Source organism: Bos indicus, chromosome 15, assembly GCF_029378745.1.
Source record: "Bos indicus isolate NIAB-ARS_2022 breed Sahiwal x Tharparkar chromosome 15, NIAB-ARS_B.indTharparkar_mat_pri_1.0, whole genome shotgun sequence".
Classification (NCBI taxonomy): domain Eukaryota; kingdom Metazoa; phylum Chordata; class Mammalia; order Artiodactyla; family Bovidae; genus Bos; species Bos indicus.
In genome coordinates this window covers 83,147,834-83,219,922 of record NC_091774.1, presented here as the reverse complement: position 1 = coordinate 83,219,922, position 72,089 = coordinate 83,147,834, and the positions used below count along the sequence as shown (strand labels likewise).

The 72,089-nt window shown below is 42.7% G+C and overlaps 4 protein-coding genes and 2 pseudogenes across 4 annotated transcripts; 1 reads left to right on the top strand and 5 right to left on the bottom strand.

The window, feature by feature from the left end:
* Window positions 1-5,042: 5,042 nt before the first annotated feature.
* On the bottom strand, window positions 5,043-5,978 carry LOC109569181 (olfactory receptor 4D10-like). Its single transcript, XM_019974481.2, has one exon. It carries the CDS (start codon window positions 5,976-5,978, stop codon window positions 5,043-5,045), a length of 936 nt encoding a protein of 311 aa, XP_019830040.2.
* Window positions 5,979-17,244: 11,266 nt separating this feature from the next.
* Window positions 17,245-18,183, bottom strand: LOC109569180 (zinc finger CCHC domain-containing protein 17 pseudogene; annotated as a pseudogene).
* Window positions 18,184-20,565: 2,382 nt separating this feature from the next.
* On the bottom strand, window positions 20,566-21,598 carry LOC109569179 (olfactory receptor 4D9-like). The gene has a single exon (XM_019974480.2). The coding sequence runs from the start codon at window positions 21,596-21,598 to the stop codon at window positions 20,663-20,665; it is 936 nt and encodes a 311-aa protein (XP_019830039.2). The 3' UTR covers window positions 20,566-20,662.
* An 8,991-nt stretch (window positions 21,599-30,589) lies between these two features.
* On the bottom strand, window positions 30,590-31,645 carry OR4D6 (olfactory receptor family 4 subfamily D member 6). The gene has a single exon (XM_019974478.2). The coding sequence runs from the start codon at window positions 31,643-31,645 to the stop codon at window positions 30,701-30,703; it is 945 nt and encodes a 314-aa protein (XP_019830037.2). The 3' UTR covers window positions 30,590-30,700.
* Window positions 31,646-42,403: 10,758 nt separating this feature from the next.
* LOC109569440 (olfactory receptor 5A1) lies at window positions 42,404-43,351 on the bottom strand. Its single transcript, XM_019974795.2, has one exon. It carries the CDS (start codon window positions 43,349-43,351, stop codon window positions 42,404-42,406), a length of 948 nt encoding a protein of 315 aa, XP_019830354.2.
* A 19,128-nt stretch (window positions 43,352-62,479) lies between these two features.
* Window positions 62,480-64,596, top strand: LOC109569177 (olfactory receptor 5A2-like; annotated as a pseudogene).
* Window positions 64,597-72,089: the final 7,493 nt, after the last annotated feature.

The following is a 72,089-nucleotide window of genomic DNA, read 5'->3' as shown; positions in this document are numbered from 1 at the left end:
TTTAGGTCATACCTGAATGGTCTAGTGGTTTTCCCTACTTTCTTCACTTTCAGTCTGAATTTGGCAATAAGGAGTTCATGGTCTGAGCCACAGTCAGCTCCTGGTCTTGTTTTGGTTGACTGTATAGAGCTTCTCCGTTTTTGGCTGCAAAGAATATAATCAATCTGATTTCAGGTGTTGACCATCTGGTGATGTCCATGTGTAGAGTCTTCTCTTGTGTTGTTGGAAGAGGGTGTTTGCTATGACCAGTGCATTTTCTTGGCAAAACTCTATTAGTCTTTGCCCTGCTTCATTCCATATTCCAAGGCCAAATTTGCCTGTTACTCCAGGTGTTTCTTGACTTCCTACTTTTGCATTCCAGTCTCCCATAATGAAAAGGACATCTTTTTTGGATGTTAGTTCTAAAAGGTCTTGTAGGTCTTCATAGAACCGTTCAACTTCAGCTTCTTCAGCATTACTGGTTGGGGCATAGACTTGGATTACTGTGATATTGAATGGTTTGCCTTGGAAATGAACAGAAATTATTCTGTCGTTTTTGAGATTGCATCCAAGTACTGCATTTCGGACTCTTTTGACCATGATGGTTACTCCATTTCTTCTGAGGGATTCCTGCCTGCAGTAGTAGATATAATGGTCATCTAAGTTAAATTCACCCATTCCAGTCCATTTTAGTTTGCTGATTCCTAGAATGTCTACATTCACTCTTGCCATCTCTTGTTTGACCACTTCCAATTTGCCTTGATTCATGGACCTGACATTCCAGGTTCCTATGGAATATTGCAAAATGGTTATCTTAGTAGTATTAACTAAAAACTCCATCATCTCACATATATACCAATTCTTTATTGAGGTGAGATCATTTAAGCTGTGGGCTTTCTTGGTGGCTGGGTGGTAAAGAATCTGTCTGCCAGTGCAAGAGTTGCAGGTTCAATATCTGGGTCTGGAAGATCCCCTGGAGAAGGAAATGGCAACCCACTCCAGTACTCCTGCCTAGAGAAACACATGGACGGAGGAGTCTGACAGGCTACAGTCCATGGGGTCACAAAAGAGTCAGACATGACTTAGTGACTCAACAACAACAACAACAGTTATGATGTACTCCTTTAGAAACTTTGAAGCAAATAATACAATATTGTGAATAGAATCACCTCACTGGGTATTAGATCTCTCAAACTTTATTATATTTTAATAGGAAGCTTATGCCCATTGGGGCTTGCCTGGTGGCTCAGATGGTAAAGAATCTGTCTGCAGTGCAGGAGACCTGGGTTCAATCCCCAATTTGGGAAGATCCCCTGGAGAAGGGAATGGTTATCCACTCCAGTATTCTTGTCTGGAGAATTCCATGGATGGTGGCGCCTGGCAGGCTACAGTCCATGGGTCCCAAAGAGTCAGACACGACTGAGGGACTAACACTATGCTTTATGCACATTGGCCAACATCTCCTCATTTCTTTCACCCTCCCCACACCTGGAAACCAGCTCTGTTTAAATTTAGGTTTTTAGATTCCACATATAAATGAGATCACACAGTCTTTGTCTTTCTCTGGCTGATGTATTTCATTAGGACTTATTTTACAAGGTCCATCCATATTATTGTAAATGGCAGGATTTCCTTTTTTTTTTTTTTAAATGGCTGATTATATATGTATTTACCCACACTTTTATCTGTTCATCTGTTGATGAACACTTAGATTATTTCCATATCGTGGATGTTATGAAGAATGCTACCATGACCATGGGATTTCTGATACCTCTTCTAGATCCTGATTTCTTTTCCTTTGGACATATAGCCAGAGGTAGAATTGCTAGGTTATTTGTAGTTCTACCTTTCAATTTCCTGAAGAATGTTTGTACCACTTTCCATAGTGGCTGAGTCAGTTTGTATTTCCACCAACAGGGCACAAAGATCTCTTCTTCAGCAGTTTCAGGTAGTTATTCAGTTTTACAGCCTTCATGTCTGAGAGTTCTGTTTCATTCTTTTTACAAATCTACTTTTTTCTTTTGTTATCTTTTTAGTGTCTTATTTACATTCAGTTCAGTTCAGTTCAGTTCAGTCCCTCAGTCGTGTCCGACTCTTTGCGACCCCATGAATCATAGCACGCCAGGCCTCCCTGTCCATCACCAACTCCCGGAGTTCACTCAAACTCATTGAGTGAGTGATGCCATCCAGCCATCTCATCCTCTGTCATCCCCTTCTCCTCCTGCCCACAATCCCTCCCAGCATCAGAGTCTTTTCCAATGAGTCAACTCTTCACATGAGGTGGCCAAAGCACTGGAGTTTCAGCTTTAGCATCATTCTTTCCAAAGAAATCCCAGGGCCACATTCTTTAAAAAATTATCGCTTATTTTTTGACTGTATTGGGTCTCCATTCTGGTGCACAGCTCCAGTGTGCAAGCTCTCTAGTTGTGCACCAGCCTAAATGCACGTGGTTAGGTCCCATTAGCTTATTTTTGTTTTTCTTTTCATTACTTTTAGAGGTAGGATCAAAAAGATCTTGCTATGATTTATGTCAGAGTGTTCTGCTTATGTTCCTATTGGAGTTTTATAGCAGCTAGTCTTGCATTTAGGTCTTTAACTCATTTTGAAATTATTTTTGTGTATAATGTGAGAGAATATTCTCATTTCAAGGTACATGAAAACATGCTTGACATCATTATTATTAGGGAAATGCAAATCAAAAGTACAATGTGGTACCACCTCACACTGGTTAGACTGGCCATCATCAAAAAGCCCTAGAAAGAGTAAATGCTGGAGAGGGTGTAGAGAAAAGGGATATGGAGAACAGTATGGAGATCCTTAAAAAACTAAAAATAGAGCTACCATATGGTTCAGTAATCCCACTCCTGGCATATATTCAGAGAAAATCATAGCTGGAAAGGATAGGTGCACCCCAGTGATCATTGCAGCACTCTTTACAATAGTGGGGTGTGGAAACAACCTGAGTGTTCATCGGCAGAAGAACGGATGAAGAAGACGTGCATGTATGCAGCAGGGTGTTCCTCGGCCATAGAACAGAATGAAATAACGCCATCTGCAGGGACACAAATGGACCTGGAGATTGTGACACTGAGAAAGTCAGAGAAAGACAAATATTGCTTATGAGTTCAGTTCACTTCACTTAGTCATGTCTGACTCTTTGTGACCCCATGGATTGCAACATGCCAGGCCTCCCTGTCCATCACCAACTCCCGGAGTTCACTCAGACTCACGTCCATTGAGTAGGTGATGCCATCCAACCATCTCATCCTGTGTTGTCCCTTTCTCCTCCCGCCTTCAATCTTTTCCACCATCAGGGTCTTTTCCAATGAGTCAGTTCTCATCAGGTGGCCAAAGTGTTGGAGTTTCAGCTTCAGCATCAGTCCTTCCAATGAATATTCAGGACTGATTTCCTTTAGGATGGACTGGTTGGATCTCCTTGCACTCCAAGGGACTCTCAAGTGTCTTCTCCAACACCACAGTTCAAAAGCATCAGTTCTTCTGCACTCAGCTTTCTTTATAGTCCAACTCTCACACCCATACATGACTACTGGAAAAACCATAGCCTTGACTAGATGGACCTTTGTTAGCAAACTAATGTCTCTGCTTTTTAATATGCTGTCTAGGTTGGTCATAGCTTTCCTTCCAAGGAGCAAGCAACTTTTAATTTCATTGCTGCAATCACCATCTGCAATGATTTTGGAGCCCAGAAAAATAAAGTCTGACACTGTTTCCACTGTTTCCCCATCTATTGCTTATATATGAAATCAAAAGAAATGGTACAAATCAATGTATTTACAAAATAGAAGTTAAGTCACAGATGTAGAAAGCAAATTTGTGGGGAGGGAAAAATTGGAAGACTGGACTTGACATATGCTATATATAGAATAGATATGTATATACAGAATAGATATATTCTATCTAGAGAATAGATAACTAATATGTATATAGAATAGATAATAAAAACCCCACTGAAAAGCACAGGAGACTATTCAATATGCTGTAAAGACCTGTATAGGAATAGAATCTACAAAAGAGTGTATACATGTATATGTGCAACTGGTCACTTTGCTGTACAGCAGATACTAACAGAGCATTGTGAATCAACTATATTTCAATAAAAATATTAGAAAGAAACAAAATGCACAGTGGTAAGGGGGATGAGAAGTACACACAGGGAAAAATAAAAGTATTTGTTGAGTTGGTATGGCTTTTTCTTTTTTCAACCAGTCGAACTAGTTTACTTCTGAGAAAGTGATGTAAACAGCAGGGCAGGTAGCTGCGGATGCTGCCATGGCTTATCATTACATATGGGGACTTTACAAAATCAAACAGTGTAAGACCCAGGTCACATGCAAGTCTGACAAAGTCATGAGAAGTGAAAAGCAATGGAAATCCTTAAAAACTGAGACGCTTTACATATACCGAATGATTGTGGTGGGCTCTGCTGGTGTATTTTACAGATGAACTGACTAAAAAGAAGGCCCAAAGTGGCTGACGAAAGAGAAACGACAGAGAAGATTTACAGTGTTTGGTGCTGTTGTTGCTTAGTCACTAAGTCATGTCCTACCCTTTAGGGACCCCAGGGACTGTGGCTCGCTAGGCTCCTCTGTCCATGAGATTTCCCAGGCAATAATAGTGGAGCGGGTGGCCACTGCCTTCTCCAGGGGATCTTCCCGGCCCAGGGATTAGGAAACAGTTATAGGGTAACTGTTGTTGAGCTGGGCCCAGCTGCTGGGTCCCTGCTCTGTTGAGACAGGGTCCCCGTGGCCTTCTCCCCGCCTGGACCTTGCAGTGCTATCCTTCACCCGGACCCCCCACTTCCATTACAGTTCACATTTGTGCCTGGCTTGCTGTCAGCTGCACTCCAGGGATATGTTCTTTCTTCTGTGTATCTGGATTCCTGCTGATGTTCCTGTTCGACACTGATGTGCTGGGTCCTTTGTATCTGTGCATCCTGGTATAGTGAATTGTCTATGTATGGTTGAGCCCCAGTGTATGACAGCTAATATTTAAAAAATACCTCAGTTGTATACTTGCATCTTGGCCCATTGCCTATAAGGAGATTATCCCTTTTCAAACAGCATGAATCTTCTCCTTAGTCTTTTCATGGCTGCCTTCATCTCCTGGTTCCTCAGGGTGTAGATCAGGGGGTTCAGGACAGGAATGATGACAGTGAGGTTGATGGAGACAGCTCTGTCCATGGGGAGGGTGGAGAAGGGCCGGGCGTAGACATAGATGCAGGGCACGAAGTGCAGGGTGACCACCGTGATGTGGGCGGTGCAGGTGGAGATGGCTTTCCCCCTGCCCTCCCCAGCCTGAGACCTTATTAATAATAATATGACCATATACGATACAAGGAGGAAGACGAACCACAGGGTGGTGAGCAGTCCGCTGTTGGAAATCATCAGGAGCTCAAGGACAGCAGTGTCTGTGCAGGCGAGTGTGAGCACCTGGGGGACGTCGCAGTAGAAAGTGTCCAGGACATTGGGTCCACAGAAGGGGAGAGGGAGTAACAGGGAGATCTGCACAATGGAGTGGACGAAGCCCCCTGCCCAGGAGGCCACTATCAACCCAATGCAACGCCCCCGACTCATGATGGTCACGTAGTGCAGGGGCTTAGTGATGGCCACGTACCGATCTAGTGCCATCAGCGACAAAGAAAATACATCCACACCTCCAATAAGATGGAAGAAAAACATCTGGGTGAAGCAGCCATTGAAGGAGATGGCCTTTCTCTGGACCAGAAGGTCTGCTAGGACCTTAGGGGTGGTGATGGAGGAAAAGCAGATGTCAGCAACAGATAAATTCCGGAGCAAAAAGTACATGGGGATGTGAAGGCAAGAGTCCCAGGTCACCGTGACCATGATGAGGAGGTTTCCCAGCAGAGTGGTGATGTACACCAAAAGGAGGAAGAGAAATAAGACCAAGCTCAGTTCTTGATTCTGGGTCAGGCCGAGGAAAATAAATTCTTTCACCCTGGTGCCGTTTCCCAGCTCCATGGACTCATCCTGTTTCTGTCTGTATTCTGAAGTCTACTTCATATGGCAGTGCTCAGCTATTCATTTTGTTTTCTTCTATGAATGCAATTCAGGTATTCCTCAGGTTGCTGCAGTGTTTGCAACGTGTTGAATTGTCCAAATTTTTAAGATTGCAATCTGTTTGGTGATTCAATCAAATTATCATATGAGAAATCATTCAGTCAATTGTTTTCCCATAAAACTATTTTTGAAAAGAAAAAGTATTTGTGTTAAGTAGAGACTTTTAATTTACATCTAATTTTATTTAATATGTTTTTGTTTTAAAATATTGTTATCATTTTTAATTTCACACCAATTAATTTTTCATTCTGCTAAGTCACTTCAGTCGTGTCCATCTCTGTGCAACCCCATAGACGGCAGCCCACCAGGCTCCCCTGTCCCTGGCATTCTCCAGGCAAGAACACTGGAGTGGGTTGCCATTTCCTTCTCCAGTGTATGAAAGTGAAAAGTGAAAGTGAAGTTGCTCAGTCCTGTCCAACTCCTAGCGACCCCATGGACTGCAGCCCACCAGGCTCCTCCATCCATGGGATTTTCCAGGCAAGAGCACTGGAGTGGGGTGCCATTGCCTTCTCTGAAGAAGACATCTGATGGCTAGTAAACACATGCAAAGATGCTCAAAATTGTCATTATTAGAGAAATGCAAATCAAAACTACAATGAGATATCACTTCACATTGGCCAGAATGGCCATCATCAAACAATCTGCAAACAATGAATGCTGGAGAGGGAGTGGAGAAAAAGGAACCCTCTTGCACTGCTGGTGGGAATGTAAAGTGATACAGCCACTATAGAAGACAGTGTGGAGATTTCTTTTAAAAACTAGGAATGAAACTACCACATGACCCAACAATCCCACTGCTGCACTGATTACCTGAGTAAAGCATGGCTGAAAAATGCACACGCACCCCAATGTCCATTGCAGCACTATTTACAGTAACTAGTACATAGAAGCAACCTAGATGTCTGTTAACAGATAAATGGATAAAGAAGCTATGTACAAATATACAATGGAATATTATTCAGCCATAAAATGAAATGCATTTGAGTCAGTACTAATGAGATGCATGAACCTAGAGCCTATTATACAGAGTGAAGTGAATCGCAGAAAAACAAATACCCTATATTAATGCATATATATATATATGTAATCTAGAAAGACGGTACTAATAAACCCATTTTTCAGGGCAGCAGTGGAGACACAGACATGGAGAACAGACTTATGGACCTTTGCTGTCACTGAGATGACCATCTTAGCTCTGAAGCATTTCATAGAACTGAGAAGTATTAACATCAAACTATTTTTACAAAGTCAGTCGTGACATCTCAATTTCTCTATGCATAATCTTTAACCTTAGCTAGAAGTTAAATGTCTTTACCTAATTCCTTTGATCCTGAAACTCCAAGTCTGAAGTGTATGCCATTGGGTCAAGTGCAGAACAAAATGCTGGTGACATTAATTCTTGAAAATTTTGTTTCTGAAGGTAAAGCCCTTTGGAGACTAAATATCTTAGTGTCTTTTCTCCCCTTTCAGGAGAGAAAGGGCAGATTCAAAGGCTCACATCTTCAGGTTCTTTCACTGTGTTTAATGCACAACTCCCTTGACGTCTGGCCTCATATAAGAACTGGGGAGGGAATATTACTGGATGAGGAAGGGGAGTCAAGTGCCTGAGCACGCCCCTGGTGATGAATTTTCAGTGGGAGCTATTAAAAAGTCACCAAGACACACACACACACACACACACATACGCATGGACACACTTTACTTGGTGTCCAGATTATTCAGCGGCAGCAGGTGAAGCCTATGCCTTTATCCACAACTCATCAGAGCTTTGTTAACACACGACACTGACTGTTCCTGAGAGACTTGAAGGTCCAGTTGCTGGGGTGTTAGGCTCAGAGGACACCACAGACAGTGAGTTTTCATTCCACCGCCAAAAGCTAGAAAAAGAAAGCTGGACCTCAAATCCTTTGCTGTTCATCTGGTCTCTGAGTCTACACAGGGTGCTCGCGGTCTCATGGGTCTCCTCACAGAGAGAAACGCGAGTGAGGTGATGTTTGGGGACCACATGGCGTTCTTGTTTTCCAACAGTGCACCCACGCGGACTCTCTTTCCACAGAGCAAGATCAGGATGTTAGTAATGTTGTCCACACAATTATAGTAATTTAATATCGATTCAATTCATCAAACGGTTTCATTTCATATAGAATGTGCTTTGTTTCTAGAATGCTGATGGCTTTGAATATACCTGCTTTTGATTTTGTTTTAGTATATTAAACTAGTCTACATGATAAAAACTATATGTATACTTGTTGTGTGTTTGAGATGAGTATTTTTCCCACCTTTGTAGAAATATAATTGACTTATGCCCTGGTGGCTCAGTCAGTAAATAATAATCATAATAATATATATGTATTATTTATACATATATAAAAAATATATGTATATATAATATATATACATATGGAAAAATTCATATATACACATTACATATATATTATATTATAATCATATAATTATATTATATATAATATATATAATACTATATTAATACATATATATAATATTATATATAATAAATAATAATATAATAGACATCCTGGAATGTGAAGTCAAGTGGGCCTTAGAAACCATCACTACGAACAAAGCCAGTGGAGGTGATACAATTCCAGTTGAGCTATTCCAAATCCTGAAAGATGATGCTATGAAAGTGCTGCACTCAATATGCCAACAAATTTGGAAAACTCAGCAGTGGCCACAGGACTGGAAAAGGTCAGTTTTCATTCCAATCCCAAAGAAAGGCAATGCCAAAGAATGCTCAAACTACCGCACAATTGCACTCATCTCACACGCTAGTAAAGTAATGCTTAAAATTCTCCAAGCCAGGCTTCAGCAATATGTGAACTGTGAACTTCCTGATGTTCAAGCTGGTTTTAGAAAAGGCAGAGGAACCAGGGATCAAATTGCCAACATGCACTGGATCATGGAAAAAGCAAGAGAGTTCCAGAAAAACATCTATTTCTTCTTCATTGACTATGCCAAAGCCTTTGACTATGTGGATCACAATAAACTGTGGAAAATTCTGAAAGAGATGGGAATATCAGACCACCTGATCTGCCTCTTGAGAAATTTGTATGCAGGTCAGGAAGCAACAGTTAGAACTGGACATGGAACAACAGACTGGTTCCAAATAGGAAAAGGAGTACGTCAAGGCTGTATATTGTCACCCTGTTTATTTAACTTATATGCAGAGTACATCATGAGAAACACTGGACTGGAAGAAGCACAAGCTGGAATCAAGATTGCCGGGAGAAATATCAATCACCTCAGATATGCAGATAACACCACCCTTATGGCAGAAAGTGAAGAGGAACTAAAAGCCTCTTGATGAAAGTGAAAGTGGAGAGTGAAAAAGTTGGCTTAAAGCTCAACATTCAGAAAACGAAGATCATGGCATCTGGTCCTATTACTTCATGGGAAATAGATGGGGAAACAGTGGAAATAGTGTCAGACTTTATTTTTGGGGGCTCCAAAATCACTGCAGATGGTGACTGCAGCCATGAAATTAAAAGACTCTTACTCCTTGGAAGGAAAGTTATGACCAACCTAGATAGCATATTCAAAAGCAGAGACATTACTTTGCCAACAAAGGTTCATCTAGTCAAGGCTATGGTTTTTCCTGTGGTCATGTATGGATGTGAGAGTTGGACTGTGAAGAAGGCTGAGCACCAAAGAATTGATGCTTTTGAACTGTGGTGTTGGAGAAGACTCTTGAGAGTCCCTTGGACTGCAAGGAGATCCAACCAGTCCATTCTGAAGGAGATCAGCCCTGGGATTTCTTTGGAAGGAATGATGCTAAAGCTGAAACTCCAGTACTTTGGCCACCTCATGCGAAGAGTTGACTCATTGGAAAAGACTCTGATGCTGGGAGGGATTGGGGGCAGGAGGAGAAGGGGACGACAGAGAATGAGATGGCTGGATGGCATCACTGACTCGATGGACATGAGTCTGAGTGAATTCCGGGAGTTGGTGATGGACAGGGAGGCCTGGTGTGCTGTGATTCATGGGGTCGCAAAGAGTCGGACATGACTGAGCGACTGATCTGATCTGATAATATATATTATAATTTATGATAATAATATAATATATAAGATATTGTCTATATTATAATATATAATAAGGTATTATACAATAAAATATATAATAGTATATACTATTATATAATTATACTATATTGTAAGAACATAATTATAATAATATAATATAATATATAAATATAAACAATATAATAATGTTATATAATATAATGTAATTATAATATAATATATTATATAATAATATAATTATATAATAAATTTAATTATAATATAATATATTATATGTATAATATATAATATTATGTAATATATATGTAACAATATATAATTATATAAATATGTTTAAATGCATATTTATTGTATATTTATATTATTTATATTATATATATTTACCCACATCTTTATCCATTCATTCACTGATGACACTTAGATTGTTTTTATATCTTGGGTATTATGAATAAGCTACAATGACCATGGGAGTTCTTATACTTCTTCTAGACCCTGATTTCATTTCCTTTGGATATATACCCAGAGGTGGAATTGCTAGATCATTTGTAGTTCTACTTTCAATTTCTTGAAAAACCTCTATATTGTTTTTCAAAGTGGCTGTACCGATTTATATTCCCACGAAGAGTGCACAAGGATTCCTCTTCTCCATGTCCTTGCTGACACTTACCTCGTGTCTTTTTGACTATAGCTACTCTAATAGAGGGCCTTGCTGGTGGCTCAGTGGTAAGGAATCTGCCTGTAACCCAGAGACCTGGGTTTGACCCCTCGGTTGGGAAGATCCCCTGGAGAAGGAAATGGCAACCTACTCCAGATGTTGAGTAATATCTCATTGTGAGTTTGACGTGCATTTCTCTGATGTTTTGTGATGTTGAGCACCTTGTCATATACCTGTTGACATTTGTATGTCTTATTTGGAAAAAGATCTATTCAGTTCCTTTGCCTGTTTTCAAATTGAAAATTTTTTTCCTGCCATTGAGTTGTATGAGTTCTTTATACATTTTGTGTATTAACCCCTTACTTGATATATGATTTATAAATATCTTCTCCCATTCTTTAGGTTGTTTTTTCATTTGTTGATTATGTATTTTGTTTTGCAGATACTTTTTAGTTTTTTCCCCATGGAAATGCATTTTATTGTAATTACAGCACTGTGTACATGTCAATCCCAAATTCCCAATCTGTCCCCTCTCTGGACTCTTCCCCCACTAGTAATCATGTTTGTTCTCTAAATCTGTGAATCTGATTTTGTTTTGTAAATAAGTTCATTTGTATAATTTTTTTTTAAAGATTCTATGTATCAGTGATATCATATGATATTTGTCTTTATCTGATTTACTTCACTTAGTTTGATAATATCCAGGGTTATCTATGTTGCTGCAAATGGCATTTCATTATTTTTAATGGCTAATTAATATTCCATTATGTATAGGCATGCCATCTTCTCTATTCATCCATCTGTTGGTGGACATTAGGTGAGAGGCTTTTCATTTGACGCAGCCCCGCTTGTTAATCTTTGCATCTTCTCTATTCATCCATGTGTTGGTGGACATTGGGTTGAGGGCTTTTAATTTGACGCAGCCCCGCTTGTTAAGCTTTGCATCTTCTCTATTCATCCATCTGTTGATGGACATTAGGTGAGAGGCTTTTAATTTGACGCAGCCCCGCTTGTTAATCTTTGCATCTTCTCTATTCATCCATCTGTTGGTGGACATTGGGTTGAGAGCTTTTCATTTGACGCAGCCCCGGACATTGGGTTGAGAGCTTTTCATTTGACGCAGCCCCGGACATTGGGTTGAGAGGCTTTTAATTTGACGCAGCCCCGCTTGTTAATCTTTGCATCTTCTCTATTCATCCATCTGTTGGTGGACATTGGGTTGAGGGCTTTTAATTTGACGCAGCCCCGCTTGTTAATCTTTGCATCTTCTCTATTCATGCATCTGTTGGTGGACATTGGGTTGAGAGGTTTTTAATTTGACGCAGCCCCGCTTGTTAAGCTTTGCATCTTCTCTATTCATCCATCTGTTGATGGACATTAGGTGAGAGGCTTTTAATTTGACGCAGCCCCGCTTGTTAATCTTTGCATCTTCTCTATTCATCCATCTGTTGGTGGACATTGGGTTGAGAGCTTTTCATTTGACGCAGCCCCGGACATTGGGTTGAGAGCTTTTCATTTGACGCAGCCCCGGACATTGGGTTGAGAGGCTTTTAATTTGACGCAGCCCCGCTTGTTAATCTTTGCATCTTCTCTATTCATGCATCTGTTGGTGGACATTGGGTTGAGAGGCTTTTAATTTGACGCAGCCCCGCTTGTTAATCTTTGCATCTTCTCTATTCATCCATCTGTCGATGGACATTGGGTTGAGAGCTTTCCATTTGACGCAGCCCCGCTTGTTAAGCTTTGCTTTCTTACTTGTGCTTTTGGTGTCAGATTTAAAAAAACCGTTGCCAAGACCAAGTCAAGGAGCTTTCCCTCCATTTTCCTCCTAGGAGTTTCGTGGTATCAGGTCTTATACTTAAATATTTAATCCATGCAAGTGAATTTTTGTGAGTGATGTAAGATATGGGTCCAATTTTGATATTATGCATGTGGTTATCCAGTTTTCCCAGCAACATTGGTTGAACCGAGTATCCTTTCCCCACTGTGTATTCTTGGCTTCCCCCCACCTCCGGCCCCATAAATTAAATGATTGCAATTGTACGGATTTATTTCTGGGTTCTTGATTCTGTTTCATTGGTCTCTATGTCTATTTTTATGCTAGTATTATGCTGTTTTGATTACTATAGCTTTATAGTAGAGTTTCAAATGATAAGTGTGATGCCTCTAGCTTTTTTCTTTCTCAGGATTGCTTTGACTATGGACTCTTTTGTGGTAGCACACAAATTTAAGGATTGCTTTTCTATTTTTGTGAAAATTGCTTTTGGAATTTTGATGGGGATTACATGGAATCTGTAGCTACCTTTGAGTAGACTGTAAGTTTTGTAATATTAATTCTCCCAGTCCATTAGCATGGATTATCTTTCCATTTATTGGTATTTTATTCAATTTCTTTAATCAGTATTTTATAGTTTTCAGTGAACAGATATTTCATCTCTTTGGTTAAATTTATTCCTAAGTATTTTACTCTTTTGATGCAGTTATAAATTCAGTAGTTTTCTTAATTTTTCTGATAGACTGTTGTTAGCGTATAAAAGTGATGCTCGTTTTGACTTTTGTGATTTACAGTTTTGTGACTATATATGACTCTATTCCTCAAGTATTCTAGGATGATGTGTTATGAATCTGAGAATTTGTATTTTTCATCAGTCATGGAAATTTCCCCATTATATCCCATAAAATAATGACCCTTCCTATTATTTTTTCATTCATATTATTTTTTCATTCTGGAACTCATGTCAGATATACTATTTATTAGATCTGTTCCTCTTTCCTACGTATCTTAACCACCCTTCTTGTGTACTCTACCTCATACGTGTCCCACTTCAGGGAGTTATTCAGTTCATATTCAGCTTTCATTTCTAGAAGCTTTGTTTTATTCTGTTTACAAAGTTCCTTTTTTCTTGCTCATTTAAAAACGTTAACTTTTGTTTTTAGCTTTGAGTTTACCTTGCGTTCTGTATCTGATTACTTCCGTCTTCAGAGACCTTGAGGGTCACACTGTGCTCTGGTTGTTCTGCTTGTTTGACTGTGTTGGTCTTTGTGGTGGCCTGCTGACTCTGCTGCTCACAGGCTCAACTGCCCTGCGGCACGTGGGATCTTGGTTCCCTGACCGGGGATTGAACCCTTCTCCCCTGCACCACTGGATCACCAGGGAAGTCCTTGGTTGTTTCTTGTGATTCTTGCTAATAATGACTTGTTTCTGCATGCATTTAAAATGTTGTTCTATGAATTTGTGCTCAAGCTATTTATGTGGAAATCTTCAAAGGCTTAGGTTTAGTGTGCATTCCTTCAGATAGGGAAATATTTGTTTCTTTCAGGCATCACAAGGCATTATTAACCCTGCATTGCTGTTAATTCCTCCTTTTGGTGTTTCCTATTTCATCGGCAGTCCAAACTTCAATCTGAGACTTGTGTCAGGGTTTTGAAGTCTCAGAAGAGATGATTCTTTTTCCACACGAAGTTCAGGTTGAGGCAAACAAGTTTCACTGTAATCTCTGCTGGTGGGATGATTTTTTAGCAGCTTACCCTTCCACTGGTGGAGGAGTATTCAATTCTCTGGTTTTCTGCTTTGTGTTTATTTTTTGTCCTGAGCCTTTCCCTTCTCTTCTTGTGAATTCTGATATGCACATAAGTGGATGTTTGCAAGAAGCAGTGAGTGTGCATGTTTAAATCAGGACTTTGTTTCATGATATGTGCTCTTTCATTTTGCCTAAAATAGCTCTAATTACTTTTTCTCTATGGATATTGATGGTGTATTGGAAAACAATGGTGCATGTAATTTGATTTTATGTGTTACCACTGAGTTGAATTCTTTTGTTATTTTCAATAATATTTCAGTGAATTCCTTACAGAACTTGTGGTGTAGCATCTTAATATCTGAGAATAATAACCCCCCCCAATTTTCCCACATTTTTATGCTTTGTCATTTTTCTTGTGTTTTTGAGTTGTATGAATTGAAGTGCAATAATTAATATTAGTGGTGATAGCAGGTATTATCCTCTATTAAGGACAGTAATAAAAACTGTTTTAATATTTAGTCATTAAGTATAATATTTGGACCTGCTTGGGTTGGAAAAACTGGACTGGTAGATTTCCTACTGATCACTGGGGTCTTCTGTGCAATTTAGATGGAATATTGTGAACTGCTTTTCAAATATGAGTTTTAAACTTTCTGAGCAATTTTGTTCTGTGTTCTTGCAAGCATAATTTCTGCATGTCTGGAAAGGTAGTTTAAGATGGAGGAGTTATCATACTGGATCTTTGTAATAGAAGAAAACACTATGATTTTATCTTGTGGATTGTATCCTCAGATTTCAGAACTAAATCTTAATGTCTACCTAAACTAAAGCGTACCTGTGTTCAGAACATGAGGCCTCTTAATGAAAGGCCATGACAGCTACCAGGGCTTGCAGTGGTGCCCCACAGCTGCTGGCTGGAGTACAAGAAGGCCCACTTTGCCTGTGGACTAGCCTTTATATTAGATTTATTTTTAAAATCAGGTACCCAAATAGTTGATATTTTCAATAAGCCTTCAAAAAAAAAAAAAAAAAGAGGTTACTGAATCCATGGGGTTGGATCTTTTAATAATATTTCACAAACCCAGACAGTCTTAATCTGGTAGTTATCTTCCTTCAGGCTTTTTGTCAGTTAACAATTTTGGTGGCTCAGATGGTAAAGAATCTAACTGCAATGCAGAAGACCTGGGTTTGATTCCCGGGTGGGGAAGATCCCCTGGTTAGAGAATTGCAAGGACAGAGAATTCCGAGGACAGTTCCAAGGAGCCTGGTGGCCTACAGTCTGTGGGACCCCAAGAGTGAGCACACACATAATACTTGCTACATAGTTCCTGTTAATATTCTTTATTGAGGTGGTCACTTTTTTTTTTTTCAATTCCTGGCTTCTTAAGTATGTTTTGCTTTCCAGGGATGTGGGCTGATTTATGATGAATATTTTCTGAGCCACTGAAATAATTGCACCTTTTCATATGCAGTGAATTATATTAATATTTCTTTTTGAAACTGGAATAAATTCCACTGGACCTTGCTGTTATTACATAACGCATTGCTGTGGAACTTGCTAATATTTTACAAGAATTTTACATCTGTCTCTAAAGATGTGATTGGTGTGTTTACCTACGTTAGATATAGGATATAATTAGATCAATTAGATGCCATTATATAGTTTGTCAGTAGGGTTGCTGCTAAGTCACTTCAGTCGTGTCCGACTCTGTGCGACCCCATAGACGGCAGCCCACCAGGCTCCCCTGTCCCTGGGATTCTCCAGGCAAGAACACTGGAGTGGGTTGCCATTTCCTTCTCCAATGCATGAGAGTGAAAAGTGAAAGTGAAGTAGCTCAGTCGTGTCTGACTCTTAGCGACCCCATGGACTGCAGCCTACCAGGCTCCTCTGTCCATGGGATTTTCCAGGCAAGAGTACTGGAGTGGGGTGCCATTGCCTTCTCCGGTCAATAGGGTTATGGTATCCTTATAGACTGTATTAAGAAGTGCTCTAAAATTTACAATAAAACTGGAATTGCTGGATTCTTGAATATTTATTGGAAATCATCCACAAAGTTATTTGGATCTAAAATTTTTTCAAAGGATCTGTCTTTGGCAATTTTTTCAGTTCATCTATAATTATTGATTTGCTAAGGTGTTTTCTCTTTTAGCCCATTTTTTATTAACTATATTTTCTATGGAAATTATATGGTCTTTTCCATCCTGTAAATTTTCAGTGCGTTGAGTCCTCTTTTCTTCAGTAGGCTACAAGTTCATAGCATGTATTTATTTGTTCCACCAAAGAAGTGTAACTCTTTTTTTTCTTTCTTCCATTTAGTACCAGGAATTTAAGCAGAAACCTGAAATGGAAGCAGTTCACTCACGCTGTAGTAAATACAAAGTAAAGCAATGATTTTGGCTTGAGCTGTCTGGTTCAGTGGTCTGTGGGAATGTCACAAACAAGCTGAGTCACTGCAAACAATGTTTTTCTGGCTGTGACCACTGGCTGTCGCTTCTAACACAGCAGAAGCATGCCGGGGGGATGGAGAAAGTGAGCACCACTTCTTACCATGTTCCCTCTCATACTGCCAGTCTCCCTCTGCCCGTGTGCTGGATGTCACAGAGACCATCCACCAGTCAGGCCAGGGGAGGTAGGCCAATAGGCAGGGGCCAATCACTCTGTTCAGCTACAGCCAGACTCACCCCCACAGCAGTTCCTGTGGCTCTCGCCTGGACTCCTGTACAGGGATCGGCTCTGGCAGTGGCAGCTGGAGAGGGTACTACGACCTCCCGCTGAATGAAGTTGGGTGAATGAATGGGAGAGCTGCAGGGGTCACTTGCAAAGGGCGCAAGAGTGATAAGGGAACAGCTCATTCAGGCAGAAGCTTTTGATACGTAACTCCCAGACTTGCTGTGGCGAAAGGGGACGCCATCTCCCATGGGAGAGAAGGGGGGGAGGCCATATTCTCACTACGGAGTCTTTCTAGGAGCCAGGGCTTCAAAGCACAGGCTCCGGATTCCTTCTCTCAACCACCCTCTCCACGCTCCGATCTCACTCCTTGTGCTTCTTCTTGTGCTTCTTCTTCTTTTTCTTCTTCGTTGCTGCCTTGCTGTCCTTTGACGTGTGCCTTGCCCTCTTGCCTGTATCACTCTCAGAGTCTGAGCTGTCAGAGTCAGATGACTTCCTGTCTCTATGTTTCTTTTTCTTCTTTTCTTTCTTTCTTTTTCTAGAAGAATTTCTTGTGGTGTCAGGCTTTTCAAACTCTGCTGACTTTGGCTCTTCTTTCTCCTCTTCCTCTTCAGGTATCAGAGAATACTTGGCCCCACCTGGTTGCATGAAACAATCCTTTGCAAAGTGGCCTTTACAGCCACACTTCTTGCAGGTGGCGTTCAGAACAGCCTCGAGGGTGATCCTCTGCCCTGTGTAATCCTGGAAGGACCACCTCCGCCTCTCTTCCTGCTCAATGATAACGTTGTTGGGATCAAGGTCCTTCACAGTCCCTTGGTCGACAACCTTCATGGAGAGGGATACTTTTATCCTATCATCTTTCATCTCTCGGCCAATAAGTTTCACGCACACTTTGTCGCCAACATCTACTATCTCAGAGGGCTTATCCACGCGACAGGATGGCATGTGAGTTCGATGGACCAGACCTTGCTTCCGACAGCCTGGGATTTTGATAAAGGCTCCATAGTCTGTGACCATAGCAACCTCTCCTTGGAAAATAGTGTAGAGAGCAGGCAAGTTCTCCATGGTCTCGGGTCTTCCTGAATTCATCCTTAATGCTCTATGGTCCCTCCATTTCTCTTCTGCTAAAGCTAATTGAAGTGTTTCGTTGTCAGCTTCTGGTCTTCCCCTCACAGCATTGCGCGAAACACCAAAACCCAGAAGTGTAACCCTTGAATGTGCCTGGGTCTTTGGGGAATAGTAGGATCTTTCCTAGAAGGGAATATCTTATCAGGCTTCCGTAAGATAAGAGAAGTATTTTCCTGACTTCCACAGTGAGGAGCTGAGGTAGCAGTGTCTTTGGGCCCTAAAGTGAGGAAACACTGGAGTTTCACAATTTATTTTAATACTAAGAAACAAATATAAATAATATGTAAACATAATGCCCATAATAATAAATGTGTTATGAAGCGAAGTGAAATGAAGTCGCTCAGGCTCCTCCGTCCATGGGATTTTCCAGGCAAGAATCCTGGAGTGGGGTGCTATTTCCTTCTCCAGGGGATCTTCCCTACCCAGGGTTCGAACCCAGGTCTCCCGCATTGTGGGCAGACGCTTTATCCTCTAAGCTCCCAGGGAAGCATAAATACCGGGGAAAGGTTTAATAAATGTGTTATAGGTGGTCAGAATTTGGTTAGAAACAGTCTGTTTTGTACTACTGAATTAATGGCAGTTTTTTGTGCTCCTAAAACAGGATTGGCAAAATAAAACTTGTTTGCTTTATATCTGTCTCTCTTTGGGAAAGTGTATGTGTGTATGTATGTGCGTGCATGAGACAGGGACTGATTATTTTGTATTTTTGAATACTGAGTTTGTTAAATTCTAAGATGAATCTTTTCTTTCCTTCACATTTAAATGTCTCTGAAATTAAGACGCATCTTAAAATCAATGAGTGTGTGTAATATGGTAGCTCTTCTTTTTTACTACCTAGCTGTTATTAGAGTGGCAAATGTATTTTACAGTGGATGACATTTTCAATTAAAATATGGTAAGTATAGTTGCTATAGAAAATACTTGAAGTTCCACCTGTGTCTCATTTCATGAAGTAGAAACAATTCACTTGGTACGACATAGGAGAAACAGTGTAATCTACAATACATGCACTGTGTGATCTTTCTAGACTTTAAGAAATTAGAAATTGGAAAATCTACCTGGCCCTAGTAAATTAAAATAAAGGGATGTGGTCCTGTATAAAGCTTAGAGTGCAAGATCATAGTACACTCTGATTCAATCATTTCCTTTTCCTTTGACTTCCATGAAGGAGCATCTGTTCAAGAAGTAAAGTCAATGTTACTTTATTTTTTATTTTTTTTTGGCTGCATCATATGACATGTGGGATCAGATTCCCAACCAGGGATCACACCTATGCCCCCTATCAAACCTATGCAGTGGAAGTGAGAATTCTTAACCACTGGACCACCAGGGAAGTCCCTGAAGAAGTAATGTCATCTTTAAATACTAAAAAAACCAAGATTAAGTAGAATTTGGTATCAAATTCTTACATACATTCATTTAATCCCTTTCCAAGTATTTGAAACACTTATTTAAAGCTTTTATGGGTCAGACACTATTTTAGACCCTGAGAATATAAAGGAGAATTAGATGTACTAATTTGAAGTTTTATGGAATTTTTAAAACACTGCAATAAGGGAAATGGTAAGCAGGTACACATAGGAAAAATAAAAGCATTTATTGGCTTGGATATGAATTTTTCTTTTTTCAACCAAACTGGCTTATGCCCGAGGCAGTGTTGTGGGCAGTAGGGCAGGCAGTCCCACTGGCTGCACTTACATGTGGCCACTTCACCAAATCAGACGGTGTGAGTCCCAGGTCACGTCTAAGTCTGACAAAGTCACAGAGAGTGGCAGGCAATGGAGATCCTTCAAAACTAAAACCCTTTACATGTAACAGATGGTTGTGGGGGGCTGTGCCAGTATATTTTATAGATGAGCTGATTGAAAGAGTAGGCCCAAAGTTGCTGATAGAACAGAAATGATAGAGAAGGATGTCCCCAGACAGAGTTTGGTGCCTAGCGTATGCTTGGGAGATAGTCATAGGGAACTGTCATTGCACTGGGACCCAGCAGCTGTACCCCTGCTTTGTTGGGACAGAGGCCCGGCGGCCTACTGCCTGGGCCCCAGCAGCTGTACCCCTGCTTTGTTGGGACAGAGGCCCCGGCGGCCTACTGCCTGGGACCCAGCAGCTGTGCCCCTGCTTTGTTGGGACAGAGGCCCCGGCGGCCTACTGCCTGGGACCCAGCAGCTGTACCCCTGCTTTGTTGGGACAGAGGCCCCGGCGGCCTACTGCCTGGGACCCAGCAGCTGTGCCCCTGCTTTGTTGGGACAGAGGCCCCGGCGGCCTACTGCCTGCCTGGGTGTCAGAGTGCTGTCTCTCACCCTTTGTCTGGACACCCATCTCTAGCACAGTCCGCATCTGTGCCTGGCTTGTTGTCAATTACTCTTCAAGAACTAGGTTCTTTGCCGTAACTTCCTGCTGGCGTTCCTTTCCGATACAGGTGTTCCAGGTCGCTGGTCCTTTGTACCTGTGCCATCCTGGTCTAGTTAATTGTCTATGTACAGTTGAGCCCCTGAATACTACAGCTAATATTTTAAGAAAATATTTCAACTATATACTTACATCTTGATCCACAATCTATAAGGAGACTATCCCCTTTCAGAAAGCATGAATCTCCTCTTCAGTCTCCTCATGGCTGCCTTCATCTCCTGGTTCCTCAGGGTGTAGATCAGGGGGTTCAGGACAGGAATGATGACAGTGAAGGTGATGGAGACAGCTCTGTCCATGGGGAGGGCAGAGAAGGGCCGGGCGTAGACGTAGATGCAGGGCACGAAGTGCAGGGTGACCACCGTGATGTGGGCGGTGCAGGTGGAGATGGCTTTCCTCCTGCCCTCCCCAGAGTGAGACCTCAGCATCATCAGGATGACTGTGTAGGACACAAGAAGCAGGACGAACCACAGGGTGGTGACCAGGCCATTGTTGGAAATCATCAGGAGCTCAAGGACAGCAGTGTCTGTGCAGGCGAGTGTGAGCACCTGGGGGACGTCGCAGTAGAAACCATCCACAATGTTGGGTCCGCAGAAGGGGAGGGGGAGCAACAGGGAGATCTGCACGATGGAGTGGACGAAGCCCCCCACCCAGGAGGCCACTATCAACCCAATGCACCGCCCCCGACTCATGATGGTCACGTAGTGCAGGGGCTTGGAGATGGCCACGTAGCGGTCAAAGGCCATCACTGAGAGAGAGAAGATGTCTGCGCCTCCGAGGAGGTGGAAGAAAAACATCTGCGTGAGGCAGCCATGGAAGGAGATAGTCTTTCTCTCCGAAAGAAGGTCCACCAGGACCTTGGGGGCGGTGATGGAGGAGAAGCAGATGTCCAAGACGGAGAGGTTTCGGAGCAGGAAGTACATGGGGGTCTGGAGGTGAGACTCGCAGCTCACAGTGACCATGATGGCAACATTTGCAAACACAGTTGTTACATAAACTATAGATAAAAGGAAAAATAGGAGTGCACTCAGCTCTTGAGATCGGGTAAGTCCACAGAAGATAAATTCCGACACCCTGGTGTGATTTTTCAAGGCCATTGGATGACATTTATTCCTCCAGGTACAGCTTTGATGGAGAGGAGAATGGCAACCCACTCCAGTATTCTTGCTGGAGAATCCCATGGACAGAGGAACCTGGCGGGCTACAGTCCTTGGGGTCACAATGAGTTGGATGCGACTGAGTGACTAACACACACGTACAGCTTTGAAGGAAACAATGACATTACTGAGAAAATTAAATCAAGCAAAGTTTTACCTGTTATGCAGAAATTGGACATACATAATGAAAAAAGACCATGTATCTTGGACTTTCCTGGTGGCAGAGAGGATGGGAATCCATCTGCCAATGCAGGGCACATGAGTTCGATCCCTGTTCCTGGAAGATTCCACATGCCACAAAGCAACTGAGCCGATGGGCCACAACTGCTGAACCCCACGCGCCTAGAGCCTGTGCTCTAGGAGGAGAGAAGCCACTGCAATGAGAAGCCTGAGAGAAACTCTCTGCAACTAGACAGCCCACAGGCAATAATGAAGACCCAGTGCAGCCAGAAATAAAGAAAGAAAGTAATCAGCAGTGTGCACACATCAAAAGAGTAAATTAAAAAATCACATATCTTATTCTACGTGAACTTGCTCTGTTACCTGGAAAAATCACTCGTTTCTACTTGCTTCAGCTCCCCGACTAGTACAGGTGGTAGGCTTGTTTCCCTCTTGTCTTCAGTGGGGAGTCTTTGGGTTCTGTTCAAGTTGATTCTAGAAGTTTCTGAGGAAAGGAACTTAAGGAAGGTTTCGTATAAGCAGTTGTGGATTCCCTGTATCTTCATGAGCCGGAGCCACAACTATCGAGCCTGTGCGCTAGAGCCTGGGAACTGCAACCAATGAGCCCACGTGCTCCTGAGGCTTGAGCACCCTGGAGCCCCTGCTCCACGCCAGGAGAAGCCACGCCCTGCAGCCAAGAGTAGTCCCCGCCCACCGCAACTACAGACATGCCCGCACAGCAACGAAGCCGGCACAGCCAAAAATAAAAATCAGTTAAAAAAATTGAGAATAGTTAACTCAGCCTTTGAGAAAAAAGCCATCCTCAGCCTTAGCTGAGTTATCTGAAACCACCATAGACATAGGTGGTCCCTATGCCCAGGGATGCCCAGCTGAGATGCCTCACGCTTGGTTTGTGTTGAAACCAGCTTTCAGAGCCTTGAGAAATTATGTGGATAAATAAAAAACATATGTTGCCTCTCATTTGCTCTGGAGGATATGGCTACTTGTTGGTCTTATCTGGTGACTCAGATGGTAAAGAATCCTCCTGGAGTATGGGAGACCTGGGTTCGATCCCTGGGTTGGGGAGATCCCCTGGCGAAGGGAATGGCAACCCACTCCAGTATTCTGGCCTGGAGAATCCCATGGACTGCACAGTGCACGAGGCAGCAAAGAGTCTGACGCGACTTCCCGGCTTTCACTTTGTTTTCCCAGTTGATTCAGTCTTTGTGGGGATGGTCACCTTTACAGCATGTACTGATTAAGTAGCACATTTTATCCAAGAGACTTACCTGAGTCACCCATCCTGCAAGGAATTTAGACACTTTGTCAAATCTCTTCTGAAAATGCTACTTCCTTCATGTCTCTCATGCATTCCCTTAACTTCATCCTCAGTTAAACCCTTATCATTTCTGCTTAGATTGTTGCAGGAATTCCCTAACTGGTCTTTTCTTTGGTGTAGCTGTCTTTAATTCATCCTCTTTATTGTTTCAAGAAATATTAATACATAAATATTTATAAGTCACAAATGGGCTCATTTATTCCTTTGCGGGAGATCTTGGTTTGATCCCTGGGTCGGGAAGATCCTCTGGAGAGGGAAATGGTACCCCACTCCAGTATTCTTGCCTGGAAAATCCCATGGACAGAGGAGCCTGGTAGGCTACAGTCCATGGGGTTGCAAAGAGTCGGACACCACTGAGTGACTTCTCTCTTTTTATTCTTTTGTTTGAAAATTTTCAATGGCTCTCTATTGTAAACAGAATAAAGATCAAACTCCTCTCTTTTTCTTTTTATTGAAGTATAGTTGATTTACAAAGGTTGTGTTAGTTTTAGCTGTACAGCAAAGTGACACAGTTATCCATCTATCTATCTGTTTATTCTTTTTCAGATTCTTTTCCCTTATAGATTATTACAGGATAAGGATTAAACTCCTCTTATTGCATCCAAGACTTTTTCCCACCTTAGTTATTATCTTGTGCTCTGTTTCCTTTGATCCTATTTCAGGTCTTTATTTATTTGCTTATTTTTTCAGAGCTTTAAACATTATGCAAACTCTTTCTGGCCCACAACTTTATAAAAAAATCAGTAAGATACTTTTAATTTACCCACTTTTATTTCCTATTATCAGAGAAGTGTATATCCTTTTCTGACCACCAAAAACTCTCAAATTATACAGACTTTCAAACTCCGAAAAACGAAATCAGCTCTGAATTATTCTACAACATTTAACAAGCGTCTAAAGCTGAAACCTAAATGTGATGACAGGATTTTATTAAATCTTGGCGAAGCCCTGTGAGTAAAACTTCAGATTAGCTTGCAAAAGCCAGCACACATACAAATCAGATTTCCTCTCCCTAAATCATTGCTGTTTTAAATCCCGTCTTGGCTGTTACAGTGTTGCCTTTAACCTGCAAATGTCAAGGTCAGTCGGAGGTGAGGGCCATGTGGTCTTAGGGAAGAGAATAAGAGAATGAGGAAAATATTTCCAAATCTCAGAGGACAAGTACTTGAGGAAAAAGTAAAAGAACTGCATGATGCATGCTTTTTGCCACATTTTGGAATATAAACTCAAAGCCAAAGTCTTCTAAGAAGGCTGAGCACGGAAAAAGATGAAGTGTTTAGAAATTAACAAATAGTTTATGTATTTCAAGGGAAATTCATGCCCTCGTAGGCAAAGGAAATCTATATCCTGCAGTCTACAACACAGAGCATCACTTTCAGTGTGTTAGGGGAGATTTCTTGGAGGAGGTGACGTCAGAGACGATTTCGAAGGACTGGTATTACTAGAAGGGAAGGCCCACAGTTTTGGATCTGTGTTCCTCTTGTTCTCCCCACCTACCATGCCCTCCCACTCTCATGATCTTCTCATTGATGAGCAGTGATCTTTCAGACTCCAGGAGCTGGTGATGGACAGGGAAGCCTGGCACGCTTCAGTCCATGGGGTCGCAAAGAGTGGGGCATGACTGAGCGACTGAACCAAACCAATCTTTCAACACTCAGGTCCAGAGTCTCCTCTTCTGTGAACATTTTCCTGATGTCCTTTTATGACGCATAATTCCCTGCACTGACTTCTCTTCTGGCACCTATAACAGGTATTCCATCTAATTTCTTCTGTCTCTCCTCACTTCAGTATATTTCCTTGTTATATCTCAAGTCCATCCTGTCTGCTCAGTATTTCATTTATCCTAATGTCATCAAAGCTTTCCTTAGTCTGGGTCACATGTTAGGTGCTCAGTAGTTTTTTTTTTTTTTAATTAATGAATAAACTTCACTGGTAAGTGCACATCCTGATTTACAAGCCTTGGCATCAGATTGTGTGTGAATGAGCAAAAAGGATCTAGACAAATATAAGAAACCCTTTGTTAATGTCTTTGACTTGGCCTTAGGGATAGAGAGATTTGTTTTCTGCTCCAGGCTATAATATAGCTCTGTGACCTTGAGAGAGTTCTGTGGCCTCTCTGTGCCTCTGCGCCGCAGTTTGAGAATGTAAGAGCAGTCTAGAATGATGCAGTGTTATGTACCATCCAGTGTGATGCAGTGTTGCTGCTGCTAAGTCGCTTCAGTCGTGTCCAACTCTGTGTGACCCCATAGACGGCAGCCCACCAGGCTCCCCAGTCCCTGGGATTCTCCAGGCAAGAACACTGGAGTGGGTTGCCATTTCCTTCTCCAAGTGATGCAGTGTAAGACAGTCTTAAGAGCTTTGGAGGAGCATCAGGACTGGAATTCTACCACTTCCTCCTTTGTCACTTGGAGCAAGTCCTTTACTTTCCTTTGATTTTCCCCTCTGTAAATGGGGAAGCAGAACACTTACTTCAATGGGTAGCACAAGGAATAAACTATGACTGTCTTTGTGTAAATTACCCAGGACGTTCCAGTAATAGGCATTCCAGCCACTTGTTTCTCCCACCCCACTGCCTCTGCCAATCCAAACAAACAGTACCTTCCCTGAAGGGTTACTTATGAGGGTGTGTGTGTGTGTGTGTGTGTGTTAGTCACTCAGCAAAATGCTATTCAATAGAACGGCTTCTCTTTGAACCAACTTGCTTATTACTGTTCCAATGAACTTGTGTGAATTAGACAGACAGAGGCTTTAGTGCTGAGTCATCAGGTTTGGAAATACAACTGCCTCTGGAGCAAAGAGAAAACAGGCCCATTGAGTCACAGGGAACGTACAGATACGAGGTTGCCTTTGAAACCTCCATGGAAGACAAAACAGACCCATTGAGTCACAGGGAACGCACAGATACGAGGTTGCCTTTGAAACCTCCATGGTTTTTTGAGAATTTGGGGTTACGATCACCTTTTTAAAGGAAGCACCCATGTTGTGGAATCTATGATCCACACGGATCCCTATGGACAGACCCTAAGCTGGAAAAAATTCTACTGCTTTTATGCAGCTCAGTCATTCCATCAAATACAAACTGCTTTCTCTCTTACCAAGCTGACTCCATCTCTGTAGCTTCTTAGGAAGAGACTCCCGCTTTCCCAATATTTAATATCACTTGCTTTTGGTCCCTAGAGTTTTCAGCTCTTTTCGCAGCATGTGATACACGAGGTATATTTGCATGCTCATCTGTAATCCACAGTGCGTCACACCCCGGCAGCTCGATGTCCTTACCTAAGTCCTTCAGCGTCCAGGCGGGAATCCGCACATTCTGAGACTTGGCGGCTGGGTCTCAGTGTCTATGCGGCTGGGGAAACAGCACGTTAGAAGGTTAGTTATTCTGGACGTCAACCTCTTCTCTTCAACCTTCATGCTGGGAAAGGCAGCCTCAAGGAGTCACGTCATCACAGCTCTTCTCCTTCTCCCAAAGTGCCCCTGCTGAGCTCACTAGTCCCTCAGGACCAAGCTTGATTTGAGAATTAGTAAAGGGAGTTTTATTGGATGTGAATGTGGAAACAGAATGGACATTCTTCTGCTACTGTTGGAGTTCCAGTGGGCCTTATTATACAGTTTCCAAGTCATTACTGCACATAAGTCCGCACATACACGAAAATGTCCAATTTCTATGCCTTCCAAAGTCTTGCAAGACCCCAGACAACATAACTCTACATACGTTAATATTGTGTGAGTCTCCAAGTTTTGGGGAAACATTTATATAAAGGTATAATGTCAATACTTTGGCCACCTGATGCGAAGAGCTGATTCATCAGAAAAGACCCTGATGTTGGGAAAGATTGAAAGTGGGAGGAGAAGGGGACGACAGAGGATGAGATGGTTGGATGGCATCACCGACTTCATGGACATGAGTTTGAGTAAACTCCAGGAGTTGGTGATGGACAGGGAGGCCTGGCGTGCTGTGGTTCATGGGGTCGCAAAGAGTCAGACACGACTGGGTGACTGAACAACAACTAATGTCATAGGATCATTCATTCTCAATGTGAGTATGATGCCCATGGGGGCAAAAATTGGTTCTTGAGAGCCAAAAAAATCTTGGATGTTTTAGTGAGGTGTGCTTCTTCAGACAACCTCAGAACACAAAAAGAGGTATGGTGTGTCTTTGATATTAAATTTTCTTGAGGGAGAGTAATTAGGAAAAATATCTAAAAAAGCTCTTTTAAGGGGCAATAATTTTAGAAAGCTTGAGAAGCACTGGCAGTATGATTAGGATTCCTGCGGGGAGCGAGCTCCGTCCCTGGCAAAGGTCATGAGGAAGGAGGCTTGGCATACGCAAAGGCAGGATCAAGCCTCAGGAGTCTCCCTGGAAATTCTCGAGCAATCTACCCCCAAAACCAGAGTCTGCCTACTTTCTGCTTTGTGCTCTCACCTACACCTCTGACTTTACGGGGGGCTGTCCCCCACTACCTCTCTCTGAAAAAAGAGTTAGCTTACAGCTCCAGTTAATAATTCCTGGGTGTGATAGTGTTTCAACCTACAAACTCCTTTGGAAGTCCTCTAGCCTGCCTGAATAGATTTTTTCTGGCCACATGTGATTGCTCAGAGCCTCCCAACTGTGAGAGGCATGAGATGTTCTAAACTGTCTAAATACAGATTCCTTTGAGCAGTTAAAAGATTGATTAGAAATTGTATTGGTGAAGGGTTTTTCATTTGTTGGGCCAATGTTTGCTGCTAAGTTTCCATATCCCTTACCTGCTGTGTCCCTGGCAGTGTATTGATTAATATAATTGGTGTAAGTAGTAGCTTTAATGTTTGTAACCTGGGACCCTTGAGTTAATTCTTTTTCTTGTTATAGCCCACCACACCTTTGCTCTGTAGGAATGCAACTTTATCTAATGCTTTTGAGGGTGGCGCCTGACTAATCACCTTTAGAGAAAAATAAGTTTTCTGAAGAAAGTGTCTTAAAATGTTAACAGGCCTCCGGGCCAGAAGATGATGCAAATCACCTAAACTTTTGCATATGATAAGTTTGCAGGAAGAAAGCCTGGCTTGCTGCCTGACTCTACCCCTTCCCCCATTATCCTCTATGCATAACTTAAGGTATAAAAACTACTTTGGAAAATAAAGTGCGGGCCTTGTTCACCAAAACTTGGTCTCACCATGTCGTTCTTTCTCTTACCTTCTGGCTGAATTATTCAGCCTCTTTTCTCCACTGAATTTCCTCCCTGAGCTATCCTTATTTCAGCCTCTTTTCTCCACTGAATTTCCTCACTGAGCTATCCTCATTCTATTACTCTTTATATCCTTAATTAACATTTAATCAAGCAGTTGTTTCCTGATCTTCGCCTACGCCGTCTCTCCTTCGAATACCCTGGATCAGCTGGGGCTGGTCCCTGGCAGATTCCTGGCCTAATGTGTCTGTCTTGTAAGACTCAGAGAAGATCACAGATGTGTGGTCATCTATGAGGACCTTTTTAGCTAAATATTAAGTGATCATAAACATTTGCAAAAAATTGCTGTGTGTTGCAATTTCCTCAGCTTCCTTATTTCCCTTGGCCTATTTTTTTTTTAATTGATGTTTAGTTGTTTTACAATGTTGTGTTAGTTCCTGCTGCACAGCAAAGGGAATCAGCCATGTGTGTGTGTGTGTGTATATATATATATATATATATATAAATATAAACTCTACTCAATGTGGTAACAAAAAGGATAACCCTAACCCTAACCACATCGACTAGAGTTCCTTGTGCTGTACAGTCGGTTCTTGTTAGTTAACTTCTCAGTAGTCATCCATTTTACACGTAGTAGGCATGGCGGTCCGGATCTCAGTTTACCCCGCCTCCCCGCCCCTTGGTGCCCATGGTTTGTGGGTACACATGAACTTACTGGTCTATTTCTGAATGACTGCTGGAGGCAGAAGGGTGGGATTTGATGTGAGTGTATAAACAGAAAGGAGATTTACTGTCTCCTTATATATCTACTTTCTTGGAATCCTATTCTTGGAAGAGAGGAGGTTTATAGCACAGACCCAGTGGCTATTCTTAAATGGCTCTGTATGCCATATGTTGTGTTTTTTTTCCTTTCCTGGTACACAAAATGGGCCTTGAGTGAGTCAAACGTTACTTCTTAGGTAATTTTTTTTTTTTTTTTATGCCACACGGATTTGTCCTAAATTGTCTGTGCATATGTAGATGAAAACTACAGGTTTGCTCCAGCTCTGAGAGCTCTGGGGGTGAAATGGAAAGTGGGGATGGAAGGAAGAAGGAAGCTCAGGACAACATAAAATAAAAGCGCATTTTGTGCAGGTACATCCCCAAACTATTCAAGTCCTTTTGAGACTAATTTCAATGTAAAGAAAGTAGAAAGACCCAGAGGACAGGGAATATTTGGTCTATTTCTCGATTAGTTCATGCATACATCTGACCCAAAATATATTTCTTCTCTTTTCTCTAATTGGTGAAATATATTGAAGATTCTGTACTCACAATATTAAATCAAAAAGTGATTACTTTAATAATCAACTGGAAATAGCAGTCATTAGAGAGAAAATATGAGAAATACATGCATCCACATTCTAAGTGTGTGCTAAGTCGCTTCAGTTGTGCCCAACTCTTTGTGACCCCATGGACTGTAGCCCCCCAGGCTCCTCTGTCCATGGGATTCTCCAGGCAAGAATCCTGGAGTGGGTTGCCGGCCCTCCTCCAGGGGATCTTCCGGACCCAGGAATCGAACCCTCCTCTCTTGTGTCCCCTGCATTGGCAGGTGGGTTCTTTACCACGAGTGCCACCTGGGAAGCTATATATATACACACACACATCTGGAGACATAAGAGACGTGGGTTCAATCCCTGGGTTGGGAATATTCCCCTAGCAACCCACTCCAGGATTCTTGCCTGGAGAATCCCATGGACAGAGGAGCCTGGCAGCCTACGGTCCATAGGGTCGCAAAAGTGGGACATGACTGAAGTGACTTAGTACGCATACATGCAGCACAGGCGTATTTGGCAACAGAGATGCAGATCATAGGGAACATAGACTGTATGCCTGATTAATGCCAGGAGTCGTGTGCGCCTTTACAACCATAATCCTCTCCACACTGATCACGTTTCATCCTCGCAACCACCTTGTAAGTAGACAGCGTTATTTCCAAACCACAAATGGTAAAAGTGAGGACAGATAGCACTTGGGTTATTGATTTCAGCTTTATACCACATACTTCTCCCCCGTCCCCAGCCTGAGAGCGGATGTTCAATCTCATCCCTCCCTTTTGTTCTTCGAGTCTGTCTAACAGAGCTTAGTGGCTGTGATGTTCAATCTCATCCCTCCCTTTTGTTCTTCGAGTCTGTCTAACAGAGCTTAGTGGCTGTGGTGTTCAATCTCATCCCTCCCTTTTGTTCTTCGAGTCAATCTGTCTAACAGAGCTTAGTGGCTGTGGGGATATGCAGAAATGGCGGTGGACAAAGACTAGCTGTCTCTGATTCCCAGGCTCGTAGTCTGAGAAAACCTCAAACTAGGCTCACATTAGATTTCGGGTCTCAATCTGACGGCTCATCTGAGTTTATTGCTCTCAAAAGGCCCAAGCCTCCTCTGCAGCCTCTTCATGGCTGCCTTCATCTCCTGGTTTCTCAGGGTGTAGATCACGGGGTTCAGCATGGGGGTGACGACCGTGTTATTGATGGACACAGCTGTGTCCACGGGCAGCGTGATAAAGGGCCGGCAGTAGATGTAAACACAGGGCACGAAGTGAAGAGTCACCACCAGGACGTGGGAGGTGCAGGTGGAGACAGCTCTGCTCCGGCCCTCCCCGACGTGGGATCGCAGCGTGACCAGGGTGACGGTGTAGGACCCCAGGAGCAGGAGGAACCACAGCAGGGTCACCAGCCCGTTGTTAGAGATCAGGAGGAGCTCCAGAGCAAAGGTGTCGGTGCAAGCCAGTCTAACCACCTGGGGCACGTCGCAGTAGAAGGCATCCAGGGTGCTGGGGCCACAGAAAGGGAGCGGAAGCATCAGGATAATCTGGACAGTGGAGTGCAAAGCGCCACCCACCCAGGAAGCCACCACCAAGCCCACCCACACCTCTCTCCTCATGATGGTCACGTAATGCAGGGGCTTGGAGATTGCGAGATATCTGTCCCAGGCCATCACAGACAGGAAAAAAATATCTGCCCCTCCAGCAAAGTGGAAGAAAAAGATCTGTGCCATGCAGCCATTGTAGGAGATGGCTTTCCTCTCTGATAAGAGATCCACCAGGAACTTGGGAACGGTGACGGATGAAAAGACGATGTCCAGGATTGATTTGTTCCGCAGGAGAAAGTACATGGGGGTGTGGAGGTGGGACTCCCAGGTGATGGTCACCACGACGAGGGCATTGCCCAGCACGGTTGTGACGTATACAGCTAGGAAGATGACAAACAGGAACAGCTCCAGTTCCCGGAAGTGAGTGAGTTCCAGGAAGACAAACTCCCTCACGTTGGTGTGGTTGCTCTGGCCCATGATGGAGAGCACGCTCTCCCAGGTCTCCCTTTGGAAAAGATACGTCAGGGTGAGCAGCATGGTGCCCTGAGGCAGCAACATCATTGATCACATAGTGCGTTTTTTTTTTTTTTGCTTTGTCTTGTTTTTAACTTTTTATTTTGTAATGGAGAGTAGCCGATTAATGATGTGATAGTTTCAGGTGAACAGCAAAGGAACTCAGCCCTGCATATACAACAATTCATTCAACCCTCAAGGCCCCTCCCATCCAGGCTGCTGCCTAACACTGAGCAGAGTTGCACGTGCTCTACAGTTGTGGCTTAGTCACTAAGTCATGTCCGATTCTTTTGGACCCATGGACTGTAGCCAGACTCCTCCGTCATGGAATTTTGCAGGCAAGAGTCCTGGAGAAGGTTGCCGTTCCTTCTCCAGGAGATCTCCTCAGCCCAGGGATCAAACCCATGTCTCCTGTGTCTCTTGCTTTGCAGGCAGATTCTTTACAACGCACCCCCCGGGAAGCCCTTAGTTGGCTTGGTTGGGCCCCAATTACTATTTTCAAATAATGCTGCTCTCAACGTTTTGTAAATCCATTTTTGTGTGCCTATGAAAAGCCAGACATAGACATACTGGGTCAAAGGATATGCTAATTTTCTAATTTTAAATGATGATGAAGATATTGTAAAGAAACAGCGTAGGGGCCCGAGGGGCAGCTGCCTACGCTGAAGGACACAAGCTCCTGAGTCTGTGCCTTCTGGAAGCTTGAAACTGTGGCAGTCCAGAAGCAGATACCCAGTCCATTTCACTGGTATCAAAAACTTTTGCATCTCTTACACTCTCACAGGGAGAATGAATTGTGTACTGGTCAAGTGCAGAAAGAGGCTTCCCTGATGACTCAAGTGATGGAGAATCTGCCTACAATGCAGGAGACATGGGTTCAATCTCCTGGAGGAGGAAATAGCAACTGACTCCAGCATCCGTCCCTGGGAAACCCATGGACAGAGGAACCTGGCTGAGCACGCACGCGCATGCACGCACGTGCATGCATGCACATATATGCACACACACATATGGAGGTACTGTTTTGATAGTCTTATACTTAAGCTTTGATAGTCTTATTCTTCAAGTTAAGATCTAAAACAAAAACTCCAGCTGTGAAAGCAAGATAAACAGATTCTAAACTGTACCTCATCTGTTAAGTTCCAATGTCAACTCATTATGTGATACTCAATCTGTACAATAAATTATGAACCTGGGAAAGAAGCAAACAGCCTAACTCTATTGTATTTGTGTTTGAATACTTGATTTCTTTTTATAAGTAGATACTATGAGCTGAAATAAATGATAATACTTTTTAACTTCTTAGGGAGATGGAATACTGATTTTGTCATTTTAAGAACATAAACATCAAAAAATAAGCTGAAATATTAGAATAAAGTCTAAGTAATTTTTGTTTTATTTTTGGGGAAGAGAAGAACTTTGTAAGCATTACAAAGAAGATGATTAGATTTGGCTAATTAAAATATGAAGATGAATTGAGAGAGTGGTATTGACATATATATCCTACCATGTGTAAAATAGATAGCTAGTGGAAAGATGCTGTATAACACAGGGGGCTCAGCTCAGTGTCTGTGATGACCTACAGGGGTGGGATGGGGGCTGGGAGGGAGGCTCAAGCGGGAGGGGATATACGTATACAGATAACTGATTCACATCGCTGTACAGCAGAAGCTAACACAACATCGTAAAGCAATTAGACTCCAGTAAAAAATAAGGAATTTCCATGTTTTGGAAAATAAAAAACTTGAGAAAACAAGTTTTGTATACGTGAAAAATAAATAAAATAGGCTTAATGTTTTAGATATATAGAGTTCTAATCATTTAGTAAGAAATAGATACTTTAAAACAAAAATGGGTCATGATTCAGAGAGAAATAGAGTTGGTCATACCATTCATCAAATAAGCACAAATTAAAAGTGTGATGAGATACCACTTCTCATCTAGAAGATCGGCCTATGAAGAAGTGATCCATCGTTGGCAAGGATATGGAGAAAGAGACACCTCCATCTATGGTTAATAGGAGTGTATACAGGGACACACTTTCTTAGGTCATTCTGGAAGCATGTGTCAAGACAAAATCTGCAAATCTTTTGAGTCAAAAATTCTACTCCAGGAATTAATGCTAAATGTGAATAAACAAAATGCTTAATGTCATGAGTACAAAGAAAGGTCATCACAGTGAAGTTTAGAAGAGATTAGTTTAAATTACTATCTGATTTATGAAATTGGTTCAATAGTTATGGCACTATAGAGTAATTCAATATTTGCAGCCATTCAAATTTATAATGTAGAACTTTATTCTTAGATGTGGTAAGATTCTTTTTTTAATAAAAGATTGAAGCACTGAATATATCACATAATCTTATTTTTTGGAGAAAAACTACATGCCTAGAAGAAATCTGGAAAGATGTATACCATTATCTGTGGGTAATCGGATTTTGGTAGTTTTACTTTAAAAAGATATTCTATTGTTTCCTATTTAAAGAAATGACTGTAGGCACTCTCTCACCTTCAAGATGCCCCATACTCTGCCTGTGGAGGGTTTTTCTCTAAATACATCCACTCCTTACCAGTCAAAAAATAAAAAGACTGTAAATGGCTTCTAATCTTAAAAATCAGGAGAAGAATCCCTCATACACATAATTACAACTTGAAGTAAAAGATTTTTTCCATTAATTTGAACTCTGATGTTATGCTCCTCGTATTTTTCTTTTCCTTCTCTGTAAAATTGTCCTAAGAAAGATAACTTGTTAAGGAAAGAAGGATGGGGGGGTGACAGTTCTAATTATTCTTTTGGGGTGTTCTGGCTCCATGAGGCATTGGCTGGAGCCATCTAGGAATCTAGGACCCGCCAAATCAGATCTCTGGAAAATGAGATCAAAGATACTTACTGCTGGCTTCTCTTTTGAATTAAAATGATTCCCCTTGCTCCTCTGACTTCCCTGGTGGCCCAGACAGTATTAGCATCTGTCTACAATGTGGGAGACCCAGGTTTGATCCCTGGGTCCGGAAGATCCCCTGGAGAAGGAAATGGCAACCCACTCCAGTACTCTTGCCTAGAAAATCCCATGGATGGAGGAGCCTGGTAGGCTGCAGTTCATGGGGTTGCAAACAGTCAGACATGACTGAGCAACTTCACTTTGCTCCTCTTAAAAGGTTTTGGACAGACGATCAGGCCCAAGATCGAGCTAACATTGAATGGTGGCCTTTCTGTCTCGTAACCTCACAGTTGCCTTGTAGAACTCAGTTATCCAACAATTCTTTTTGAATGGATGAATGAATGAATGGGTGGCGAGTGCCTGATACGAAGTAGTCACCCAACAAGAAATCATTCTTCTTTACTCATCTCCAGTCTCATCTAAACTTCCCTCTCTCACCCCTTATTCACTTTTGCTTCTGCGCAAATCAACTAAATGCCAATTCACAGGAGAGTACCTTGTAAATTTCAAAATGTTATATAATATTATCATAATGCTAACGTCCTTACATCATCCTGTTTCTTTTCCTGCTCCCAGCTAGCTTTTAATCACTATTTCTTTTTTAAAGAAAGGGACTGTGCTGGTTACTTTCCTAAACTTTGTAGATGCTCAGTAAATGTTTTTAGAAGTTTTTAAAAAAGAATTTTACAGTAGTCCTTCTTTTTAAAAAAATTTTTTTGAAGAATAATTGCTTTACACTGTTGTGTTGGTTTCTGCCATACAACAGTGTGAATCAGCCCTGAGTATACACATGTCTCTTCCCTCTTGAGCCTCCCTCGACCCCCTACCCCATCCCACCCCTCTAGGTCATCACAGAGCACCAGGCCGAGCTCCCTGTGCTATAGAGCAAATTCGCACCAGCTCTGTTTTATACGTGGTTGTGTATATATTTCAACGCTACTTTCTCATTGGCCCCATCGTCTCCTTCCCCTGCCGTGTCCACAAGTCCTTCCTCTACGTTCATCTCTCTATTCCTGCCCCGCAAACAGGCTGTACAGAATGTTTTAATACAAAAAATATTCCAATTTGGATGTGTCTTGAGAAGCCTAGTATTTCACCTGAGAAGCAACAGACTTTAATCAGCCGGAGGCGTTTGGTTGTACACGACACACCTGCTTCAGGGTTTCCCGTGGAATGCGCGTGGCCGAGTCCCCGCACTGCTCACCCGAAACCGTCACAGCACACCCGTGGTAACTGCTTCTATTTTATCACACAAAAGAAAAAGGTAAAAAAAGAATTGCGCATGGATATTCTATTTTTCAGGGACTGGACATGGAACACTATCCAAATCATAAAATTACACACGTGCCACGCTGAAGTTGCCTGCTGTTGTGCCTTCAGGATGCCCTCACCTACCTTTCTTTAGAAAGGGGAGCCGGCCAGGTTCCCCATCTTCACCCAGACAGACGCATCATCTACATTGCTCCCTGAGACAGGGGATCGGGAGTCTAACGATGTAGCAGTCAGCATGGGGAATAGTGTCAGGTATTTGTAGGAAAAGTACTTTTCACTGGAGAAGCTGGCAGCTGCAGATGCAGTGGGAGTTATTAAAGTGTTACTAAGCAACACGTATCGCTATTGGAGTTTTCCGATCTAGCTTCCTGTTATTGCTTTCTTTGTAGTTAAACTCCACTGGGGTCTTAGAGCATACTCTGCATGATTTATGAAAAGAATAAAACATTTTATGGTCCAGAATGTGATCTGTCCTGGTAGATGTTCCATGTGAGCTTAAGAAGAATGTGTGTTATGCTATTGTCAGATGAAATATTTTATATTAATTAGCTCCCATTGATTAATGGTGCCGTTCAGTTCAACTGTATCCTTACTGATTTTCTGCCTATTGGATCCATCAATTGCTGATAGAAGGATATTGATATTTCCAGCTATAGAGTGGATTTGTCTATTTTCCCCTGTATTTCTATCAGTTTTGCCTCTTATATTTTGACATTCTGTTGCTAAGTGTATACACATTAAGTATTGTTGTGAATTCTTTGACAGTTGACCCCTTTATCATTATCATTATGAAGACTCTTAATCTCTGATAATTTTCCTTGTTGTAAAGTCTGCTTTATCTCAAATTATTATACCTATTCCAGCCTTCTTTCTGTGTTATCTTTCTCCTTTGCATTACTTTTAATCTATCTCTGTCTTTGAATTTAAAGCTGATTTCTTACAGAAAATATATAGTTGGTTCCTTTAAAAAAATCCCCTCTATACTGTTTTATGTTTATGTATTTGTTTTTATTTTGGATATTACATTATTTTATGGATATATAATTGACATCAGTTCAGTTCAGTCGCTCAGTTGTGTCCGACTCTTTGTGACCCCATGGACTGCAGCATGACAGGCCTTCCTGTCCATCACCAACTCCCAGAGTTATGCAAACTCATGTCCATTGAGTCAACATTCTATGAATTTCAGGTATACAAAATAATGATCTGATATTCATAAATACTGTGAAGTGATGATCACAAAGAGATGGAAATTTAACACAAATTGCATATATGTATAGAATTTAATTACCACATCTTTTTTTTTTTTGCAAAGTAGATGTGATAATTAAATAGTAATCAACTTCAAATGAGTGGTGGTGTCAACTTGGCAGATTTAAGAATGAAGATGTGAGAGCATAAGTGACGTCCACCAACTGTCAGAGTTGGCGACCATTGGAATTCAAACCTCGATCATTGAAAACTGTTCACCTTGCTGATTATATCAAAGAGCAACTGTGAAGTGTGTGGCCCAATGCTCCGTGAACAGCAGACAGTCAGGAAACACTAATCCTTTTACATGCATCGTGGGGAGTGGTGGAAAGCATCTTGGGGCCTGATCCTTCTTCAGTCAGATAAACACACCTAAACTGATAAAACAGAAGATTTGTATTGGTGTGCAAGACCCAGGATGTTTTGCATATATTACCTTATGTAATCAGCTCTTGCCAGTTTTCAATGTCTTAAAATTTGTGGCTAAGTTTGAGCTTGACCAGTTGGGTTGCCAGTTTGGGTTTGACAGGTGTCTCGGCTGTGAGAATGAAATGGCATAAAATGATACCAGCGCTCTTTAACCTGAGTTGAGTCAGACGGTGAGTTGGGACATTTGTCCGTGAGTGTGCCCTCTCCGGGTCTGGACCTTGTCCTCTTTCGCTGCGGCATCTCCCTTTATCTTAGGTGCTTACAGATCTTAGCTTTCCTTTTAAGATCCTTTCTGAAGAAATGACCATGAAACTTAAAGAATACCCTTTTTTAAAAAATGAAACATTGGCACTTTAAAAGGGGACCAGCCTTAAACAAACAGATGAATTTCAGAATTTCAGGCAGTAAGGTGTAAATAATGTGGACATTAGGGATCTCCCTGGTACTGAGAATATATTCATACGTGCTCAGTCGCTCAGTCGTGTCAGACTCTTTGCAAACACATGGATTGTAGCCCTCCAGGCTCCTCTGTCCATGGAACTTTCCAGGCAAGAATATTGGAGGGGGTTGCCATTTCTCCCAACTCAGGGATCAAAACTGTGTCTCTGGCATTGGTGGATTCTTTAACACTGAGTCACCTGGGATATGCCGCTTACTAATTCTTTGGGGAGGGGTCTAAAACAAGCAACCTCCTCAGAAATGTTTTCTTTTAAAGTTTTTTTTTTTTTCCCTAAGAGCAAAGTTTCAAACATGGGTCAGGAGACTCACCAGAGGATGCCATTAGAGGAGCAGAAGCAGAAAGGGGAAAATTTGGGTTGAGCTTATAGGAAGGCAGGAAAAACCAGAGTTGTGCCCGGAAAAGAAATGTTAAAGAAGTTCCTGCATCTGGCTGAGACTCAGAGTTCCAGGAGGTCATAAACGAGCCTGGGTGGTTCATAGTCACACAGAGCAAATACCAGCTGATGGTGGGCAGCCACTCCCAGCCGGTCTGTCCCTGAACAACTTTATATTTTCATTTATTATTCTTTGGATACAGTCTAATCAGGCAAATGTAGCTCCTTCCAGTCCCCAAGCTGCTCTCTGAGACAGAACACTTGAAGCTCATTTATCCTTCCTCTTGATGCTGGGAGTGTGTGTTTGTGGGCAGATACTTGAAGTGAGGGGGCTTCCCAAGTGGTGCTAGCGGTAAAGGACCTACCTGCCAATGCAGAAGGTGCAAGTGATGTAGATTCAATCCCTGGGCTGAGAGGATCCCCTGGAGGAGGGCACGGCACCCCACTCCAGTGTTCTTGCCTGGAGAATCCCATGGGCAGAGGAGCCTGGCAGGCTACAGTCCATGGGATTGCAAAGAGTTGGACACAACTGAAGCAACTTAGCATTCATTCATTTGAAGTGAGAAGACAAAGAGAGATTGGAGAGCGGCTGTAACTTCTAAGAATTTCTCTTCTAGAAATATTAACCTGTTAATATCCACAGCTCTATGCCAGGGTCCAGCCCCGGTGGATCCAGGGAATTCAAAGCGGGGACGGCGTTGGCGAGGATCAGGAAACAATTGCTTAATTAAACGTTAATTAAGGATATAAAGAGTGGTTAAATAAGGATAGCTCAGTGAAGAAATTCAGTGGAGAAAAGAGGCTGAAATAAGGATAGCTCAGTGAGGAAATTCAGTGGAGAAAAGAGGCTGAATAATTCAGCCAGAAGGTAAGAGAAAGAACGACATGGGGAGACCAAGTTTCGGTGAACAAGGCCCGCACTTTATTTTCCAAAGTAGTTTTTATACCTTAAGTTATGCATAGAGGATAATGGGGGAAGGGATAGAGTCATGCAGTAAGCCAGGCTTTCTTCCTGCAAACTTATCATATGCAAACGTTTAGGTGATTTGCATCATCTTCTGGCCCAGAGGCCAGTTAACATTTTAAGACCCTTTCTTCAGAAAACTTATTTTTCTCTAAAGGTGATTAGTCAGGCGCCACCCTCAAAAGCATTAGATAAAGTTGCATTCCTACAGAGCAAAGGTGTGGTGGGCTATAACAAGAAAAAGAATTAACTCAAGGGTCCAAGGTTACAAACATTAAAGCTACTACTTACACCAATCATATTAATCAATACACTGCCAGGGACACAGCAGGAAAGGGATATGGAGACTTAGCAGCAAACATTGGCCGAACAAGTGAAAAACCCTTCACCAATATAATTTCTAATCAATCTTTTAACTGCTCAAAAGAATCTGTATTTAGACAGTTTAGAACATCTCATGCCTCTCACAGTTGGGAGGCTCTGAACAATCACATGTGGCCAGAAAAACCTATTCAGGCAGGCTAGAGGACTTCCAAAGGAGTTTGTAGGTTGAAACACTATCACACCCAGGAACTTTATTAACTGGAGCTGTAAGTTAACTCTTTTTTTTCAGAGAGAGGTAGTGGGGGACAGCCCCCCGTAAAGTCAGAGGTGTAGGTGAGAGCACAAAGTAGAAAGTAGGCAGACTCTGGTTTTGGGGGTAGATGCTCGAGAATTTCCAGGGGGACTCCTGAGGCTCGATCCTGCCTTTACGTATGCCGAACCTCCTTCCTCATGACCTTTGCCACGAGTGGAGCTCCTCACCGCCGGCTCCCGGCAGCTCTAGACAATAGGGGAGGGATCTTCCAAGTCTATGGTTAGAAGGGCATTTAGGCAGCTGGTTCTCTATTGCTGCTGCTAAGTCACTTCAGTCATGTCCGACTCTGTGCGACCCCATAGACGGCAGCCCACCAGACTCCCCCGTCCCTGGGATTCTCCAGGCAAGAATACTGGAGTGGGTTGCCATTTCCTTCTCCAATGCATGAAAATGAAAAGTGAAAGTGAAGTCGCGCAGTCGTGTCTGACTCTTTGCGACCCCATGGACTGCAGCCTACCAGGCTCCTCCACCCATGGGATTTTCCAGGCAAGAGTACTGGAGTGGGGTGCCATTGCCTTCTCCACACCCTTCCAAATGATTAGTTACATTTACCCCTTGAATGTTTCTACAAAGGAAGGATTTGCAAAAAACCCACAGCTTCACAAATTAATCACTCTCTGAGGTGTCAAAGACACATTCTTATTTACATTTTCTAAAAGCAGAGACAATCTCCGCCCCAGTCACCAGACCCTGAGATTCATCGTTAGCCACACTGTAAGGAAATAATATAAACACCATACTCTGCAAAAGCCAACATTACTAGGGACAGTGAATAATTCATTTATCAAACAGATATTTGCTATGTCCCTAGTGTGTGCCAGACACTGTGGTAGGTTCTGAAAGAACAATACTGAACAAGAGTCGGTAACTGTCCCTGAGGAAGTTGTAGACTAGTGTAAGGGCTTCTTGGTGGCTCAGTCGTAAAGAATCTGCCTGCCAGTGCAGGAGACACAAGAGATGAGGTTCGATCCCTGGGTCGGGAAGATCCCCTGGAGCAGGAAATGGCCACCCACTCCAGTACCCTTGCCTGGGAAATCCCATGGACAGAGGAGCCTGGAGGGCTACAGTCCACGGTGTTGCAAAGAGTTGGGCACGACGCCCCCAACTCTGCCCCCCTGCCACCCACAACCAAAAGACTTCTTCCCTACACGCCTATGAGATGATACATCTATATTGTTTCCTATGAGATAATACATCTATATTGTTTACTATGAGATGATAATACATCTATATTTTTCCTATGAGATAATACACCTATATTGTTTCCTATGAGATAATACATCTATATTGTTTCCTATGAGATAATACATTTATATTGTTTCCTATGAGATAATACATCTATATTGTTTTAAGCCACTAGGTTTGTGGTGATTAGTTACAGCTGTGATAGTAAACTCATACTTGCAGATTCTTCAGATAAAATGATGTACATGCTATATTTTATTCTGCTTCTGTGTAGGGCTCTCATGAGATCATATAGAGGGTCTAGAGTCTATGAACTGAACAAGTGAAGGTGAAAATGTTAGTCGCTCAGTTGTGTCCGACTCTTTGCAACCCCATGGGTTGTAGCCCACCAGGCTCCTCTGTCCATGGGATTCTCCGGGCAAGAATACTAGAGTGGGTTGCCATGCCCTCCTCCAGAGGATCTTCCCAACCCTGGGATTGATGCCAGGTCTCCAGCATTACAGGCAGATTCTTTACCATCTGAGCCACCAGGTACCCCATAAAAGGTGGTGGTTGTAATACCCATTGTGAGAATAGGATACTTGGGGAATTTCTTTTTGCTTTTCTGAAGTAATCACTTTCTCTTTTTTAAAAATTAATTTTTATTGGAGTTACTTTACAATGTTGTGTTAGTTTCTGCTGTACAGACAGCAAAGTGAAGCAGTCATATGTTTACATGCATGCTAAGTCTCTTCAGTCCTGTCCGACTCTGTGTGACCCCATGGACAGCCCACCAGACTCTTCTGTCCATGGGATCTCCAGGCAAGCATACTGGAGTGGGTTACCATGCCCTCCTTCGGGGGGTCTTCTTGACTCAGAGATCAAACCCACGTATCTTACATCTCCTACATTGGCAGGCAGGTTTTTTAAAATCACCAGCGCCATCTGGGAAGCCTGATATATGTACATATACCCCCTATTTGTTTGGATTTCCTTCCCATTTAGGTCACCACAGAGCACAGAGTAGAGTTCCCTGTGCTATACCATAGGTTGTCCTTTCGACGATCCATGGTGGGGTCAGTAGACAGATGACCAAGTGGAAAGGTGAGAAAATATGGAAGGAGTGCTTCCATTTTCAAGATGCACACCAACATGTCACTTACCTAAAGACACAGGCAGAGGCTATCATGCCAGGTCTCTGGCAGTTTGGAGACATATGTCTTCAGTCATGACCTAGGAAAACACTTTCTTTTTCCCCAGCATCTTCCACAGGGCATCCTTGATCTCTTTGTTCCTCAAACTGTAAATGAGCGGGTTCAGCATGGGGATCACCAGTGAGTAGAACACAGATACCACCTTGTCTCTGCCAAACGAGTAGCTGGAGCTAGGCCGCAGGTACATGAAAAGGGCCGTCCCAAACAACAGAGTCACCACCATCAGATGCGAGGCGCACGTGTGGAAGGCTTTCCTGCGACCTTCCACCGAGCGGATCTTCAGGACGGTAGCCACTATGTGACCGTAGGAGACAAGAAGGATGAGGAATGACGTTCCCCCAACAACGGCCACCACGAGGAAATTCACCACTTCACTGTAGAAGGTGTCGGAGCAAGAAAGTGCCAGGACTGGGGGGAGGTCACAGAAGAAATGGTCGATGAGGTTGGGTCCGCAGAAACGGAGCCGAAATATGGAACTGGACTGGACCAGGGAGCTCAGGAAGCCGCTGACATAGGCTCCAACCACCAAGCGTGTACAGAGGCCCTGGGACATGACGGCGGAGTAGAGCAGGGGGCTGGAGACGGCTGCGTAGCGATCGTACGCCATCGCCGTCAGCAGGAAGCACTCGGTTAGACCTGCGCCCACGAAGAAGAAGAACTGAACGGCGCAGCCCAGAAAGGAAATGCTCTTCCGTTCCCGGAAGAAGTCGGAGAGCATCTTGGGAGCCACTGCGGAAGAGTAGCAGATGTCAACGAAGGACAGGTTGCCGAGGAAGAAGTACATCGGCGTGTGTAGACGGGTGTCACCTCTGATCAGAAAGATGAGGGCCTGGTTCCAGGCCAGGGTCACCAGGTAGATGCCCAGGAAGGTCACAAAGAGGAGGGCCTGCAGTTGTGGATGGTCTGCAAACCCCAGGAGGATGAACATGGTCACCGACGAGCCATTCCAGGCCCTAGATGTGGACATGTTTCCCATGGACGATGACAAGATGCAGACCTGGGATCACAATAATAACCCACAGGACAAATGATGTCAGCAAATAATTATTAAATGCATAGGAGGAAGGCAGAGTATTACAGACAGTTACATGCGTGCATGCTAAATCACTCCAGTTGTGTCTGACTCTTGGTGACCATTTGAACTGTAGGCTGCCAGGCTCCTCCATCCATGGGGTTTTCTAGGCAAGAATACTGGAGTGGGTTGCCATTTCCTCCTCCAGGGAATCTTCCCTACCCAGGGACTGAACCTGTGTCTCCTGCATTCCAGGCAGATTCTTTACTGGCTGAGCCATCGGAGAAGCCCACAGAGAATTACAACACAGAGAATGCAAAGATTTTCTCTTTCTCTTTCCCTTGGAAGGCAAATGTCTTAAATATTTGCTTTTTAATATAATACAGAGTGGTTTACATGAGCTTATGCTTTGGATTCAGACTCTCTGGGTTTAACTCCTACGTCTACCATTTGGTAACTGTGTCACTTTGGGTGAGATGGCTAACATCTCTAGACTTCAGTATCCTTTTAAAATGTGTGGGACTTCTCTGTGGTCCAGTGGCTAAGACTCTGCACTCCCCATGCAGGGGGGCCTGGGTTCAAACCCTGGTCAGGGAGCTAGGTCTCCTATGCCACTGCTCAAGAGCCTGCATGTTGTAGTTAAGACCCGGGGGAGCCAAGTAAATAAATAAATATTAAAAAAAGGTGACAGTGCTTACTTCATGTGTTTGTTTTAAGAATAAAATAAGCCAACATGTATAAAGTGACTGGCACCTAGTAAGTCCTCAAAGAAAGTTATTATTAGGACAGCTTCCTGTGCCCCAGGTGAATCATATCATGCCCTGACCTAACTATTTACCTAGCATTGTTCCAGTTTCAATATTGGAACGGAGAAGCCAACAGAGGGACGGGGCTCAGCTATTTAGATGGGAAACAATCTGTAAAGCATTTTGAGTGTTTTTAATCCAAAGGATTAGGCCAGATGTGCATAGAAATGGTCTTAATTGTCTTCACGACCCAGATAATCATGATGGTGTGATCACTGACCTAGAGCCAGACATCCTGGAATGTGAAGTCAAGTGGGCTTTAAAAAGCATCACCATGAACAAAGCTAGTGGAGGTGATGGAATTCCAGTTGAGCTATTTCAAGTCCTGAAAGATGATGCTGTGAATGTGCTACACTCAATATGCCAGCAAATCTGGAAAACTCAGCAGTGGCCACAGGACTGGAAAAGGTCAGTTTTCATTCCAATCCCAAAGAAAGGCAATGCCAAAGAATGTTCAAACTATTGCACAATTGCACTCATCTCACATGCCAGTAAAGTAATGCTCAAAATTCTCCAAGCCAGGCTTCAGCAATATGTGAACCGTGAACTTCCTGATGTTCAAGCTGGTTTTAGAAAAGGCAGAGGAACAAGAGATGAAATTGCCAACATCCGCTGGATCATGGAAAAAGCAAGAGAGTTCCAGAAAAACATCTATTTCTGCTTTATTGACTATGCCAAGGCCTTTGACTGTGTGGATCACAATAAACTGTGGAAAATTCTGAAAGAGATGGGAATACCAGACCACCTGATCTGCCTCTTGAGAAACCTGTATGCAGGTCAGGAAGCAACAGTTAGAACTGGCCATGGAACAACAGACTGGTTCCAAATAGGAAAAGGAGTACGTCAAGGCTGTATATTGTCCCCCTGCTTATTTAACTTCTATGCAGAGTACATCATGAGAAACGCTGGACTGGAAGAAACACAAGCTGGAATCAAGATTGCCGGGAGAAATATCAATCACCTCAGATATGCAGATGACACCACCCTTATGGCAGAAAGTGAAGAGGAACTCAAAAGCCTCTTGATGAAAGTGAAAGAGGAGAGTGAAAAAGTTGGCTTAAAGCTCAACATTCAGAAAACTAAGATCATGGCATCTGGTCCCATCACTTCATGGGAAATGGGTGGGAAAACAGTGGAAACAGTGTCAGACTTTATTGTTTTGGGCTCCAAAATCACTACAGATGGTGACTGCAGCCATGAAATTAAAAGACTCTTACTCCTTGGAAGGAAAGTTATGACCAACCTAGATAGCATATTCAAAAGCAGAGACATTACTTTGCCAACAAAGGTCCGTCTAGTCAAGGCTATGGTATTTCCTGTGGTCATGTATGGATGTGAGAGTTGGACTGTGAAGAAGGCTGAGTGCCGAAGAATTGATGCTTTTGAACTGTGGTGTTGGAGAAGACTCTTGAGAGTCCCTTGGACTACAAGGAGATCCAACCAGTCCATTCTGAAGGAGATCAGCCCTGGGATTTCTTTGGAAGGAATGATGCTAAAGCTGAAACTCCAGTACTTTGGCCACCTCATGGGAAGAGTTGACTCATTGGAAAAAACTCTGATGCTGGGAGGGATTTGAGGCAGGAGGAGAAGGGGATGACAGAGGATGAGATGGTTGGATGGCATCACTGACTCAGTGGACGTGAGTCTGGGTGAACTCTGGGAGTTGGTGATGGAGAGGGAGGCCTGGTGTGCTGCGATTCACGGGGTTGCAAAGAGTCGGACACAACTGAGCGACTGAACTGAACTGAACTAGGTCTGAATATATTAACATGGTGTCAGTCTCAAATTTGTCGTCAGTATTACCTCTCTAAGCTGTTTGTTAAGAATGTTGGCCCTGGATTTGGACTGCCTGGATTCAATTCCCAGTGTTACCACTTAATAGATGTGCTGTCTTGGGCAGGTCATTTGAACTCTCTATGACTCTCTGTTAAATTAGAGATAATAATAGCTCTATCTATCTATCTATCTATCAGAGCTTCCAAGGGGCATTAGTGATAAAGAACCTGCCTGCCGATGCAGGAGACATAAAAGACGTGGATTCGATTTCTGGGTGGAGAAAATCCCCTGGAGGAGGGCATGGCAACCCACTCCAGTATTCTTGCCTGGAGAATCCCATGGACACAGGAGTCTGGCGGGCTACAGTCCACAGGGTCATAAAGAGTCGGACACGACTGAAGAGACAGCATGCGCGCACATCTATCAACTCTTTTTCTTTTTTAATTGGCCACCCGCGCACATCTATCAACTCTTCTTCGTTTTTAATTGGCCACCCGCGTACATCTATCAACTCTTTTTATTTTTCAGTTGGCCGCCCGGGTCTCTGCGCATGTGGGCTTTCTCCAGGAGCAGCATGCCCGGGCTGCTCTCTAGCTATGTGCCCGGTTCCTCCTGGTGGTGGTGTCTCTCCTTGCGGAGCGCTAGCTCCAGGTGCAAGGGCTTCCGTAGTTGCGGATTCAGGCTCAGTAGTAGTGGCGAATGGGCCGAGCTGCCCCACAGCAGGTGGGATCTTCCTGGACCAGCCATCGAACCCGTGTCCCTTGCAATGGCAGGAGGATTCTTAACCACTGGACAACCAGGGAAGTCCCTCTATCTATCTATCATCTATCATCTTTCTAATCTGCTTTGGGATATTCCTGGCCCATAGTAAGCATTCTACAAGTGTTTGTTGTTGCTATTGTTTAAGGCCTCAATTACAAACTATCTCCAATCATATTCTTAGAATTTCCAGTGTATGAAACATCTTTTGAGATTGGGGACCTCCATTTAACCCTCCTTTGTAAGAATTCCCATCAGTATCTCACACATCCACATGGAATCTCAGTCTTTTCATGTCAATCAGAGGAGAACTCCTGCCATCGGTCTCTAAGCTGAGGTCCTGTCCCCACAGGAGGCACCAGGAAAAGTGTGGTCAGAGTGTGAATGAGCCTTAAACGTTTGGAATACATCTTAATGCTTCTGCATGTCTTATCCCAAACAATTTGGAAGTCAATCAAATTACCTTCACTATCTTTTAAGTCATATTTTCAGCCTATTCTATCTACCTCTTAAAATATAGAAAATCCAACACATTTCATTTGTTTTTCAAAAAGAAACTATTTTATGGATCTTAAAGCAATATATGAGAACTGCAAAATAATTTTCTCAGCAAACAACTGTGAAATACTAACCCTAAAAACCATGAGCTGTTCCTGATTGAGGCACAAAAGCCTCGAAACTGGGAATCATGACATTCTATCCCCTGAAATAACAGCACTTACATTTTGGTATATTCTTTTCATGTGAAAGTGTATGTATATACATGAGCGTGTTAGTATCTTGCTACACAGACTCTATAACTTACAGTTATTAGAGAAATTATTCCAGGACACTGGCTTCACTCTTTGGGAAATAAAACTTTCTCTATTTGCTCTGAATTTTTCTTGCTCAATTTAGAAAAGCTACTTCATTTTAATATCCCCCATCTTTCATAAATCAATCCATTATCTGCCCATTGCTTGTCAAGTTCTCATAGACCTTCTCCATTTTCTTCTCGGAACTTACACAGAGAGATGTTCTTAGAATTGGGGCCCACCCTCTTCCCACTCAGTTAAAAAAAAAAAATCTGTAGCTCCTGCTACAGATTTTTCAGGACCAAAGTCCTCAAATTTGGATAGTGAGACCATGTGAGCTTCATCCTAGCCATCACCATGCCATCATTTGCACAGTTTAGGAGATCTCTTGCAATCCCAATCTCACCAGTGTGTTTTTCCCCCTAAACTTTAAATTGATTATTTAAATTATTGGAGCATAATTGCTTTACAGTGTTGTGTTAGTTTCTGCTGTACAACAAAGTGAATCAGCTATATGTATACACATATCTGCTTCCTCTTGAGCCTGCCTGCCACCCTCATCCCCCAGGTAAAGATGTGGTACCTATATACATAGAGTATTACTCAGCCATAAGAGGAATGAAACTGGGTCATTTTTAGTGATGTGGATGGATGCAGAGACTGCCATACAGAGTGAAGTAGGTCAGAGACAGAAAACCAAATATCGTATATTTACCAGTGGGTTTTAAGCTTTATCCTATGTTCAGAGGTTTGGCACCCATTTGTGACAGGTGTGTAGAGTTCTGAGAATCAGGAGAGGACTTTTCCCTCTTGGCAAAAAGAAAGGGACCCACAACAAAGTTTAGAATAATCTGCTGCAGGTATGCAGCCACATGGAGAAGTTTGGAGGCAAACAGACACAGCTCTGCTGGAGCTCTCAGCCCGTTCTAAGTAGGGTCCACCATTCGGCAAAGTAGGGACCCGAGTTTGTGATGTGCTTCAGGCTGTTTGGGGGCAATGATTCAGGTTAGAAGAAAGGGGAGTGGGATAAGGTAGTGGTTATGACACCGGTGAGGCTTCAGGACAAGTTTAATGGTTCTAATCCTGACTCAGCCACTTACCAGTGGTGGGAGACTGAGCAGTTCTTGTAGCTGTTCTGAGTCTCAGTTTCTTCATTTGCAAAACAGGGGTAACGGTGACCACTTAACAGAGTTGTTTAACTATTGCATAAGACAACTTGGGGAAGGTTCATGGATCCTGAGAGTGAATGCTTGCTGAATGAACTGGCACTGTGATTGTTATCATCAGTGAATATTCCCTCCTCACATGATAGGATAAAGTGTGCTTTTCTTGCAGAAATAAGGAATTCACTGATGGCCCATCTAGGTATATAAGAAGTGTCTGGGGTGAGATTGAAGAACTGAATAATCTGATGGTTGATACGTCAACTGAAAGTCTGTTTTGAATGTTGCCATTAGGGGGGATGGTTGGATGGCATCACCGACTCCATGGACATGAGTTTGAGTGAACTCTGGGAGTTGGTGATGGACAGGGAGGCCTGGCTATGGGGTCGCAAAGAGTTGGACATGACTGAGCAAATGAACTGAACTGAACTGATTACGAGGGAAGGTTTTCATATTTAGGAATGATATTCCCCATCTCCCGAATCAGAAAGTGAAGCTGGACAAATTGAAACAAGGGGAAAACCTTATCCAGGGTTTTGTTCCAACATATGGATGCCTTGAATGGTATTCTGGAACATTAAATAGAAGGTATCTTAAGGGCTGCGTGAAGCAGTTTACATCACTGAACTCTGTTTACGAAGAGTGGCTCCCTCCCTTGGGAGAGGAAGAAAATCTCTTTCATTTTGGCAAGAAATCCTGGGAGGTTCAGTTTGATCCGAATCTCCTCCCTCTCATGAACCTGTGGTGTAGGTACAATCAGCGCCAGGCCTGTTTTACAGAGTCTGAGGGGCCCAGCGACTCTGTTGGATTTGTAAACACTGGAGCTGCATTTCTGTGGATACCACGAGCCTGCAAGGCCATGGTGAAGATACAATAACGCCGTACGATGAAAAACTAAGCACATGACATTCTGCTGTATCTAAAATGGATAGCACCAAGGACCTACTGTATGGCATGGGGAACTCTGCTCAGTGTTATGTGGCAGCCTGATGGGAGAGAAGTTTTGGGGGAGAATGGATACATGTATATATATGTATGTGTGTGTACGGCTGAGTTCCTTTGCTGTCCACCTGAAAATATCACAACATTGTCAACCAGCTAAACTCCAATACAAAATAAAAAGTTAAAAACACAAAATCAATATATTAATAAAAAACAACCTAGCACCTGGAAGACACTCAGGAATTGATGGGATCTGATAGAATTGATTTATGACTCAACTCATCTTTTATGAAACGTCTTCAAGAAAGTGTTATATTTTGTAACCAAATATGCCAAATCTGTGTTTAACAGGGGCTTCCCTGTGGCTCAGCTAATAAAGAATCAGCCTGCAATGTGGGATACCTGGGTTTGATCCCTGGGTTGGGAAGATCCCCTGGAGAAGGGAAAGGCTACCCACTCCAGTATTCTGGCCTGCAGAATTCCATGGACTGTACAGTCCTTGGGGTCACAAAGAGTCACTTGGGAATGCAAGAAAAACAAGGCAACAGTGTCAAGGGGAACCTCAGCCAAACTAGTTTTGTGTGATCTTCCCATCCTTCTTCTCCTCACTGGGCAAGAACCCAGTGCCCTTAGGGTCTTTTTCTTCTAGGTCTGCCTATCATCTGAACTTACCAGTGACTGGTGGAGGTGAACGAATCCCTCTTGATGTAAGGTGAGAATTAAAAAGACACCCAGACTTTCATCCAAGAATTAGGACTTAGATGGCAAAATTCAAGCCTTCAGTCAAAAAAGAGAAGGAGAGTTTCAGAGGCTTGAGGTCTCGGCAGTGTTTCAAAAATCTACCAAGTGAGTCAGTCTGGCCCGATTCCAGCCCTTCCAAGTTGCTTTGCAGACTACTTATTCACAACTGGGGCCATGTTCAAGGGTATAGCAATTCCTTCAGAAATTTTGTGTCTTCTTACTTTCCTTCCCAGTTGCAAGGACTCAGCATAGTTCCAGAGCCCATTAATGGAGAAGTAAGGTAGAAACAAGTTTGGGGATGAATTTGGGGGGAAACAGGCAGACTTGAGAGGCCCACGGGGAAAAACTGAAAGTCAAAGAACTCTTTCCTCATCTACAATAGGCGTGCACATCTCAGATGCACTTTGCAAAGTGTGCTCTGTAAGGTAAGATTAATGCGCGCATGAAGACGGAAAGTAAAAGGCGAATGACCGCACTTACCCCTTCTTGTTCTGCCTGTCGTTCAGCTTATGCTTGTCTCCTGATCTGCTTTGGAAGGCATCAGATCTTGCTTCAGGACTTGCTTCCAGTCCTCAAAGTGCTAACAAGTTTGCAGAGCAAGCTTGAGGTTGGTTTGTTCACCAAAGATAAAAGTTCCTGCTTGTTGCTTCTAATGTGTGTTTGTGGGCAGAAAAGTAGAGGGAAAGATACAGAGGGAGAAGAGGGAGAGGAAGTAATCTTTAAGAAGCTCTTCTGGTGTCAACTAGTATCTGTACTTGGGCTCATTTGGGAAGTGTTTAAAAGCTGGGGTCAGGGGTGAATTTGAGAGAGGGTCTTTTCTTTCTCTTTGGAGACGTTTTCTTATATTTGCCCTGGAGGGTCTTATATTTTTCAAAAGAGAAAGGAGTGCGTCACCCAGATTTACAGATTTGTACTTAATTGATCTCTGGGGTGGTGTGGAGAACATATATTCACATAAGTGTTCTGAAGACATTGCTTATTAAGCTCTATCCCTGTGGCCAGCTCCTCGGATCCCCCAAGGCTAATCAAGATCTCTTCTTACAAAAAAAAATCTCTATTGGTATTACTCGGTGAGCAAACGCAGGGTGGCTGCAGAACATAAAGGATAAGATACCCTGCAGGAGGAAACAAGATTGCCACACACCCGAGCTTAGTCTCTTCAGTCGTGTCTGACTCTTAACGACCCGTGGACTGCCACCCGGGCTCTTCTGTCCATGGGCTCTCCCGGCAAGAATGCTGGAGCGAGTTGCCATTTCCTATCCCAGGAGGTCTTCTTGACACAGGGCTGGAACCCACGCCCCCTGTGTCCCCTGCATTAGCAGGTGGAGTCTTTACCCCCGAGCCACCTGGTTATGGGCACTTTCATTTTATTTGCTAATCAACACATAATTTCCTAATGACTCATTTGAGCTTGTCTTATCTAGCTATTCCAAAGAGTGTGATATATTCACTTGTTTTCTGGAAGTAACATGTTCACATTATTCACAAATAATTAGTGTTCCTAATCTAATTAGTGTTAAATAATTAGTGTTCCTAATCTCAGAGTAATAAAAATTGACGGTGATAGCAAAAGTCATTGTTTATAAAAATCACTAGGCCAAGATTTTCTGAAAATGAAGAAGTCTCTTTAAAACTATGTCCAAATTAGTTGTCATTTTAATTAAAACATACAGTTAGCTCATATTTAATGAAAGTATATAGTTACTTCAGGACAATAATAATATAGATTATCATGCATTTCTAATAAACTGGTATCAGAATATTATAGTTGGAGGTATTTCTTTGGAGACAAATGGGAATTTAAGAATCAAATTGATAATCCGTCCTATTTGAATAGTTCTTATATAACGGTTTTCATATAGGTTGTGCATCACATGATCCTCGCACAAACATACAGTGTTGACATGTTTGCATGCATCTCACAGATGAAGCATGAGCTCACGTGAGGTCAGCTGAAGGCCACAAGGCCACACAGATGAAAACAGGTGGGATTCAATCCTATGCCGTGTGATAACATTAGTCCTTTTTTAAAAAACCTATGATGCCCTCTCTTTGAGATTGCTCTTTATTTTTGTCTTGATGCCTTTTTTTAAGAATTAAACCATATGATTTGTTTAAAATGGTACTGTGAAAGTGAACTTGCAAATTGTCTGTTCTCAATCACATTATTCTTCTCAAAATGTATTTGTTTATTAATGTTACTCATCATTTACAATATGCCCAGGGAATCCTCCATCTGCCTGGTCTGATTTATTCACCAGAATTGAAGGACATGAAAGTTTTGAGCTCATGTACTTAAGGAGCTCATGGTAGAGTGCTTAGAGCTTGCCGGGCATATAGCGTGTATGTGTGTGTGTGTGTGTGCTCAGTAGTGACCGACTCTTTGCGACCCCATGGGCTGTAGCCCGCCAGGCTCCTCTGTCCATGGGGTTTCCTAGACAAGAACACTGGAGTAGACTTCCATTTCCTTCTCTGGGGGATCTTCCACACTCAGGGATCGAACCCCGTCTCTTGCATCTCCTGCATCGGCAGGCAGGGTCTTTACCAGCTGAGCCACTAGTAAGTCAGAATGCTGGGTTCTCATGTGGATTTTAGGGCTTCCCCGATAGCTCAGCTGGTAAAGAATCCACCTGCAATGCAGGAGATCCTGGTTCGATCCCTGGGTTGGGAAGATCCCCTGGAGAAAGGAAAGGCTACCCACTCCAGTATTCTGGCCTGGAGAATTCCACGGACTGTATAGTCCATGGGGTCACAAAGAGTTGGACACGACTGAGCAGCTTTCCTTTCATGTGGACTTTAGTCCCTCACTGTTGTTCAGTTGCTCAGTCACGCCTGACTCTTTGCAACCCTGTGGACTGTAACCCACCAGGCTCTTCTGTCCATGGGATTCTCCAGGCAAGAATACTGGAATGGGTAACCATTTCCTTCTCCATTTAGTCCCTCAGTCGCCTCTTAAAACTCCCTACAATTTAGGCACACTTCCACGAGGTGGCAGCAACATTCCGTAGGCAGTGGTTCACCAACCTTTTTGGCACCAGGGACAGGTTTCAGGGAAGACAACTTTGCCGTGGAAGGGTGTGTGTGGGGGTGTTGGTTTCGGGGTGATCATTCAAGCACGTTGCATGTACTGTGCACCTTATTTCTATCATTGCATCGCCTCCACCTCAGATTGTCGGGCATTAGATTGGCAGGTTGGGGACCCCTGCCATTGGGGGTCTAAACTAGTTAGCATCTCTGAAAATAATGGTTTGTTAATTGACACTTTTGAATTGTGGTGCTGGAGAAGACTCTTGAGAGTCCCTTGGACTGCAAGGAGATCAAACCAGTCAATCCTAAAGGAAATCAGCCCTGAATATTCATTGGAAGGACTGATGTCGAAGCTGAAGCTCCAATACTTTGGCCACCTGATGCGAAGAACTGACTCATTGGAAAAGATCCTGATGCTGGGAAAGATTGAGGGCAGGAGGAGAAGGGGACGACAGAGGATGAGATGGTTGGATGGTGTTACTGACTTAATGAACATGAGTTTGAGCAAACTCCAGGAGGCAGTGGACAGGGAAGCCTAGCATACGTCAGTCTATGGTATTGCAAAGAATCTGACAGGACTTAGCTACTGATCAGCAACAGCAATATAGTTATCTCGGTTGTAACAATGTTGATTCAGCTCTCAAAGTCTTCTTCTTTAGCTCTTTTGTATATATGAAAGTGAAAGTGAAAGTTGCTCAGTTGTGTCTGACTCTGCAACTCCATGGAGTATACAGTCCATGGAATTCTCCAGGCCAGAAAGTTTAAAATTTTTTTTAGAACCTATGCTGACCCAGGAATGGAACCAGGGTCTCTTGCACTGCAGGCAGATTCTTTACCATCTGAGCTATCAGGGAAACCCTTAAATCTTTTTTGGGCTTTTTAAAAATTAATTTTTGTTGGAGTATAGTTGCTTTGCAATGTTATGTTAGTTTCTACCGTACAGTAAAGTGAATCTATATATGTATACATATATAGATTCTTTTTTTATTTCCTTTTCATTTAGGTCAACACAGAGCATTGAGTAGTTGCATATATAATTTAAAGACCTCCCAAACCTCTAAATGTCCTTTACTATTGTACCTTACCTTTGGCTGGAGCAGGAAATGGCAACCCAGTCCAGTAGTCTTGCCTGGAAAATCTCATGGACAGAGAAGCCTGGCGGGCCCCAGCCCACAGGGTCACAAAGAGTAGGACATGACTGAGAGATTAACACAACATTATCTTTGGAATGCCCGGTGAAAAGACTTTGAATCTATGTAAGTTTAATGTTTTTACTTATTGCCAGTGAAAGAAATACCTACTGAGATAACTTTTAAACTCCAATTTGAGAATCAAGATTGTATTTACCTCCAAGCACCTCTGGGTTTTGCTTTGAAACAAAGTATCCTGTAAAAATAAGCATAATGAAATGTTAAACAAATATGAAAGCAAATCCTATTTTAGGAGGAGCTGCCAGCAAACAAACTCTGAGAGGCATAGAATCTTGGTGAGTTAAATTTTTGGTTGAATTACAAAGAAATATTTCCTAAATATTTGTAATTCTATGTGGAGTTTCCTTGCTTTTTTGTGTTTTCATACTTTCTAATGTTTGCTTAAACTGCATTAAATTCTTTAATTTAACCATATTTGAAATATTTTATTTTAAAGTAAGGATATGGAGAGTTTATGGTTATATCTGCTTCCCTGATAGCTCAGTTGGTGAAGAATCCACCTGCAATACAGGAGACCCCGGTTCGATTCCTGGGTTGGGAAGATCTCCTGGAGAAGGGATAGGCTACCCACTCCAGGGTTCTTGGGCTTCCCCTGTGGCTCAGCTGGTAAAGAATCCGCCTGTAATGTCAGAGACTTGGGGTCAATTTCTTGGTTGGGAAGATCCCCTGGAGAAGGGAACAGCTACCCACTCCAGTATTCTGGCCTGGAGAATTCCATGGAATGCATAGTCCATGGGGTCCCAAAAGGTTGGATATGACTTTCATTTCATTTCAGTGGTTATATCTAGGTAATTAAATAAGGCAACTTTATTCCTCATTCTTAAACTTTTTAGAGCAGCCTGACAAATACACGGCATGTCCCTACTCTACATTTTCCTGTCCAATGTAGGCATTGCTAATCTATAATTTGATCTTTATACTTAACCTTTTTTGTATGTAATCATTATCATCATAATCAGAGTTTGCATGGCAGATGAAATCTATTACCACTCTCTTTTAATCCCAAGAAAATGTATAGGTCATAACTAGAGGTTTACCTTCTAAACGATCTTAGATCTGAATTCAGTATCAAAGCTCATTCACAGTTCGTTGAGTTTGCTTCTCCTAGCCTTAGGATTTCCTGGACCAGTTGATCTTCAAGCCTAGTGAAGAACGTTTCTCTTGACAAGAAAATCTTGCCATCTCTCCTTCACAGTCTATTCTGGGGATCACTTATCTGCTTTTCTTTGAACAATCTGCATGACTAAAAATTTCCCCTGAATTTGTTTATTACTGTCAAGGGCTTCCCAGGTGGCGCTAGTGGTAAAGAACCCGCCTGCCGATGCAGGAAACATAAGAGATCAGAGTTCAAGCCCTGGGTTGGGGAAATCCCCTGGAGGAGGTCATGGCAGTCTAATCCAGTATTCTTGCCTGGAGAATCCCATGGACAGAGGAGCCTGGCGGGCTACAGTCCATGGGGTCGCAAAGAGTCAGACACGACTTAGCAACTAACACTTTTACTTTCACCTTCGTATAGAATTATTTCTGTCAGCTCATTTTTATTGTCAGATTGAAGATTGCTAACTTGATCTCCATGAAACAGATGAACATCTTTTGCTAAACTTTATTACTATGTAAGGGCTTCCCAGGTGTCACTAGAGGTAATGAATCTGACTGCCAGTGCAGGAGACAGGAGACGCAGGTTCGATCCCTGGGTTGGGAAGATCTCCTGGAATAGAAAATGGCATCTCACTCCACTATTCTTGCCTGGAGAACCCTATGGACAGAGGAGTATAGTGGGCTACAGTCCACAGGGCCACAAAGAGTCAGACATGACTGAACACATTCCTATATAGAAAGTTTCAAAAAACAAAAAATCAGTTTCTCAAAATTTCAGCCTTTTGGAGCCTGAGGAATTCTTGGAGAGGGAGCCCGATTTCATCAGGCTCAGCAGGGGTGAAGGGGGGATTAATGGACTCACCCAAAGCAACACATCCAGGTTGTATCAATGTTGGGAGCAGCACCTAACATATGAAAGGGTCAAGGAATCGTTTTCATCAGGATGAAAATGAGTCACAGCAAAAATCAGATGGAAAGGCAAGAGGTCTCGGCTGTGACCCTAGAGACAGGGTTGGCTTCCCTTGTGGTCAGAGGGTGAAGCGTCTGCCTACAATGCTGGAGACCTGGGTGCAATCCCTGGGTCGGGAAGATCTCCTGGAGAAGGAAATGGCAACCACTCCAGTACTCTTGCCTGGAAAATCCTTTGGATGGAGGAGCCTGGTGGGCTACAGTCCATGGGGTCGCAAAGAGTGGGACACGACTGAGCGCCTTCCCTTTCAGTTAACATTTATTGAGTGGTTTTTTTTTTCATTAGCTCTGTGCTAAGATGTGCTTATTCATATCTCATTTCAGGATCACACCAATCTATTTGAGGTAGGTATTATTACACTAGTTTTACGAGTGAGGAAACTGATATTTAAGAGATTAAAAATTTGTTAAATGTGGACTTGTGGGCACGGTGGGGGAAGGAGGACGGGACAAATTAAAAGAGTAGCATGGACATATCCACTACCATATGTCACAGAGACGGCTAGTGGGGAGCTGCTGTCAGCACAGGGGCCCACCTGGATGCTCTGTGAGGACCTCGGGGGGTTGGGAGGCTCAGGAGGGAGGGGATATGTGTGTACATGTAGCTGATTCATGTTGTCGTACAGCAGAAACTAACACAACATCGTAAAGCAGTTATACTCCAATTTAAAAAAAATTATGGATGGAATGGTAAGATACGTGGGGTTTGATTCAAAATAATCTATCAGGAAAGGGCTGTCAGAGGATAAAGATGAAACAAGATATTGCTAACCAAGGGGTACCCAGAGGTTAATTATATTAATCTCTTTATCAGTGTATGTGTTTGGAACTTTCTATTATAGATAAATTTTTTGTGAAGGAAAAAATAAACACCGCTTGGAAAAAAATTAAACACTTGTTACATGTCTGTACAAATAAAATGGCAGAGCCAGAACTGGAACCCGCCTCTCCTAGTTAGGAGTTCGGTTTTAGGCACTGTATTTTAGCACAAGCCTCCGTCTGTGTGCGGTTTCCTGCTAATGATGGGTCTCTTGACGTGGAAGGCTGCCCACCAACACAGCACGAGGTCTCCTTGGACCAGGGTCAGGGAAGCTCAAGGAGAACAAGGCGAGCGACTGTGTGTGAGACTCTGGCAACCGGTGGTTGGCCCCGTTCCCCACCACCCCTAGAGAACAATCCGCGCTCAGGAATGTTGAGCTCTGATGATTGCTGGGTTTTTACCTTTGGACCCAGGAGTCAGTGACAAAGCAGCACGTGGGGGCCGAGTGCGGCTACCCCTCCCCATCAACGTAATGACGCATCAAGGCCACTGGAAGACCTGATACTCGAGGAAGGGATTCCAGAAGCAGATGCTACTGTTTGCCTGAGGCCAAAGTATAAAAGAATGGACTGAACCAGAGGCCAGAGGTAGAGCTGATGAAACATACATAGAGCATTGGAGAATGCAGATGGACTGAAATGTGTAAAAGATGTTATTGGAGCAAAGCGACCAATAATCCTTCTCCTTTGGCTTCAGAATTCAGGACACTTCTGCCTGATGTAACTCAGTAAGTTTAGCTCCCTTCCTCCCGCCTCACTCATCCAACAAATGACAATTATAAATTTAAACACTTCCCACATTCTATCTGTCTAAGGGGCAGAGTAAATCTATCCATCTCCAGTTAATATAAATCAAGTCCTTAGAACAGTGCCTGGTACTCAGTAAGCCCTAACAAATGTTTGTGATTCTGTTTTATATCACATGTTGTGTGTCAGTCACGCAGTCGTGTCTAACTCTTGTACCCACGGACTGTAGCCCACCAGGCTCTTCTGTCCATGACGTTTCCCAGGCAAGAATACTGGAGTGAGGTGCCATTTCCTCCTCTGGGGGATCTTCCCAATCCCGGGATCAAACCTGGGTCTCTTGCACCTCTTGTATCGGCAGGCAGATTCTTACCACTGTACCACACGGGAACCCCCAGTTACATATTATATTACTATTACTGAACACTTATTATAAAACAAACACTCTGCTAAACTCCATGAATAAACAGTGAAGAAAATTCATCCATTAAACAAATATTTACTGAGCCTATGTCCCAGACACTGTTCCAGGGACTCAGGATAGGTAAATACACAGAACAAATACAACCCTCTGCCTGCCTTTGAGTAGCTTACCTTCTGGTAGGGAAGGTTTCATTAAGATAAGAAACCCCAAACTCATCTAATTTCCTCTTTGATAGGATGAATAGATCAATATTATAGTGAAGAATTGTCAGCTCTTCTTGTTTTTGTTTTTTTTTTTAAATTAGCGTCCCAGATCTTTCTTTAATAAAAGAATGTATATTTATTATTAGCCTAGGATTTTGTGAAAGCGTTAGCGACTCAGTCGTGTCCAACTCTTTGTGACTCTGGCCAGCCAGGTTCCTCCATCCATGGAATTCTCCAGGCAAGAATATTGGAGTGGGTAGCCATCCCCTTCTCCAGGGGATCTTCCTAACCCAGGAATTGAACCTGGGTCTCCTGCATTGCAGGCAGATTCTTCACCATCTGAGCCACCAGGGAAGTCAATAGGACTTTGTATATACACTGTAATTGTAAATATGATAATCCTATACACCATATATAAATATGAAAGTCCTGTACACCATAGGACTTTGTAAATACATCGCAATTGTAAATATGAAAATCAGTTCCAACACATTTATTAAATTAACGTCTTTAAAGAAAGGGACTTAGTAATCATAATAAGAACAAACTATAGTGAAAGGTGCATAGGGACCGTAGGATGGGAGTCTAGTGTTCAGAGCACAAGTTGGCCCCACTCACTCTTCTGTGGGGAAATTAGACCCGGTTGCAAGACTATCTGGGTCACAGTTAGTCTTCTTGGTTTTGACTGTCCATTCAGTGAATAATTGTGGGGGGATTTAAAATTTTTAGAAAATACAAAGCTAGGAATAGTACTTCCTTATTTTTAACAACATGATAGAGATATGTTTAACAGACAAAAACTGCATACAGTTAAATTGTACAGGTGATGGACAGGGAGGCCTGGCATATTGCAATTCATGGGGTCGCAAAGAGTTGGACACGACTGAGCGACTGAACTGAACTGAAAGTGTACAACTTGATGTTTATACGCATATATATGCATACACTATAAAAAGATCAACACAATCAAGTTAAATAACTTACCTATCATCTCTACATAGTTACCCGTGTGTGTTTTTGTGTCTGTGTGACTGTTTAGTGTGAGAAGATTTAATTTAAGATCTATCCTCTTAGTAAACTCTGGGAGGTGGTGATGCACAGGGAGGCCTTCCATGGTGCAGTCCACGGGGTTGCAAAGAGTCGGACACGACTGAGCGACTGAACTGAACCTATCCCCTTGGAAAGCTTTCAAGTATGCAGTAACGTTACCTATGGTCACCATGCTGTTCATCAGACCTCCACAACTTATCCTGTATGAGTGAAACCTTGTACCCTGTGACCTGCATCTCGCTCTTCCCTCCACCCAACCCCAGCCCATGGCCACAACCGGTCTACTCTTTACTTGTATGAATTTGACTTTCTAAGATACACATGTAAGTGGGATCATGTGGACTTTGACTGTCTGTGTTGGCTTATTTCATTTTGCAAAGTGTCCTCCTTGTTTGTCTACATTGTTACAAATGACGAGATTTTCCCTTTGTTTTTCAGGCTGAATAGTATTCCATTATCTATCTTAAATTTTCTTTATGCATTCATCTGTCAATGGACATATAGGTTGTTTCCATATCTTGACTATTGTGAATAATGCTGGAGTGAACATGGAATCACATCTCTGCAAGGGACTGACTTCATTTCCTTTGGAGATATAGCCAGAAGTGGAATTGCTGGGTCATGCAGTAGTTCTGTTTTTATTTTTGCAGGAACCTCCATACTGCTTTCCACAGAGGCTGAACTCATTTACATTTTCACCAGTAGTGTGCAGAGGTTCCCTTTTCTCTGCCTCCTCACCAACACCTGTTAATAATAACCATCCTAAAAGGTGAAAGGCGAGATGTCATTGTGGTTTTGATTTCCATTTCCTTGACGGTTAGTGATGTTGAGAATCTATTCATGTAAAACAGTTTTTAATATGATGAATGATGAACACAATCATTGTTCAATCTGGTTGCAATGGTTGCAAAATGCCTGGACAATCAAATTCCATAAAATAATAAAATACATCAACTTTAATTCTACCATTAAGTCTTCCCCAGGACACTTCTGCCTTTTTACATCCATTTATATTTCTTCATTTTGATGCTATTATCAGTGCTAGCCTGTATTTCTTAATGCAGAGTGTTTATGGGCTTACTTCATGTCTCAAAAATGATAATTTGGTCTGGCCTGATGACATCCAAATTTCCCCTTCAGTTCAGTTCAGTTCAGTCACTCAGTCATGTCCGACTCTTTGCAACCCCATGAACTGCAGCACACCAGGCCTCCCTGTCCATCACCAACTCCCGGAGTTCACTCAAACTCATGTCCATCAAGTCGGTGATGCCATCCAGCCATCTCATTCTCTGTTGTCCCCTTCTCCTCCTGCCCCCAATCCCTCCCAGCATCAGGGGCTTTTCCAATGAGTCAACTCTTCGCATCAGGTGGCCAAAGTATTGGCGTTTCAGCTTCAGCATCAGTCCTTCCAAAGAACACCCAGGACTGATCTCCTTCAGAATGGACTGGTTGGATCTCCTTGCAGTCCAAAGGACTCTCAAGAATCTTCTCCAACACCACAGTTCAAAAGCATCAATTCTTTGGCACTCAGCTTTTTTCACAGTCCAACTCTCACATCCATACATGACCACTGGAAAAACCATAGCCTTGACTAGATGGACCTTTGTTGGCAAAGTAATATCCCTGCTTTTAATATGCTATCTAGGTTGATCATAACTTTCCTTCCAAGGAGTAAGCGTCTTTTAATTTCATGGCTGCAGTCACCATCTGTAGTGATTTTGGAGCCCCCAAAAATAAAGTCTGACACTGTTTCCACTGTTTCGCCATCCATTTCCCATGAAGTGATGGGACCAGATGCCATGATCTTTGTTTTCTGAATGTTGAGCTTTAAGCCAACTTTTTCACTCTCCTCTTTCACTTTCATCATAGTTCCTCTTCACTTTCTGCCATAAGGGTGGTGTCATCTGCATATCTGAGGTTATTGATACTTCTCCCGGCAATCTTGATTCCAGCTTGTGCTTCTTCCAGCTCAGTGTTTCTCATGATGTACTCTACATATAAGTTAAATAAGCAGGATGACAATATACAGGCTCAACGTACTCCTTTTCCTATTTGGAACCAGTCTGTTGTTCCATGGCCAGTTCTAACTGTTGCTTCCTGACCTGCATACCAGTTTCTCAAGAGGCAGGTCAGGTGGTCTGGTATTCCCATCTCTTTCAGAATTTTCCACAGTTTATTGTGATCCACACAGTCAAAGGCCTTGGCATAGTCAATAAAGCAGAAATAGATGTTTTTCTGGAACTCTCTTCCTTTTTCGATGATCCAGTGGATGTTGGCAGTTTGATCTCTGGTTCCTCTGCCTTTTCTAAAACCAGCTTGAACATCTGGAAGTTCACGGTTCACGTATTGCTGAAGCCTGGCTTGGAGAATTTTGAGCATTACTTTACTAGCATGTGAGATGAGTGTAATTGTGTGGTAGTTTGAGCATTCTTTGGCATTGCCCTTCTTTGGGAAATTTCCCCTTGCCTCTCCCTAAATATTATCCTCAAATATGCAATGAATCATTCCCAACTTCTCTTGGTCAGGAAGTACTGGTTTCTGCTTTTCCACGACCACCATGACTTGGCCAATTTCAGTCAACTTTGCTGTTGCTTCCTTCTTCCACCTCACACCCAAAGGTAAGCAAATAGCCCTGTATCCCATAATGATGCTGATCGAGCTAGTCTGAACTTTGGATTTTTTATGATTTTATGCAGTGATTTGTATAAAACTTACTATAGGGGCTCCCTTGGTGGTCCAGTGGCTAAGACTCCACACTCGCTGAGCAGGGAGCCTGGGTCTGAGTCCTGGTGGGGAACTGGGTCCTACATGCTGCACCTGAAGGTCCCACATGCCACGACTGAGACCTGGGGCAGCCAAATAAATAAATAAAAATAAATATTTTTAAAACCTATATAATTAGAAAAAATGTCTAGTTCTAAGCATGCATTTACTGATACTGCACATATATGTGTTTGTATATATAAATCCCTTTTCCCTTTAATTTTGCTACCTAAAAGAATGGATTGTTTTCATTATGGGTTGAATCTCCTCCCTCAACATGGAACATGCAAAATACTATAACCAGTTGTATTTACTTCCTTTTTTGGATTCTTATACTAAATATGCATAAAATAGAATAAATTCCTAACTTTGTTGTTAATCTGGGTTGATATTTTCAAGTCAGAAAGTCTAAAAAAGCCATTAGAAACCCAAACCTAAAGAAGCCCTGAGACTCAACCTTCCATTTTTCAACTGAGAAAATGAGGAAACAAAGAGATTAAATGACTTTCCCACCGTCTCCAGGGAGTTGGGAATAAAGTTGTGAACAAAATTCACATTTCTGACTCCCAGTCTCTCTCTCCTCTTTTAGACCGCTTCTCTTTTTGTCAGCAAAGTATAGAGCACACAGATTTTAAATAGTACGAAGGGATTATCATAGGCTGACTTGCTCGGAGAAGACTTTGCCTAGCAGGTGGCTAAACCTGGTATCTGCTGTAAGATATTATAGGAAATATCGACTGGTAACAAAGTCTAACAGATCACAGGATTGCTTCCCTCCTTTATTCAGGAAGCAGGTCTGTGGCTGCAGGAAGGAACAGCACCATTGTGACAAAATTCATCCTCCTGGGATTTTCAGGGCAGCCTGAAATGAAGATTTTTCTTTTTGCATTATTTCTGGGCATTTACCTCCTGACCCTCGCCTGGAACCCGAGCCTCATCGCCCTCGTCAGGATGGACTCCACCTGCACACGCCCGTGGCCGTCTTCCTCAGTAACCTGTCCTTCCTGGATGTCTGTATGTGTCCTCCACAGCCGCCAAGACGCTCTCTGACATCATCCCGGAGCGGAAAACCGTCTCCTCGGTGGGCTGTGCCGTGCAGTGCTTAGTCTTCTGCGGGCTGGGGCTGGCTGCCTGCTTCCTGTTGGCGGCCATGGCACTTGATCGCGGTGCTGCGATGTGCAGCCCGCTGCCCTACACGGTCCTCGTATCTCACACCCTTTGTTTAAAGAAGGCGGCCGGAGCCTACTTGGGTGGGTTCCTCAGTTCTTTGATTGACACCTGCTCGGTCTATCAGCACGATTTCTGCGGGCCCAACGTGATCAACCACCTCTTCTGTGACCTTCCTCCAGTCCTGGTTCTGTCCTGCTGATACTTTTGCCAGCCGGGTGGTGACCTTCCTCATGGGTGTGGGTGTTGGGGTGCTGTCTGTCCTTGTGATCCTCATCTTTTATGGTTGCATTGCTGCTGCTGTCCTATCAGGTCAGCTAGAGGGAGGACCAAGGCCTTCAGCACCTGTGCCTCTCATCTGACTGCTGGGACCCTCTTCTATGGTTCTGGTCTCTTCATGTACATGCGACCTAGTTCCAGCTACTCCCTGGACCAGGACAAGGTGGTGTCCATAGTCTCTGCTCTGGTGATTCCTATGATAAATCCCATCATCTACAGTCTTAGGAACAAGGACATTAAAAATGCCATGAGGAAAGCTGTGCAAAGGGATTATGTAATTTTTCATGGGCATTGCCTTTTCTGACCCTAATATAATGTTTGCAATGAAGCTGTGAGCTGGGTCACTTGTTCAGACTCATGTCGTTTTGGACTAGTTGATCTGCATAATTTGTGATGACCAGGCCCCCCCCCCCGCCTTTTTTTTTCAATATTTCTCTAACCAGTTTCCTATTGCTTATTGGGAAAAAGTTTGGCCATTACTTGTTTCTAGAATGAATAACATTGCATAGATTGAGATTAGCAGAAAACTTCACCATGAGGAAGGCTGATCAACTTGGAGTATCAAAATACGAGTTTGTGTCTGTAGGTGGAAGACATTGAAAAAAATGTTAGTCCAGTATTTAAGGTGGAGATTCTTCAGGTAGGTCCAGAACATAGCATTGTAACCTGAGGAAGGGGATTGTCGTTGTTTACTTTTTAGGACATGTTGGACTCTTTTGTGACCCCATGGACTGTAGCCCACCAGGCTCCTCTGTCCATGGGGATTCTCCAGGCAAGAATACTGGAGTGGGTTGCCATGCCCTCCTCCAGGAATCTTCCCAACCCAGGGATCGAACCCAGGTCTCTTGCATTGCAGGCAGATTCTTTACTGACTAAGCCACCAGGGAAGTCCAAGAATACTGGCGTGGGTAGCCTATCCCTTCTCCAGGGGATCTTCCCAACCCAGGAATCGAACATGCATCTCCTTCAGTGCAGGCAGATTCTTTACCAGCTGAGTTACCAGGGAAGCACTATACAGTTGCTAAGTGTTCTTAAATCATGAAACCTATGGTTATTAATCTAAATATGCCATCTTTATATTTGTGGCCTTATGCAAGTTACTTACAAGCTCTATTTTTCTCATGTGTAAAATGGGAATAATAACTGTATCTACCTCATTGAATTGATGCAACAATTAAGTGAGAATGTACATGAGAAGGGCTTAGCCAAGTGCCTGGTATATGGTTGTCTTGTTCTTTAGTCCCTGAGTTGTATCCAGCTTTTCTGACCTCTGGGACTGTAGCCCACCAGGCTCTTCTGTCCACGGGATTTCCCAGGCAAGAATACTAGAAAGAGCTGCCATTTCCTTCTCCAGGGGATCTTCCCAAGCCAGGAATTGAACATGCATCTCCTGCATTGGCAGGTGGATTCTTTATCACTGAGCCATCAGGGAAGCCCCTGCCTGGTATATAATAATATTTAACAAATGTTAGCTCCTATTGTCAGCCATTTAGTCAATATTATTAGTTTTGAACACTAGCAGGAGAAATTCAGGTTAATGTGCTAAAAAGAGACAAAGTACATAGCTTTATAATGTCTACTCAAATTGGGCCATAATAGTCTCAGTAAAAGGCATGTCTATAATTTCTCACCTTTGCCACTTCTTTTGCATATTAGGAAGCAGTTTTTTGGGAAGAAGAAAGAGCTTAAGCTCATAGAACTGCCCACGTGTGGAAATCCTATCACTGTGCTAATTTTTTAAAATTAATTTTGATTGAAGTCTAGTTGCTTTGCAATGTTGTGACAGTTTCTATTGTATATTAAAATGAATCAGCCATGTGGCTACATATATCCCTTCCCTTTTGGACTTCCTTCCCATTCAGGTCACCACAGTGCATTAATAGAGGTCCTTGTGCTATATACACAGTCAGTTATCTATCTTATACGTGGTATCAATTTGTTGTTGTTCAATCGCTAAGTTATTCAATTGCAACCCCATGCACTGCAGCACACCAGGCTCCTCTGTCCTCCACTGTCTCCCTGAGTTTACTCAAACTCATATCCCTTGAGTCGGTGATGCTATCTAACCATCTCATCCTCTGCTGCCCTCTTCTCCTTTAACCTTCCATCTTTCCCAGCATCAGGGTCTTTTCCAATGAGTTGGCTGTTTGCATCAGGCGGCCTGACGGGGTCCAGCCCCGGCTGATCCAGGGAGTTCAAAGCGGGGACGGCGTCGGCAAGGATCAGGATACGATAGCTTCAATTAGATATTAATTAGAGATGTAAAGAGTAATAGAATGAGGATAGCTCAGTAGGAAAATTCAGTGGAGAAAAGAGGCTGAGTAGCTTGGTTTACGCGGGAGACCAATAAAACTTCAAGACAAGAAGTTTGCACCACTTACGTAGGCCACAGGCGTCCTTCCATTCTCCTGAAGGAGAGGAGACACTGAGGCCTCCCCAGTCGGATCTTAGAAGCCCAGGCATAATTAGTAAGCATGGCGGGTTCCGTGCTCCAGATGGAGACTCAGCCAGAGTGGGAGAGAGAGAGAGACATGGGGAGACCAGTATTTCGAGAAACTGATCCCAATTCTTTATTTTCCATGGTCTACTTTTATACACTGAGATGTTATGCAAAAGTCATGCAGGGTCAGCAGTCCTGAGTTTTATCAAAGTCAGGTGCTTCATACAAATGTATACAGAGGTCTTAGGGGTGTTAGATCATCTTCTGGCCAGGGGGCCTGCTGACAATTTATGACCCCTTCCTTGTGACAGCAGTCAGTCAACCAGGACACTTATTTCTCCAGGGGTGATTATTCTTAAAACAGACACCACCCAAATAAAGTTACATTCCTATAGGGTGAGTGTATAGTGGGTTTTAGTTAAGGAAAGAATTTACTTAGCCTAAGGTCTAACATGATTAATATCAAAGGTTAATACTTATTTCTTCTATATATTCATTAATGTGTGTAAGGGCAGGGGATGTGGAGACTTAGCAACAAACATTGGCTCAACAAATGAAAAACCCTTCACCAATACAATTTCTAATCAGCCCACTATACTTATACCAATGGTTTTCTAACTTTTCTAAGGAACCTGTTTTTAGAAGGTTTAAAGCATCTCGTGCCTCTCCCGGTTGGGAGGCTGTGAGCAATCACATGTGGCCAGACAAGCCTGTCAGGCAGGCTAGAGAACCTTCAGAGGAGTTTGTAGGTTAAAACACTCTTGTCACACCCAGGAGTTTTTATTAACTGGAGCTCTAAGTTAACTCCTTCTCCGAAAGAGGTGGTGGGGGACAGCCCCCCGTAAAGTCAGAGGTGTAGGTGAGAGCACAAAGTAGTAAAGTAGGCAGGCTCTGGTTATGGGGGTAGATGCTCGAGGATTTCCAGGGGGACTCCTGAGGCTCGATCCCGCCTTTGCGTATGTCGAGCCTCCTTCCTCATGACCTTTGCCACGGGCAGAGTGCTTCCCACTGGCTCCCCACAGTGGCCAAAGTATTGGAGCTTCAGCTTCAGTGTCAGTCCTTCTAGTGAATACTCAGGACTGATTTCCTTTAGGACTCTCAAGTGTCTTCTCCAGCACCACAATTCAAAAACATCAATTTTTCAGTGCTCAACCTTCTTTATGGTCCAACTCTCACATCTGCCCATGACTACTGGAAAACCATAGCTTTGACTAGACAGAGCTTTGTCGTCAAAGCGATGTCTCTATTTTTTAATATGCTGTCTAGTCTTGTCATAGCTCTGTGCTAGTTCTATCTGCTCCCTGGACACCTTGTCTTTTCCTTGTGGCCGTTTCCCTCCGCCTTTCTTTATATGTGCTCCATTTCACCAATTCTCCTACTGCCGGAGTCAGTATACAAGCCTCATGCTTTGGATTTATGTGGAGCTGTCACTGGTCTATTATTATTTCTATTTTTTTTCCTGAACAAAGATTCTGACTATAAGATATTTATAAAAATTTCTTTTGTTTGGCCATATATATATATTTGCTAGTAATGGAAATTTTCTTTTTTCATTGAGAAGATAGATGTTTCTTCAGTTGATCCAACTACCCAGGAGAAAGTAATGTTCATTCATTAGTAATAATGAAATCTAGGGACTTCCCTGGTGCTCCAGAGGTTAAACTCCATGCTTCCACTGCAGGGGATGTGGGTTTGATCCCTGCTTGGGGAACTAAGATCCTGCATGCCACGTGGCATGATGAAAAAAAAAAAAAATCTAGTTCTTAAGACAGGAATTGGCACAAAGTTTGAATAAAGCAAAAATGGTCTGGTAAGTAAGCCACATGTTAAATAAAACTTCCCAAAGTAGTGCATTCATTATGGAGTCCATATGCAGATATACATCAAACAGAATATTTTTGGCTCTAAGAGAATCAGGCGTTTTATAGCTATTTGAAATAGGACGAGGTACATCTGACTCCAGGGAGCAGCTAGCCAGATGGAGATAAATCTACTTTACTAAAATTACCGCAATCCAGGGTGTGGTGCTCCTTTCACAACAACCCAAAATCTTTTCCAGATGGCCTGAAGTTAACCACGTTCAGAAGAGCTGCCTGCATAAGCTGGAAGACCATTTTTAGTTTTCAGGGAATAGCAAAGCCGCCAAGCTTGTTCTTGGGACAGTGGTACCATTCTTCATCTTGTTAAAGAAACCACATGAAAAGCCAAATTACAATTGGAAGTCTATTTGGAGAGAAAGGAATCAAAGCCAAGTGGATAATGTTTATCAACACCAGGTACTGGGTCCAAGCAGGCTGAGACCCTGGGTTAGGGTACTACCAGTTTTCCTCCCCAAACATTCATTTTCCTCTCTTCTAAGTGACCATCTTCCATTTTAATCAAAATATTATTTACAGATTCATGAACTAACAGCTTTTCTTTCTTTTGGCCCAAGAAATGTTTTGTCTCTAAAATGTTTCTTTCGCACATTTTAGTTACCTATGGTGATCTCACTTTGTGCTTTGATTTTTAGCATTTCCAGAAATCTGATTACTGTCCGTGTGTATCACCTACATTTCTCTAATTTTTGGTAGGTATATATGATCACACACAGATACACACATGCACACATGCACACATACACACACACTGACTCTCAAATTAGTGACTGATGCATTAAATGAGCTCTGATGAGATTTTAAATATTTTTTCCCTTAAAGATTACTGGTCTCATGTTTCTGGCCTTAAACCTAGGCAAACCTAGAGCCTGCTTATTCTGTGATGACCCGCATGAATAAGATCATATTTGCATTCCCCTTCCTGTGTCCAGATAGCTGATTTGAATCTTCCTGAGGGGGCTTCCCAGATGGCGCTAGTGTTAAAGACCTCACGCAATGCAGGAGACACAAGAAACACAGGTTTGATCCCTGGGTTGGGAAGATCCCCCTGGAGGAGCATATGACAACCCACTCCAGTATTCTTGTCTGGAGAATCCCATGGACAGAGGAGCTTGGTAGACTACAGTCCAAGGGATCGCAAAAGAGTTGGACACGACTGAAGCGACTTAGCACGACCTACAGTTGAACAGGAACAGGCTGAGTCTTACATGGAAGGAGATAAACCATGTATCTGAGAATTTTCCCATCAGTTTGACATACAGCTACTTTCCCTGAATTCTTATTGTGTCTCCTTGTCCGTAACATCTTCCAAATAACTGGGAAAGAAAAGCCAACTGCTAATATCTGACCTTTGCTGCTTTCTCCCTTCCTTGCTCTTCTTGCTTCCTTCCCCTTTTCTAATGCTGGCCAAGATCTCCTATGTGCAATACTGCTTATGGATCTGACCAGGAATGAGATACTCCTCTTTTCTACAAGTTAAAAAGTAGCCATGGCAGGCTCTTATAGCCGTGGCTTGGCACTTTTAGAAACTGGACGTGGCAGGATCTTGCATCAGTGTTGCCAGACTAGATGGCTGGCACCATCTGGTTGGAAGACAGACAAACCACACTCTTTGGAGGGACCACACTCTAGAAATAAACAGGCCCCTGGAACCCAGGGAGCCCTCAAGGAAGAGCAGAAGTTTCCTCTCTCTCAAAACAAAGTTTTTCTGAAATAGAATCATGACATCAGACTGGACTTTAATGTCAAGATAAATAGAAAACCCACTATGTCTAAAGCATCACACTGATATTGTATGGTATATTCTTGTTACTACAATAAAACCTCCTTCTTTTGCAAAGGGAGATTAGGTTGTTTTCGTCTTGCATGCATATGTGCATGCTAAGTTGCATCAGTCGTGTCCGACTCTTTGCAACCCTATGGACTGTAGCCTGTCAGGCTCCTCTGTGCATGAGGATTCTCCAGGCAAGAATACTGGAGTGGGCTGCCATGTGCTTCTCCGGGGGTCTCCCTCACCCAGGGATCGAACTTGCGTCTCTTAGGTCTCCTGCATTGTCAGGTGGGTTCTTTTTATCACTAGCGCCACCTGGGAAGCCCTGTCTTCATCTTAAGAAACCCTTAAGGAACAAAATTGATGAGTATAGCTCAGAGGGAGTAAGACCTTATATCAGACCCAATAAACCTCATAGTTCATTTTCTAACAAGTAGAAGTTAAAGAAACAGCTTGGCAGGGATCATCTCACTCTTGGGCTTGACCCCCAGTATAGGATACAACTGGGATAAGACTCATTCTGGGACTGAGATGCAGCTGAGGTGTCCTTGAACCTAATCAACAAGAGGTGGGTTCTGAGAAGTCCTTCATCTCAGCACACCTGCTAGTCCTATCTTTCCTTCACTTTTTTCGTGTATTCTCTAACACACCCTGCTTATAATTTGCTGTGCTATCGGCACTGTTTCTCTGGGTGACACCTTTTGCAGTCCGTCTTTTTACCAGAAGGCAAAGCAAATATTCCTTCTCTGTTTAACACTTTTGGTGTCCACGGCTTCTGTATCTCGGAAGGTTCTGGAATTGTTTTTCATGCATGTTTTACATGCATACCATCCCTGGTAGCTTTTCAACAGAAGGTCATATGTGAGAGTTTCCTGTGTTGGCCAGTTAAACGTCTTTGATGGAAACTCTAGCCCTCTATGTTAATTTTATTTAACAATTACAATTAGGTGTAACTCACCATGAAGGAAAAAAAAAATATTTGTTAGTTTGAGGGGAAAATAACCTTTTTTATCCTCAGCTGTCATTGCTGGAGTGGAATTGATTCCAACTATGGGTTTCAGGGTTGAACCCTGAGCAGTTCAAGATAATTAGAAAATATCTGAAATGCAAATCAAAACCACATGAAACATCATCTCACACCAGTCAGAATGGCCATCATCAAAAAGTCTATAAATAATAAATGTTGGAGAGGGTGTGGAGAAAAAGGAACCTTCCTACACTGTTGGTGGGAATGTAAATTGGCACAGCCACTATTGAAACTAATATGGAGTTTCCTTGGAAAACTAACAATAGCGTTACCTTATCATCCAGCAATCCCAGTCCTGGGCATGTATCTAGAAAAGACGAAAACTCTAACTCAAAGAGGTACATGCACCTCATTGCAGCACTACTTCCGATAGCCAAGACATGGAGGCAACCCAAGTGCCCATCAACGGGAGACTGGTTTAAGATGGACCATAAAAAACAGTGAAATATTGCCATTTGCAGCACATGGATGGACCTAGAGAATATATCACACTCACTGAAGTAAGTCAGAAGAAAACAAATTTTATCTGATATCCCTTACACGTGGAATCTAAAAGCAATACAGAGGAATGTATATACAAAATAGAAAGAGACTCCCAGACGTAGAAAACGCTAACACATTTTCAATGTTAGTAATAATATTCCTTTGCTGACACATTAAAAGTGAGTCAACTATATTATTTAAATACTGCAGCTATAAACACTACAGGGTTAAAAAGTCAGGTAACAAAAATGTCATTTAGATTAACATAAGTAAATGTTTAAAGTATTATAAATGTAAAGGAACCATGTTCTATTGGAATCATATTCCCTTAACTTTTTTCTGTCAACTCAGATGCTAACC

What these genes read in the sequence shown, in the direction of transcription:
- LOC109569181 (XM_019974481.2), bottom strand. Translation starts at nt 5,978, where the DNA reads ATGGAGCTGGGAAACGGCACCAGGGTGAAAGAATTTATTTTCCTCGGC.
- LOC109569179 (XM_019974480.2), bottom strand. Translation starts at nt 21,598, where the DNA reads ATGGCCTTGAAAAATCACACCAGGGTGTCGGAATTTATCTTCTGTGGA.
- OR4D6 (XM_019974478.2), bottom strand. Translation starts at nt 31,645, where the DNA reads ATGGGCCAGAGCAACCACACCAACGTGAGGGAGTTTGTCTTCCTGGAA.
- LOC109569440 (XM_019974795.2), bottom strand. Translation starts at nt 43,351, where the DNA reads ATGTCCACATCTAGGGCCTGGAATGGCTCGTCGGTGACCATGTTCATC.